The following is a 70,852-nucleotide window of genomic DNA, read 5'->3' as shown; positions in this document are numbered from 1 at the left end:
ATGTTTGTTGCTGGAAGCTGACAGACTGAGAACGGTGGGCAGAGAACACATCTTGTGAAAATCCGCAGGGAAATATTGAGCAACAGCCGAGAGAGCTGGTACTGGGAGAACGTGTACATTTCCTCCAGCTTTGCTCCCCATAGACATTCCTGCTGCCTTATGCTGCCCTCTTTATTCTTATGAATTTAAATCCTCCAGCACTGACCATCAAGTCCCTCTGCTCTGGAATCACCTCCGGAGATCGCTCCATATCTTTACACTGGAACGCAATCCAATGGGAGCAGGAGTCAGCCGTCTGTCTCCTCAACTGTGTCCCGTTCTTTAAAACGACCACGGATGTTCTACCCCAGACCTTCAACTGCCCGAGTCATACTGCTCCATAAAAGGCCTTTCGGCCCAGGCTGTCCATGCCGATCCATACTCATCAAGTATCTATGTGCAGTACTCCCACGTACCAGCATTTGCACAGCTGCATTCCTTGCCTTCGTGATTCAAATGATTATGCCATACTTTAAAACGTGAGAGTCTCCGTATTCACCGCTCTCTCGGGCAGTGCATTCCATTGCCCGGCTACGCTCTGGGTGGTAAAGTTCCGGGAGGTGGTGGGGATGTTGGTGTGGAGGTGGCGTGGTGGTACTGGTGGAGAGCAAGTGATCTTGGTGAGGTGATGTTGGGAGTGGTGGTGATGTTTGGGATGTAGATGGTGGAGTTGTAGCGGTGGCGGTGGTGCTGGGAGTGGACGTAGTGGTGGTGGGGGTGGTGGTGGTGCTGATGCGAGCCGAGATGCCTTGAAATAGGAGTGGGGTTAGTGATGGATGTGAGGGCGGGGTACTATGATCCCTCGTGAATACTTAGTTTTAAGCTTCTGGCAATAAATGACCTCTTACGCTCCTACCTTCCCTCTTTCAACTGGACTCGCCTGTCACCTGAACTCGCCTATCGCCTGCATTTGCTACTCCCCCACCCCGACCTTCATATTCGGTCTTCTGCCCTCCTCATTTCCAGTCCTGATGAGGGATCTCGACCCGAAACGTCGGCTATCTTTTGCTTTCCATGGATGCTGCCAGACCTGTTGAATTTCTCCAGCATCTTTGAACAGGTATCGTAGTTGAGCTTTGAACCTGGATTTGTGCATGGAACTACGGAGTTGTAGCCATTACGGAATCGTATGTGAGAGAAGGGCAGGACTGGCAACCCAACTTACCAGAGTTTAGATGGTGTAGACGTGACAGATGGATGTAATAGACGTGGGTGTTTGTATTACTGATCAGGAAGAATATTACAGCGGCACTAAGAGGACGTCTTGGAGGACTCAGCGTGTCCAGGTGGGTAGGCCTGAGGAACATGAAAGGTATGAACCCTATGATGTGGTTATTCAATAAGCCTCCCCAGAGCCAAGGATAATGGAAGAAATATAATTGCAGGCAGATCCTGGAAAGATGTGAAAACAACACGCATATTGTTGTGGGCGATATTAATTTCCCCAATATTGACTGGGACTCGCTTAGTTCCGTGCCTTTAGAGGGGGTAGAATATGTTCGGCTCATCCAGGAGAGTTTTTGAAAAAAAACACAGCTGGTGTCGTCGCCCTTCTGGCGCCAGCAGAGCATGCCCACAACTTCCTAACCCGTACGTATTTGGATTGTGGGCATGCTATGTTGGCGCAGGAAGCGTGGTGGCACTTGCGGGCTGCCCCCAGAACATTCTACGCAAAGATGCATTTCACTGTGTGTTTCGATGTACGTGTGACTAATAAAGATCTTTTAGAGGCAACGATCTGGGCGTGGAAATGGCAGATCGAGTTTCATCCGGACAAGTGTGAGGTGTTTCACTCTGGGAGGTCAAATATTAAAAGAAAGAGTTCAGCAAATGGCTGTGCGTTTAGGAACATTGCCTTACGGAGGGATTCTGAGTGACAACTCGTGGAAAGGGTGGGGAAGATGGCAGACAGTATACTTGCCTTCATCGGTCGGGGGCGATGTGTATTAACATTGAAAAGTCATGTTGCAGCTGTGTGGAGCTTCACTTATGTCATATTTGGAGCATTGTGTGCAAATCTGGCCGCCGCACTATTGTAGCGATGTGGGAGATTTGAAGAGGGTGCAGAAGATGGTCACTAGGATGCTGCCTGGATTAGAGAGTTATGGCGACAGGGCGAGGTTGGACAAACCTGGATTGATTTCTCTTGAGCGCCGGAGGGACTACCTGTAGAAATGTGTAACGTTCTGAGAGGCATAGGTAGGGTAGAGAGTCAGAGTCCCTTTCGCGGGCTGTATATGCCAAATACTGAGGGATATACCTGTAAGATAAGTGGGGAGAAGTTTAAAGGAGATTTATGTGGCAAGAATGGTAAGTATTGGGTGTTTGGAAAGCGCTGCCGGAGATGTGGTGGAAGCAGATACGTTGGAAACGTTTAAGTATTTAAAGTGGAGACGAAGTTTGTTCAGGCGGGTTAGGACCGCGGATTTCTCAGCTCCTCTCCCCGCTGTGCTCCTCTGCCTACACTGAGAGTGAGGGGAGATTTCACCTCATCTTTCAGTGGCTCCCTAAACCTAGTCTAGGCCACGGAGTAAAGAGCCGTGTTTGTTTGTGCAGCAGCTCAGGTGTTGCACTTCCCTTATGACAAAAGGTAGGTAGATGCACGTTCGCAGACTCCACAGTGTGCAGTCCCATCCACACAGATTACACGGTTAACGGAGAGCACCGGAGGATGAAATTCCCTGAGACGGCCAACATTAAAATCAGGGATTTTCAGCGGTCCTTCGTCCCTGGGTCTCTTGAACTCTCCCTCTCCTTCTAGCACCCTGGAGTCTCCTGCTGGTTCTTCTCGCCACTAACACGTGTCTGACTTGACAGCGGTGTACAAGATGATAAGAGGCATAGATCGAGTGGACACGAGGGGATATAATTTTAAGGCGACTGGAGGAAGGTATAAGGGGGATGTCAGAGGTAAGTTTCTTACACAGAGAGTGATGTGTGCGTAGAACGCACTGCCTGCAGAGGTTGTGGGGGAAGATACATTAGGGACATATATGAGACTCTCAGACACATGGGTGATAGAGAAATGGGGATTTATGTGGGAGGGAAGGGTGAGATAGATCTTAGAGGAGGATAAAATGTCAGCACAACATTGTGGGCCGAAGGGCCTGTACTGTGCTGTAGTGTTCTATGCTCTATGATGGCCAAAGCGTTGAGCAAGAAAATGAGGGTAAATGGGATCACGGGGATGGGGAGGTTATGGAGGAGCTTAACTGCTGTCCAAACCACTGAGTTCAGAACACCGACTCGTTCCCAGCAAAACCAGGGGACATGCACAAACTGGTAGCATCCTGAGAGCATAAAGGAGTAAGACGACAACAGTCCACGCCAGTGACCTCAGGATAATCCCTTTTCCCATGGGACATTACGAAACCTATAATAAGAGCTGAGCACAAAATGCCAGAAAATGTTCTTTAAACAGCTCAGCACAGTCACTGCCCCCGGACCCACAGCCGCCGTTCTCCCGGTGCAATATTTAGTTTTCAGCTTCTGGCAACGAATGGTCTCAAATCTATCAGAAGTGAAACTGACGGTGAACCAGACAGAACAGCCGGCGACCGCGTAAAGCAGGTCGGCGTGGAGATTGCACATCGGTTTGGACCTCAGGGAACGAAAATCGTCCCGATAAACAATCGGAATCTGCCTCAGTATCAGGTCGAGGACCACGACCAGTGGATCCGCCGCTGCCATAGCCACCAGGTGGCGAGTGACACCTTTGGAGAGACCGCACTTTCCCCGGGACAGGACCACAATCGTCAGCTCGTTCACTTTGGGGAGGGAAAATAAACAGAAACCTGACGACGGGCTTGGAGCAAAGTTAGCAGATCCACAGAACGGTAAATCGAATGTAAAAACACGAAGATGTTGGAGGAACTCAGCAGGCCAGACAGCATCCGTGGAGAAAAGCAGGCGGTCAACGTTTCGGGTCAGGACCCTTCATCGTCTTTTCCATCCAGATTCCAACATATGCAGTCCTTTGTTTCTCAAATGTAAAAAAAAACTGTTCTTGGGTTCATAGTTGGAGATTATTGTACCTGGGAACGGGGTTATCTGCTGAAGATGGGGATTACAGTTTAGTGAAATCACCCATAACTGGAACATAACGGCATCACCTCGACCAACAATCAGGTGAGAAGTGGTGGTTACGGGCTAATTTGCCAGCTTACTCGTTGGTTACTGGTAAGATGTCAGATGAGTGAATAATTCATTACGTGTTCTAGTTGATAAATGTCAAAGTCCTCACTAACTCATCTTCGGGTTAAAGTAGTGGTAACACATTAACCTGGTCAATATGCCGAATCCGCTCAGGTTCCTGATCTTGGTCATTTCTCGGTGATCTGTGGGAGTGTAGCTGACCATGGCCTGTTAAACCTGGGTTAGAGTGGATTGAAGACCCAGTCTCTTTTTTCTGGTCTTTATGCAGCGACATTGTGTCAGTATGGGTGAATCAGTCCGGGTTTTATCCCTTTCCCTATTACCCAGTGAGCCAGCGTCAGTCTATCGGGGCCAGCACACGCCTTGGGTTCGTATCATTACGCAGCCGCACTCGATATTGGTGTGAATTTGGCTGGGTCCCCTGCGGAACAGTCTGATTCAGCGGCGGGAGGAGGATGGAGGCGGTGTGAAACTACCACTTCCTCACGTTTAAAATGAGATCATGAGTGATCCAATGAAATCGGTAATGTTTGCCGTGGACAGTCCTGGCGGCTGGGTACAGATGCAGCAATGAAGAGAGATTGATTACAGCAATGGTTAGCAAATGTTTACTGAATTATAAAAGTCGATGTGGTTGTGCGGGGAGTACAGTTAAAGAAAGCCGAGAAGCGAAGGACAAATAATACGAAGATAGACGCCTTTCAAGATGCTAAACCCCTCAGATAGAAATAGAACATAGAGCATAGAAAACCTACGGCACAATTCAGGGCCTTCGGCCCACAAAGCTGTGCCGAACATGTCCCTACCCTACAAATTACTAGGCTTACCCATAGCCCTCTATTTTACTCAGCTCCATGTACCTATCTAACAGTCTCTTGAAAGACCCTATCGTATAAGCCTCCACCACCGTTGCCGGCAGCCCATTCCACGCACTCACCACTCTCTTAGTAAAACATTTACCCCTGACATCTCTTCTATACTTACTGCCCAGCACCTTAAACCCATATCCTCGTGTGGCAACCATTTCAGCCCTGGGGAAAAGCCTCTGACTATCCACACGATCAATGCCTCTCATCATCTTATACACCTCTGTCAGGTCCCCTCATCCTCCGTCTCTCCAAAGAGAAAAGGCCGAGTTCCCTCAACCTGCTTTCATAAGGAATGCACCGCATTCCAGGCAGCATCCTTGTAAATCTTCTCTGCACCCTCTCTATGGCTTCCTCATCTTTCCTGTAGTGAGCTGACCAGAACTGAGCACAATACTCCAAGTGGGGTCTGACCAGGGACCTATATAGCTGCAACAATACCTCACGGCTCCTAAATTCAATTACCCGATTGATGAAGGACAATACACCAGATGCCTTTTTAACCACAGATTCAACCTGCGCAGCCGCTTTTAGCGTCGTATGGACTCGGACCCCAAGATCCCTCTTGATCCTCCACACTGCCAAGAGTTCTACTATTAATACTATATTCCGTCATCATATTTGAACTACCAAAATGAACCACTTCACACTTATCTGGGTTGAACTGCATCTGATATGTACAGAAGTTCAGCTTTTTTAACTTGAACACCTCATGAACTGTCCACCCATCAGACTTATTTACCGGGCGCCGAAACACTGCTTCTCACCTGCTTGCTGGCGATATCTGTTGGACAGAGAATTCCCGGGAACAGCGGCAAGAGCGAGGATGGGATAGTAGACGGCCTGAATAGTCAGGAGTAGATAATAAATCCGATCAGCCAACGCTCATTCGAAAAGTCTGCTACCGTCCACCTGAACAAAAGAAAACTTTTTCTCCCCAGGATCGGGGCGTCCAAAACTAGAGGACACAGATACAGTTCAGAGGGGAGAGATTTCAAAGAGACCTGAGAAATAACTTCTCTACACAGAGGACAGTCAGTACCTGGAATGGGCTGCGAGAGTAAGTGGTCGAGCCGGGTACAATTGCAAGATTTAATGGGGCGTTTGGAGAGGTACATGGAAGGGAAGGGCTTGGAGGGTTATGGGCTGAACGCGGGCAACTGGGACAAGCAAGGAGGATGTTAAGGTCGGCATGGACCAGTTGGGCCGAAGGGCCTGTTTCTGTGCTGTGTTGCCCTGTGACTCTCAAGTACACCCCGCCCACATGAGGACATCTTTCCCCATCGCTGTCACATCCAAGTTTGATGTTCCGCTGCTGTGACACCTCACTCCACTGTTCCCAGATCCCAATCGGTGACCATAACTTCTCACTTCACTATGCTCAGAAGACGAACTGTGGATTTATTGTCCACGGATTCACGGTAGCGTAGCGGTTAGGGGTTCGATTCCCGTCGCTGTAAGGAGTTTATACGTTCTCCCGTGTCTGTGTGGGTTTCCTCCGGGTGCTCAGGTTTCGTCCCACATTCCAAAGACGTACGGGTAGGTTAATTTGGGTTTAAAATGGGCGGCGCAGTCTCGTTGGGCCAGACGGGCCTGTTACCACGTTGTAAATACAATTTTTAAAAATTTAAAGATTTAGATTCCCAATTATCTTCTTCCTCTGTGGACCTGCTGCTCTCTGTTGGTGATGGAGTTGCGTCTCTCTGCCACTACGATATCTCATCAAAAGGAACACTTTCAAATCGAAGTGGGGAAACTCCCTGGTGACACAACCGGCCTCCTCATAGACCGTCGCTAATTTACTCAACAAACTTCTACGGTTAACCCCCCCCCCCCTTTGAATCCGGATGGAAGGAGCAACAGGGAAAGTGAGCCGTCCGCCGCCTTCACCACCCTGTCGACTTCTGTTGCCATTTTTAGGGAACTGTGGATTTGGGCCAAAGCGGTCAACGTTTCAGGTCAGGACGCTTTCCTCAGGACCTGAAGAAGGGTCCTGACCCGAAACGTCGGCCGCCTGCTTCCTCCACGGATGCTGCCTGGCCTGTTGAGTTCCTCCAGCATCACCGTGTTTTACAGCGATGCTCCAGAATCTGCAGTCCTCTGTTTGTCTATGGATTTGGACCTTCAGGTCTCTCTGTACACCAACATTCCTCGCTGCCTTCCCATTCACTGCATTTGTCATACCCGTAATTAACATCCCAAAATACACCCTCTCAACTTGTCGGGTTAAATTCAGACCCCACTTGGAGTACCGTGCTCAGTTCTGGTCGTCTCACTACAGGAAGGATGTGGAAGCCATAGAAAGGGTGCAGCGGAGATTTACAAGGATGCTGCCTGGATTGGGGAGCATGTCTTATGAAAGCATGTTGAGGGAACACGGCCTTTTCTCCATGGAGCGACGGAGGATGAGGGGGGACCAGATAGAGGTGTATAAGATGATGAGAGGCATTGATCGTGTGGATAGTCAGAGGCTTCTCCCCAGGGTTGAAATGGTTGCCACAAGAGGACACAGGTTTAAAGTGCTGGGGAGTAAGTATAGAAGAGATGTCAGGGGTAAGTTTTTTACTCAGAGAGTGGTGAGTGCGTGGAATGGGCTGCCGGCAACGGTGGTGGAGGCGGATACGACAGGGTCTTTTAAGCCTAGTACTTTCTAAGGTAGGGACAAGTTCGGCACAGCTTTGTGGGCCAAAGGGCCTGAATTGTGCTGTAGGTTTTCTATGTTTCTAAATTCCACTTGCCAATGCTCCGCTGGACTTTCCATCTGATCTATACCCTGCTTTAACCTGAGGCAACGTCCCTTGCTATCCACATCTCCATCAATGGCCGGAGGTGAATTGCTCCTCCCACATTCACATCCAAGTCTGCCTATGACAGACAGCAAACGTCCCAGTACCGATCCAGGCTGTGCACCACTTTGGCACGGTAGCGTAGCGGTTAGCGCGACGCTATTACAGCGCCAGCGATTGGGGCTCGATTCCCGTTGCTGTCTGTAAGGAGTTTGTACGTTCTCCCCGTGTCTGCGTGGGTTTCCTCCGGACGCTCCGGTTTCCTCCCACATTCTAAAGCCGTACGGGTAGGTTAATGTGGGGTTTAAAATGGGCGGCGCGGACTCGTTGGGCCGGAAGGACCTGTTACCACGCTGTAAATAAAATTTTAAAGAGTGTAAGAAAATATAAATTAAAAAAAACCCTTCCAGCAGTACTGTCTGCCTCCGATCACCGAGATATTTTTTTTGATCAAAATATCTAGCTCACCTTGGATACCATGTCCCAACACCGAACCCTGCGGCGCACCACTAGTCACCGGCTTCTATTCGGAGAAGCAGCCTTCAACCACTGCCCACTGCTTCCCACTTCCAGGCCAATATTGAATCCACCTAAATCGCTCTCCCTGGATTCCATGTGATGTAACCTTCCAGATCAGCCTAGCATGCGGGACCTTGTTGGAAGTCCAGATGGACAATATCGACTGCCCTACCCTCATCAATCGTTTTGGTTGCCTCTTCAAAAAAAAATGAATGGTTCGAAAGGTTTGTCAAGCGCGACTTTCCAAAGCCATGCTGACTCCTCCTAATCAGACTCTGTCTGTCCAAATGCTGGTAGATCCTGTCCCTCAGAATTCCCTCCAGGAATCAACGGATTTCCGGAGGTGGAGGATGGAGTGGGGGAGGGAGTGGCTAAGCAAGGGGGCGGAGCGGGACAGGCGTTGGGTGAGGGAGGGGGAGAGGGAGGGAGAGTGTACGGGAGAAGGAAAGGGAAGAGGGTGGTGGTAGAGGGAGGAGCAGAGGGAGGATAACGGGGATGGGGAGAGGGAGAGTTGAGGGAAGAGGAAGGGGCTGGGCAGCTGGAGAGGGGTGAAGGAGAGTAGAGAGAGGGGAGAGGGGAAGGGGTAGAGGGAGGTGATAGTGGGGAGTGTGAGGGAGAAAGGGAGGGGGAGAGGAGGGGACGATGTGCGGGAGGGAGAGGGAGGGATGTCCAGAGCGAGCGGAGAGAGTGTGGGAGGAGAAGGAGGTGCGAGAAGGAGTGGGGAGAGGGAGGGAGTGCGAAGGGGAGCGGGTGAAGGGGAGAAGGAGTGGGTAGAGGAAGTGTGGACAAGGGAGTGGGGATAGGATAGGGAGAGAGCGAGTGAGGGAGAATGCGGGAGGGAGGGCGGGGAAGAGTGAGGGGTGAGATGGAGGGTGTTGAGGCGCGGGAGAGGGAGGGGTGTGAGGGTTCCGAGGAGCAGGGAGGGGAGAGGGAGATAGGGAGCTGGAGTGTGGAGAGGCGGAGTGGGAGGGTGGAGGGGGAGGGGGAAGGGAGTGGGGATAAAGGAGGTGGGGAGAGGGAGGAAGGAGTTGTAGGGGCAGGGGGAGCAGGGTGACCGAAGAGCGGAGCGGGCGAGCGGGAGAGGCAATGGTGTGGAGGTGTGTGAAGAGAGAGACATGGACGGCGGTGAGTAAAGGAGTGGGAGAGGAAGGGAGAGGGACTGAGATAGGGGTTGTAGAGGGAGTGGGATGGGGAGAGAGAGGGGGAAAGGGTGGAGGGATAGGGAAGTGGAGAGCGAGTGGGGAGTTAGAAATGGAGAATGATGGAGAGTGAGTGGGAGGGTGTTTGACAGGGAGAGAAGGCGAGGGAGGGGAGAGGGAGGGAGAGGCTGAGAGGGAGACGGTGTGAGGGGGAGAGAGAGGGGGCAGAGAAGGGGAGGGGAGGGAGGGAGAGAAAGGGGAAAAGGAGGGAGTGGGAGAGGGAGCAGTAGAGGGAGGGGCAAAGGGGAAGGGTACAGGGAGTGGGGAGTGGGATGGGGAGAGGTGCGAGGGGGGAGAGTGTGCGGAAGTGGATGGGAGGGAATGGGTGGGGGCGTTGTGGGAAGGGGAGGGGGAGTGCGAAGGGGGAGCAGGTGACGGGGAGCGGAAGTGGGGAGAGGGAGGGTGGAGATAAAGGGGGAGGGGGGGAGAGAATGCTGTGAGGGAGGGGGAAAGTAAGGGGGTGTGAGGGAGGGATATAAAGGAAGGAGAGAAGCTGGAAAGGTAGGCAGACCGAATGTGGAGGGGAGAGGAAGGGTTGAGAGGGAGAGGGACGGGGAGAGGCAGCGGTAGAGATAGAGCGACAAATAGCGTGGGAGTTTGGGGGGAGGGGTGAGTGAAGAAGGGAGAGGGTGTGAGGAGAGGGAGGGGGTAGAGGGACGGTGAGAGGGTCGGGGAACGGGAGCAGATAGCCGTGTGAGGCCTTGGGGGAAAGGGAGGGGTTCTGAGGTAGGGGTGTGGTGGGGAGGGGGTGGGGTTGGGAGTGGGGACGGGAGGGTGGGAGTGAGGGGGAGAGGGAGGGTTGTAAAAGGTAGGGAAAGAGAGCGGGGGAGAGGGAGGGGGAGAGTGAGGGGGAGGGGAAGAGGGAGTGTGGAGTGTGGGGAAATGGGAGGAATAGGGTGAGGGGAGCATTTGGATAGTGGAGACGGAGGGGAAGAGGGAGAGGGGGTGGGAAGGGAGGGGCGAGGCGAGGTAGGTTGGGAGATGGGACAGGGAGAGGAAGGAGATATGGAGTGGGAATGGTTAGGTAAGGGGGAGAGGGAGCAGGAGAGAGGTTGGGAGGGGAAGGGGTAGAGAAAGTGGGAGTATGGGGTAGGGGAAAGGGGAGGGAGGCGGTAGAGGCAGCAGGAGAGGGAGGGGACGCGGATGAGGAGGGTGGGGAGGAGGGAGAGGCTGGGGTAGATGGAGGGGTGAGGAGGAGAGAGGGGGAGAGGGAGGGAGAGGAAGGGATAGAGCCAGGAGGTAAGAGGGAGTGGGGAAGGTAAGGGTCAGAGAGGGAAAGAGGAAGGGAGACGGCGTGAGGGGAGGGAGGACGAGAGGGACCGGGAAGTGTGTGGAAGGAGAAGGAACTGGGAGTGGGGAGAGGGAGGAAGGGAGTGGGAAAGGGGAGCGGGCGGGGGGGGGGGGAAGAGGGATTGGCAGAGAGATCCGGGGAGGGATGGTGGGGGAAAGAGAATGAGAGGGAGAAGACGGAGGCGGGGGAGAGGGAGGGCGAGTGAGAGAAGGGTTTGGACGGAGGGGGATGGAGTAGAAGAACGGGGAAGGGAGAGGGAGGTAGAGAGAGCGAATGTGGAAGGGGGATGGTGGGGGACGGAGTGGGAGAGGGAGGGGGAAGGGAGTGGGTGAGAGTGAGGTGGGAGCGGGAGGGGGAGAGAGATTTAGGTGAGTGAAGAGGGGAGCAGGAGGGCGGGAGAGTGAGTGGTGTAGAGGCTGGCGGAGAAGGGGAGTGAGGGAGTGGGTGGGAGAGGGACTGGGATGGGGAGAGTGAGGGGAAGGGTGGGGAAGACAGGGAGGGAGGGAAGGGTAAGGAGACGGAGGGCGAGAGAGGGAGAGAGGTGGAGAGGGGAAGAGGGAGAGCAGAGGGAGAAGGAAGTGGTGAGCGTGTGGGAGAGGGTGGAGGAGAGGGAGGGCGTCGAGTGAGGGAAAAGGGAGTGGGTAGTGGGATGGGGAGAGGGAGTGGGAGAGAGAGGGAAGGTGTGCAGGATGGGGTAGGAGGGAAGGGAGGGGAGAGTGTGTGGAATAGAGATGGGAGAGGTATTGGGGACAGCGAGGAATGAGTGTGAAGGGGAATGAGGGCGGAGATAAAGGGGAGGGCGGGGGAGGGAGGTGGAGGAAGGGAGAGAGGGAGAAGGTGTGAGGGAGGGGTTTAGAGGGAGGGGAGGAGGGGAGAGGGAGGGGAGAGGAAACATAGAAACATAGAAAAACTACAGCACAATTCAGGCCCTTCTGCCCACAACTGTGTCGGCAATGTCCCTACCCTAGAAATTACTAGGCTCACCCATAGCCCTCTATTTTACTCAGCTCCATGTACCTGTCTAACAGTCACTTGAAAGACCCTATCGTATCCGCCTCCACCACCGTTGCCGGCAGCCCATTGCACACACTCACCACTCTCTGAGTAAAAAAACTTACCCCTGACATCTCCTCTATATCTACTCCCCAGCACCTTAAACCCGTGTCCTCTTGTGGCCACCATTTCAGCCCTGGGGAAAAGCTTCTGACTATCTACCCTATCAATACCTCTTATCATCTCATACACCTCTGTCAGGTCCCCCCTCATCCTCCGTCGCTCCAAGGAGAAAAGGTCAAGTTCCCTCAACCTGCTTTCTTAAGGCATGCTCCGCATTCCAGGCAGCATCGTTGTTAATCTCCTCTGCACCCTCTCTATGACTTCCACATCCTTCCTGTAGTGAGGCGACCAGAACTGAGCACAATGCTCCAAGTAGGGTCTGACCAGGGACCTATATACCTGCAACAATACCTCCCGGCTCTTAAATTCAATTCCCCGATTGATGAAGGAGTTCCCCGTTCGCTGAAGGAATTCCCCGATTGACGAAGTAGTTCCCCATTCGATGAAGGAATTCCCCGATTGATGAAGGAATTCCCCGAATGATGATGGAATTCCCCGATTGATGAAGGAGTTCCCCGTTCGATGAAGGAATTCCCAGATTGATGAAGGAGTTCCCCGAGTGATGACGGAATTCCCAGATTGATGAAGGAGTTCCCCGAATGATGATGGAATTCCCAGATTGATGAAGGAGTTCCCCGTTCGATGAAGGAATTCCCAGATTGATGAATTGCCCGAATGATGATGGAATTCCCCGATTGATGAAGGAGTTCCCCGTTCGATGAAGGAATTCCCCGATTGATGAAGGAATTCCCCAATTGATGATGGAATTCCCAGATTGATGAAGTTCCCCGTTCGATGAAGGAATTCCCAGATTGATGAATTCCCCGAATGATGATGGAATTCCCCGATTGATGAAGGAATTCCCCAATTGATGATGGAATTCCCAGATTGATGAAGGAATTCCCAGATTGATGGAGTTCCCCGTTCGATGAAGGAATTCCCCGAATGATGATGGCATTCCCCGTTCGATGAAGGAATTCCCCGAATGATGATGGAATTCCCCGATTGATGAAGGAGTTCCCAGATTGATGAAGGAATTCCCAGATTGATGGAGTTCCCCGTTCAATGAAGGAATTCCCCGAATGATGATGGAATGCATTTGAGGTGAGAAGGGGACTATGTTATGGAGATGTGTGGGGCAAGAGAGAGGGGTGGGGGCGGAAGCAGATACGAAAGGTGCATTTAAGAGGCTGTTAGATAGAGACATGGATATACAGGGTAACGGGAGGATACGCATCAGGTGCAGGCAGAATAGATTTGGACATCGTGGTTTGAAGGGCCTCTTCCTGCGCTGTTCTCTGAGCTTCATCTTAACAACGAGAGCGCACTCTCATGGACTAGTCACCAATGAATGTTCAAACACATGTGCTGGGACAAAGTAATTCGCACGGATGATATAACAGGTTCTGAGGACAGACACACACGAGGTTTGTCTTGTGGGGGCTGAATCTCCGTGTACCTAAAGATCCCAACTATTGAGAGACAGCAGATATGGCTATATCTATGTCAGATAAGCTGATTGACAAAATCAGTCTGGTCCAAGTTTCAAGTTTATTGTTGTTATAGAAAAAATATACAGATTGTAAGTGCCACAGGACATGAAACATTGCAGCACAGGAACGGGCCTTTCGGGCCACGACGTTGTGCTGGGCTCATTAAGCTAAGGACATCTAATGCCTTCTCTCGCACGTAGTCCACATCTCTCCATTCTCAGCATATTCATGGGCCCATCTAACAGACTCCTAAACATCTCTATCACTTCTGCTTCCCCCACTGCGCCTGGCAACCCCACTGCACGGACCCTCAACCCTCTCTGTAAAACAAGAACGCCTCGCACATTTCCTTTGGACTCTCCCGGCTCTAAACGAATGCAACGCCTTCTCAGATTTGACATTTCTACCGCGGGGAAAAGAGACCGGCTGTCTATATCTATCCCTCACACAACAGATGCAGCGTGACTCCATCATGACTTCCTGAATCTTATACTCGACGCCACCAGCAATGAAGGCAAGCGTGCCATATTCATTCTTTGCCACCCGATAGATTTAAGTTGCCACTTTGGGCTTGCACCCCCTCTCTACGTCAGTGTGCCTGAGGGTCCTACCACTCTTTCCCCTTACATTTGACCTCCCGAACTGCAACACCTCACACTCGCCTGGATTTTGACTGTTACTTGATATTTCTACCCTAGGGGTAAGATTCTGTCTGCCCTACCTACACCTTTCGTAATTTTAGAAACTTCTCTCAGGTCTCCCCTCAGCCTCCGACGCTCCGGGGGAAACAAACCAGTCTGTCTAACATTTCCTTGCAGCTGACACTCTCTCAGCTCAGTGCAACCATTTTCAGCTGAAAATATTAAAGTAATCGATGTCGTTGCAGACATTGGAAATTGTGTTGACTCTCAAGCTGTTGCCTTTGTTCGTAAGGGCATAAATATTTCATGCACCTTGAGATCAGCAAGTCTCTACTGAGATCTCAAGTATCCGTGCTTGTCCAGGTAAATAAAGCTCTTTTATAGCTACCGGTTTCAGTTTCTGTGTGACTGTTTGTCAGTCACCACAGTGTTCGTTGGGATGGTTGGGAGTGAATGGCAAGGGATGGGGTCCATTAGGTGGTGCGGGCGGTGGGGGTGAATGGGAAGGGGCGGGGGTCTCATTGGGACAGCGGCAGTGAATGGGAAGGGGCGGGGGTCCCATTGGAGTGTGGACAACGAGTGAATGGGAAGGGGTGGGGTCCAATGGGAGTGCAGACGGTGAGAAATAATGGAAAGAACTGGGGCCCATTGGAAGTGTGGAGAGTGGGAATGAATGGCAAGGAGTGGTGGTCCCATTGGGAGTGCAGACGGTAGGAATGAATGGGAAGAGCTGGGTTCCACTGGATTGTGGAGAGTGGGGATGAACTGGAAGGGGTGGGGGTCGATCGGGAGAGTAGGATTGAACGGTAAGTGTTCTGCTCTGAAGGTGTTCAAACGGGGATTTGGTCAGCCCCCCTCCTACAAGCACTCCTCCCCCTTCCTCTCCCACACCTCACCGTTCCCCTCCCTCTCCCGCCTCTCCACAAGCTCCCCCTCCGCAGGGGGCGACCCGGGATCTGAAGCCCTGGTGCCGCGCCTCTTCTTCTTCCTGGAGGTCAGCAGGAGCGTCCAGCGCCCCCGGCTCGCGCCGACGGAACCATCTGGTGGGATGACCCTGGCCCGGAATGTGGCGCGGAAGCCCTCGGTGCTGAAGTAGTAGACGAGGGGGTCCAGGCAGCAGTTGGAGCTGGACAGGAGCATGGCGATCTGGAGGGCGAAGCGGAGCTGGACCCTCACCGACTCGTCGGACTGGGAGTTCTCGACCCTCAGGCCGGCGTAGCTCGCCAGGAGCAGGTTGTAGGGCAGGAAGCAGAGGATGAAGATCCCGGCGTTGGCCAGCAGGAGGAGGCGGACTTTCTTCCGCCGTCTGTCCGCCTCTCCTTCTGCCGCTCTGCTCCCGCCGTGCCCCAGCACCCGCAATATGCGCACGGAGCAGTAGAGGACGGTGGATAGAGGCAGCAGGAAACCCAGCACTTCGGCCAACACAACGAGCGGCAGCAGCTCCGTCTTCCAGTCGCGGTTGGAGAAGCTCTCAAAGCAGCGCACCTCCACGCTCGCATTGATGCCTTCGCAGCTGCTGGTGTCGTGGGCGAGTGCCATGGGGATGGATCCCAGCAGGATGAGCGCCCAGACCACCCCGCACACCCGCCAGGCCACCTGGCGCCGGCGAAAGGGGCGGGAGCGCAGCGGGTGGACCAGCGCCAGGTAGCGGTCGACGTTGACGGCCGCCAGAAACAGGCAGCTGCCGTACATGTTAAGCTGGAAGAGGGAGCCTGCCACCTGGCACAGCACGTTGCCCAGCGGCCAGAGGTCCGTGGCGAAGTAGAAGATCCTCAGGGGCAAGGTCAGGGTGAAGAGGAGGTCGCAGACGGCCAGGTTGGCCAGGTACACCGTCACCACCGTCCGCAGCCGCAGCAGGCGGACGAAGACCCAGATGGCCACAGCGTTGAGCGGGAAGCCGACGCTCAGCACCAGCCCATGCCAGGCCAGCTGGAGGCGGTGGATCTCATCATGATCCCTGCAGCTGGGCAGACTCGACTCATTTACAGCGGGGCATTCGGGCGGTCTGGAAAAGGATCCCGGGTCGGCCTGCATCTGGGGGAAGAGGTGGTATTATGATTGGCTTATTATTGTCATTTGCACCGAGGTACAGTGAAATAAGTGTCTTGCATACCCATCGTACAGGTCAATTCATTACACAGTGCAGATACACTGAGGTAGTACAGGGTGCATTGAGGTAGTGCAGGGTGCATTGAGGTAGTACAAACTGCATTGAGGTAGTACAGAGCGCATAGAGGTAGTACAAACTGCATTGAGGTAGTGCAGGGTGCATTGAGGTAGTACAGGGTAAAAACAATAACAGAACACAGTATAAAGTGTAACAGCCACAGAGAAGTGCATTGCAGGTGGACAATAAGATGCAAGGTCACAACAAGGTAGGTTGTGAGGTCAAGAGTCCATCTCATCTCACAGTGGAAGAGAAGCTGTCCTTGAGCCTGGTGGTGTGTGCTCTCGTGTGGCATGGTAGGTAGCAGTTAGCTAACGCTATTACAGCGCCAACAACCCGGGTTCAATTCCCGCCGCTGTCTGTAAGGAGTTTGTACGTTCTCCCCGTGTGTCTGCGTGAGTTTCCTCCGGGTGCTCCAGTTTCCTCCCACATTCCAAAGACGTACAGGTCAGGAGCTGTGGGCATGCTATGTTGGCGCCTGAAGAGTGGAGACACTTGCTGGCTGCCCCCAGTACATTCCCAGTAATGCAAAAATGATGCATTTGAAAGTGTCTTTTGATGTATGTGTGAGAAATAAAAGAATAAATAAATTTTCTTATCTTCTGCCTGATGGGAGAGGAGAGAAGAGTGCGTAACCCTGGTGGGTGGGGTCTTTGATTATGCTGGCTGCTTCACCAAGGCAGCGAGAGGTAGAGACAGAGTTTATGGAGGGGAGGTTTACTTTAGTGACATGCTGGGCTGTGTCCACAACTCTCTGCAGTTTCTTGTGGCCCTTGGCAGAGCAGTTGCCATACCACGCTATCATGCATCCAGATTGGATGCTTTCTATAGTGCATCAATAAAAATTGGTGAGAGTCAAACGGGACATGCTGAATTTCTATAGCCTCCTGAGGAAGCAGAGGCACTGGTGAGCTTTCTTGGCTGTGGCATCTAAGTGGTTGGACCAGGACAGGCCATCGGTGATGTTCACTCCTAGGAACTTGAAGCTCTCAACCTTCTTGACCTCAGCACCATTGACGTCGACAGGTGCATGTAAGTGGAATTGGTATAGGTTGGGTGTTTGGCTGGCGATTGTCCATTCCCAGTGGACCCCCTGCCCCATTCCCAATGACCCCTCCCATTCCCAATCCCAATGACAGCCCCATTCCCAAATCCATCCCATTCCCAATTAAACATGCCCCATTCCAAATGGCCCGACTCCACTGCCAATTTTGAATGACCGCTGCCCTCTTCCCAGTGAGCCCTGCCCCATCCTCAATGACCCAACCCATTCCCATCGACATCCCACTATGAATGACCCCATCCCATTCCCAATGACCCGTCCCATAATCGACTTTTGACCCATATGCGACTCCTCCGCTTTCCCCATTTGTGATGTCAATAAATAACCTGGATGAGTATGTTGATGGGTGGGTTAGTAAGTTAGCAAACAGGAGTTGTGAATAGTGTAGAAGACTGGTGATGTACTGTAGCTCAGTTGCAGATGTGGGCAGAGAAATGGCAGATGGAGTTTAACCTGGATACACGTGAGGTGTTGCACCTTGGTTGGATGGATGTCAAGAGGCAGTACGCTCCAAAGGGCAAGACCCTTCATGGTATTGAAGAGCAGAGAGACCTTGGGGTGGAAGTCCATGGCTCATTGGAAGTGGCTACATAGGTTGACAGGGTGGTTAAGAAGGCTTATGGAATGCTTGCTCTCATTAGTTGAAGTATTGAATATAAGATTCAAGAAGTTTTGATCGAACTCTGGTTAGGCTGCATTTAGAATATTGCATGCAATTCTGGTCACTTCACCATAGGAAGGATGTCGAGGCTTTAGAGATGGTGCAGAGGAGGTTTACTAGGATACTGTCTGGATTAGAACACACGTGCTATCAGGAGAGGCTGGGTAAACTTCAGCTCTTTTCTCTGGAGTGGCAGAGGCTGAGGGGTGATCTGTTGGAAGTGTATAAAATTATAAGGGGCATAGATAAGGTGGACAAACAATTTCTTTTTCCTGTTATTGAGTGAACCAACACCAGAGGGCATGCATTTAATCACAGAATCATAGAACAGTACAGCACAGAACAGGCCCTTCAGCCCACAATGTTGTGCCGACCTTCAAACCTTGCCTAAGACTATCTAACCCCTTCCTACCACATATCCCCCTATTTTAAATTCCTCCATATGCTTATCTAAGGTGGGGGGGGGGGGGGGGCAGGTTCAGAAGAGATGTGATGGGTAGGTTTTTTTAATCAGAGAGTGGTGGATGCCTGGAATGCGTTGCCTGATCGGGTGATAGAGGCAAATTCACTGGGGGCTTTTAAGAGGTACTTGGATGGGCACCTGGATGAGGGGAAAATGGAGGGATATGGGCCTTCTGTAGGTAGGACCGATTAGCTCTGTCGGCACAACATTGTGGGCTGAAGGGCCTGTTCTGTGCTGTACTGTTGTATGTTTTATTCCCATTGACTCTACCATTCCCAGTGACCCCTGGCTTATTCCAACCACTGCCCTGTCCTGAATGATGCCTGCCAATGACCCCTGTCCCATTCCCAAATAACCCTTCCCTCATTCCCAATGATCCCTGCCTTGATCAGAACACCAGGGTGGAGCAACCAGGAGAGGTTTCTGGTGATGTGGATGCCCAGGGACTTGAACCTCTCGCCCATCTCTGAAACAGCTCCATTGGCAAGGACCACATTGTGCTCCCATCGATGAGCCAGAGTACAGGACGGAGACAAGGAGGTGAGTGGCATGGTGTCGTGGCAAGAACCCCTCCCTCAATGTCAGCTGGTAATTGACTTCAGGAAGTGGGCTGGAGCACATGTCCCTGCTACCAATGGTGTTGAGGTGGAGATGGCTGAGAGCTTCAACTGTAAACATCACCAACAATTTGTCCTGGTCCAACCACATGACCAAAGCAGCACACTAGCACTCCACTTCCTCAGCACGGTGAGGAAATACAAAATTTCCCCAATGACCCTAGCCAATTCTTTCACAGATGCTCCATAGAAAGCATTGTCCAGATGCAATCAGGCTTTGTTCTGGCAACGGCTCTGCCCAGGGCCACAAGAAACCACAGAGAATTCTGGACACAGACCAGTACATCATGAAAACCATCATCTCTCCACTAGTCCCATCTACTTTTCTGCTGCCTTGGGGAAGCAATCAACACAATCTGGCATCTCTCGCACCCTGGTCATTCTCTCTTCTCCCCTCCCCCATTGGACAGAAGATACAAAAGCTTGAGAGCACGTTCCACCAGGTTCCAGGATGCCTCACTGCTTCCAGATTCTTCTACGGACTTCATCTGCTAAAAGAGGAACTCATCTCCCAAGCAAACTCACCATAGCCCTCACACACTATTTTTTGACCTGCACTTGAACTGTAACATGACATTCCACATACTGTGTTCCATTTTACTACTTTGGATGAACTTGTGTATGGCATAATCTGTCTGGATGGCATACAAGACAAAAGCTTTCTGCTGTATCTTGGTGCACTTGACAACAGTAAATACCAGGAACTAGGGCAATTCAGCAATAAAATACATAGGGTGCAGGACAGGTCTGTCCCGATGAGAAGGAAGGACATGAATGGCAAAACAAGGGAACCTTGGATGTCCAGAGAAGTAATGAACTTAGTCAAGAAGGAAAGGACAAGTATGTAGAGGTTCAGAAGATAGAGCACGTGAAGGCTATAAAGAAGCCAGAAATGAACTCACGAAAGGAATTAGGAAAGCCAGAAGGGGCCATGAAAAGTCCTTAGCAAGTAGAATCCAAAGGCATTTTATACCTACGTACGGAATAAGAGAATAACGAGGGAAAGGGTAGGACCACTGAATGATAAAGAAGGGAATCTATGTTTGGATGCAGAGGATGTGGGTGAGGTTCTGAATGAGTATTTATCTTCCATATTTACCCAGGAAAGGGACAAGTAGGACTCAGAAATTGGAACTCGAGGGTGGAAACATGGTAGGGCATTTAGAGGTCAAGGAGGAAGTAGTGTTAGGTCTCCTAAACAGCACTAAGGTGGATAAGACCCCGGGGCCCAAAGGGATATACCCCAGTTTTTTCAGGGAGGTGAGAGAGGAAGTTGCTGGGACCTTGAACAGAATCTTTGTGTCCTCTTTGACCACAGGTGAGGTGTTGTTCCTCTATTTAAGAAAGGAACAGGGGAAAATCTGGGGAACTATAGACCGATGAGTCTCACATCAGTTGTAGGGAAATTGCTGTAGAAAATTCTTCGAGGTAGGATATAGGAGCATCTGGAATCCAATGGCTTGATTAGGGAAACCACACATAGCTTTGTGCAGGGCGAGTCATATCTTAGTAACTTGGCTGAGTTTTTTTACAAGGTGACAAGAGAGATTGACGAAGGTAGAGCTATGGAGGTCATCTATATGGACTTCAGTAAGGCATTTGACAAGGTCCCACATAATAGGTTAATCAAGAAAGTTCGGATGCACAGGGTCAGTGGAGAATTGGCTGTGTAGCTCAAGAACTGGCTTGCCCATAGAAGACAGAGGGTGGTGGTTGAAGGGATTTATTCAGGCTGGAGGCCTGTGAGTAGTGGTGTTCCACAGGGATCTGTGCTGGGACTTCTGCTGTATTTGATGTACACAAATGACCTGGATGAATACGTTGGTGGGTGGGTTAGTAAGTTTGCCAATGATACCAAGATTGCTGGAGCTGTGAATAGTGTAGAAGACCAGCGATGGACACAGTGTGATATCGATCAGCTGCAGATGTGGGCAGAGAAATGGCAGATGGGGTTTAATCTGGATAAATGTGAGGTGTTGTGAGGACTAATGTCAAGAGGCAGTACACTCTTAATGACAAGACCCTTAACAGTGTTGAAGAGCAGAGAGACCAGGGGGTGCAAGCCCATGGTTCATTGAAAGATACGATGGTTCAGAAGGCTTATGGAATGCTTGCTTTCACTGATAAGGTATTGAGAAGCAGAGTCAAGTTATGATCCATCTCTATAGAACTCTGGGTAGGCTGCATTTAGAGTATTGTATGCAATTCTGGTCACTTCACTACAGGAAGAGTGTTTAGAGAGGGTGAAGAGGAGGTTTACCAGGATGCTGCCTAGATTAGAGGGCATGTGCTATCAGGAGAGGCCGGACAAACTTGGGCTCTTTTCTCTGGAGTGGCGGAGGCTGAGGGGTGATCTGTTGGAAGTGTATAAAATTATGAGCGGCATAGATCAGGCCGACAAGCAATATCTTTTTCCCATTACTGAGAAATCCAATACCAGAGGGCATGCATTTAAGGTGAGAGGGTGGTAGGTTCAGAAGAGATGTGAGGGGTAAGGTTTTTTACTCAGAGAGTGGTGGATGCCTGGAATGCATTTCCTGATAGGGTGCTGGATGCAAATTCATTGGGGGCTTTTGAGAGGGGCTTGGATGGCAAACAAATGAGAGGGATATGATCATTCTGCAGGTAGGAGGGATTAGCTACGTCAGCACAACATTGTGGGCTGAAGGGCCTGTTCTGTGCTGTACTGTTCTACGTAGACAAGGTGTTAAAGAAGGCAGATAACATGCTTGCCTTCATCAGACAGGGCACTGAGTAAAAATGTCAGGAATCCATATTGCACCTCTATAAAACTTTGGTGAGGACAAACTTGAAGTATTGCATGTAATTCCAATTGCCCAAATTCTGGTAAAGATGGGAAGGCTTCAGAGAGGGTTCACAGAAGATATTCCCCAGGATACTGCAGGGATTGCAGGGTACGAGCTGTAAAGGACGGATTGGAAAAACTTGGGTTGTTTTCTCTGGAGCATTGGAGGCTGAGGGGAGACCTGATGGAACCTTCTTACATTATGAGAGGCATCGATAGGGCAGTCAGGGTAGAAACGTCAAGGACTCACAGTAGTGTAGTGGTTAGCGTAACACTATTACAGAGCCAGCAACCCAGATCCAATCCCCGCTGCTGTCTGTCAGGAGTTTGTACATTCTTCCCATGTGTCTGCGTGGGTTTCCTCCAGCTGCTCCTGTGGCCTGTGGGTTAGGGAGCTGTGGGGAATACTATGTTGGTGCTGGAAAAGTGGCAACACTTGTGGGCTGCCCCCCAGCACATTCTCAGTAAAGCAAAAAGATGCATTTCGCTGTGTGTGTCGATGTACATGTGACTAACAAATAAATATCTTATCTGACTAGAGGTCCTGCATTTAAAGTGAGAGGGGGAAAGTTTAAAGATGTGCAGGGCAAGGTTTTTTTCTTACACAGAGATTGGCGGTTGCCTGTATTGGCTGCCAGGGGTTGGGGTGCAAGAAGATATGATAGTGGGGTTTGAGAGGCTTGCAATCAATACAGGAGCCCGAGGGCGCACACCTCCAGGTTCAAGGACAGCTTCTATCCCAGGGTGATAAGGATATTGAACATTTCCCATATAAGATTAGATGGATTCCTGACCTCACACTCTACCTTGTTTGACCTTGCACCTTATTATCTGCCTGCAATGCACTCTCTCTGTAGCTGTTACACTTTACTCTGTATTCTGTTATTGCTTTTACCCTGTGCTACCTCAATGCACTGTATACTGCCTCAATGCACCCTGTACTGCCTCAGTGCACTCTGCTACTTCAATGCACCCTGTACCACCTCAGTGTTACTGCACTGTGCAATGAATTGATCTGTATGAACGGTATGCAAGACAAGTTTTCCCACTGTACCTCGGTACAAGTGACAATAGTAAACCAATATCACTACAATCAAGGCAACAACCTCTTCTATGCTCTCTCCAAAGCCTCCACATCCTTGCTGTAATGGGGCAACTAGAACTGCAAATAATTGTCCAAATGTGACATGAGCAATGTTTTATACAGCTGCAACATTTCTCTGATACTCAACACCTGGATCAATGAAAGAAAGCATGCTGTACACCTTCCTTCCCACCCTATCTGCTCGTGTGACCACTTTCAGTGAGCTATGGATAAACACACCAAGATCCCTCTGTACATCAATGGCCATTTACTGCAGACTTCCTCCTTACATTTGACTTCCGATTGTGCAACACCTTGTACAAGGCAATACCTTGTACAAGACAGTATTGAGGCCAACTTTGGAGAGTTGTGTGCAGTTCTGATCACCTGCCTGCAGGAAAGATATCAATGAGCTTGGAAGAGTGCAGAGAAATTTTACGAGGATGCCGAGCATCTGAGCTACTATGGAAAGTTTGAATAGGTTAGGACTTTAATCCCTGGAGCGCAGGAGAATGAGGGGAGATCTTATAGAGGTATACAAAATTATGAGGGGTACGGATAGGGTGAATGCATGCAGGCTTTTACACCTCAGGTTGGGTGAGACCAGAACTAGAGGACATAGGTTTAGGGTGAGAGATTTAAGGGGAACCTGAGGGGGAAGTTCTTCACTCGGAGGGTGGTGCAAGTGTAGAACAAGCTGCCAGCAGAAGTGGTGGATGCCGGTTCAATTGTAACATTTTTAGAGAGCTTTGGATAGGTGCATGGATGGGAGGGGTTTGGAGGGAGATGGTCCGGGTGCAGGTGGATGGGACTAGGCAGATCAGCTTGCCATGGACTAGATGGGCTCAATGGCCTGTTTCTGTGCTGTAGTACTCTGTGACTGTGTGACCCCACATTTGTCCAGATTGACGTCCATCTGCCAATTCTTTGCCCATATTTCTGACCAATCTATAACCTGCTGTATCCCTGAACAACCTTCCTCACGATTCACAGCTCTGCAAACTTGCACAAGAACTGTCTGCAAATGACAATCCGCAAAGTGCACATTGTCATTTATTAAACATCACAGGCAACAGAGGTCCCAGCACTGATCCCCGTGAAACACCACTGAGCACTGTCCTCCAGTCAGAATTACACCCCGAAACCACCGCTCTCTGTCTTCCATGGTGGAACCAGTTTTGTATCCAATCCAGTGGAATCCAACCAGGGAAGAGCTAAATTTAAATTCATCCCCCCTCTGCCCCTCTGTACCCCTTTTCTCTCCTGCTCTCTTTCAACCCCATCTCCCCTACTATATCCTGCTCTTCATCCCTCCCTTCACCTTCTCTCCACATCTCTCCCACCCTCCCTCCCTCTCTCTCCCCTTCATCCCTCTCTCTCCCTCTCTGGGGAGCAAGAAAGGGGGAGAGAGATGCAGAGGGGGGACTGGGGAGAGAGAGAGAAGGAATAGGAGAAAGAAGGATTATGAATTGGAATTGGTTTACTGTAATCACGTGTGAAAAAAGATTGTATTGCGTGCCAACAAGACAGATCATTCCATGGATAAGGACATCGAGAGAGGGGGCAGAGGAAGGTGAGGGGGGCAGAAGAGAGAGGGGAGAAGGGAGAGAGAGGGGAGAAGGGAGAGAGAGGGTGAGAGAGCAAGGGGGTAGAGAGAAGTCGAAGAAAGGGGACAAGTGTGGGGGAGAGGGCGAGGGAGGGATGAGGAAGAGAGAGAGGAGTGAGGGCGAGAGAGAAGAGGAAGAGGTGAGGGGAGGGAAGAGAGAAGGGAGAGAGGGCGAGAGAGCAAGAAGGGTAGAGAGAGGTTTGAGTAAGGGGGCAGAGGGGGAAGGGGTGGGGGAGAGAGGGGAGAAGAGTTGGCGGGAAAGATGGAAAGTGAGGGAGATGGGTTAAAGGAGGAAGAGAGGGGGTGAGAGATTGAGAGAGAGGGAGGACAGGGTTGGAGAGGGGCAGAGAGGTGGAAAGAGGAGGAGAGAGAGAGGAGAGGCAGAGAGAGAGGGTTAGATGGAAAGAGTTGTGGGAGGGAGAGAGAGGGTGAGTGAGGGAAGGGACAGAGAGGGGAGAGAAAGGGGAAGGGACAAGAGATGGAGAGAGAGAGAGCAGGAGTGAGTGAGTGAGTAGGGAAAGAGGGAGAGAGGCAGGGAGAGTGGGGAGGAGAGAGGAGTGAAAGGGGGAAATGGGGAGGAGGAGAGGACAGGGCAGAGAGAGAGGTGGAGGGGGAATGTGGAGGCAAAGAGGGAGAAAGGTAGAGAGAGAGGCAGGGGAGAGAGGAGAAAAAGAAGGGAAAGAGGAGAAAAAGGGGAGAGAAATGTGAGAGAGAGGGGAGGAGAAAGGATGGGGAGAGAGTGAGTGGAATGCAGGGACAAAGAGAGAGGACAGAGCATGAGGCATAGAGAGAGGGAGGAGAGTGGTGGGGTAGAGAGAGGGGTAATTCAGAGACAGCAGAGAGTGATAAAGGACATAGAGAGTGGGTAGACAAAGTGGGGGAGAGAGGGGGAGAGTAAGGTAGTGGAGAGAGGGGAGAGGGCGAAAGAAAGGAGAAGAGAAAGAGAAGCAAGAGGGCCCAGCGAGACATGAAAGAAGGAGGAAAGAGAGAGAGATGAGGCAGAGAGGGGGAGACAGGAGGGGAGAGAGGGGAGGAGAGTTAGAGAGATGAGAGAGAGGGATTGGGGTGAGGGGCAGAGGTCAAGAGGAGGAGAGAGACAGCACAGAATGGGGAAGGGGAGGAGAGATAGACTAGAGAGGAGAGACTACAGGAGAGAGAGGGGAATGGAGAGAAAGATGAGGGGGCAGGAAAGAAATGGGGAGAGACAGGGAGGAGAGAAAGATGAGGGGGAAGAGGGGAGAGAGATGGAGGGGAGGAGACAATGGAGAGAGGGGAAGGAGACACAGGAGAGTGAGATAAGGGGAAGAGGGAAAGGAGAGGGCGAGGTGAGGGGAAAGAGAGAGCCAAAGGCAAGAGGGGAAGGAGGGAGCAAGGCGAGGGTAAGGAGGGAGTGAGGCGAGGGTAAGGAGGGAGTGAGGCGAGGGGAAGAGGGGAAGGAGGGAGTGAGGCGAGGGGAAGGAGGGAGCGAGGCGAGGGGAAGGGGAGGAGAGAGAGAGACATGGAGATAAGTGGAGGGGAGAGACGAGGGGCAGAGAGGGAGGAGAGATAGACAGGGAGGGAGAGAGGGGGAGGAGAGAGAGATGAGGGGGAGATGCAGAGGACAGAGTCAAGGGGGAGAAGAGGGGAGAGATGAGGGGGAAGAGGGGAAGGAAATAGATGAGAGAGGGGAGGAGAGAAAGAGATGAGGAGGCGGTGGACAGAGGGGGCAGAGAGTAGGATTTGTGGAGGGAGGGGGAGGGAGAGGGGAAAGGGGAGGGAGGGGGTTGAGTGTGTGGGTGGGTGAAAAGAGGGGGAGAGAGAGGTTGGGGGTGGAAGGGAGTTAATGGCAGAGGAGGGTGGGGGAAAGAGGGGTGTGGGGAAGGAGGGGTGGGGGAAGGAGGAGAGAGTGCAGGGAAGAGGGAGGTAGAGGGCAGCGAGTGTGGGTGTGTGAAGGGGGATGCAGAGGGGGTGACGTAGAGGGGGGACGCAGGGGGGGTTCAGAGAGATGTGTAGAGGAGCGATGCAGAGAAGTGTGTGGAGGGGGGACGCAGGGGGTGGATGCAGGGGGGGTTCAGAGAGATGTGTAGGGGAGGCAGAGTGGTGTGTGGAGGCAGAGGCAGAGGGTGGGAGGCAGAGAGGTGTGTAGAGGGGAGGCAGAGTGGTGTGTAGAGGGGAGGCAGAGAGATGTGTAGAGGGGAGGCAGAGGGTTGGAGGCAGAGTGGTGTGTGGAGGCGGAGGCAGAGGGGGAGGCAGAGTGGTGTGTAGAGGGGAGGCAGAGGGTGGGAAGCAGAGAGGTGTGTGGAGGTGGAGGCAAGGAGTTTGTTGATGGGGAATGTGGAGGGTGGATGCAGAGAATTCTGTAGAGGGGATGCAGAGAGGTGCGTAGAGGGGGATGGGAATAGGAGTGAAGTGGAGGAGGAGTGAAAGGGGGCGGGGCGAGGGGGTGAGGGGGTCGAGGGAGTTGGTCGAGGGGGTTGGTCGAGGGGGGACAGGGGGATGAGGGGGATGTGACAGAGTGTGTTTCGAGTGGAGGATGTGGGGGCATGTGTGCAGTGGAGTGTAGAGTGCGGCAGGAGAGTGCGGCAGGAGAGTGCGTGTAGTGGCTGCTGTGTGCAGCGGGGTAGGTGGCCGTGTATAGGGTGTAGGGAGGGGGGTTTAGTGAGGGGGTGAGAGAGCGTCGAGGGGTGTGGGCTGTGTGGAGAGGGAGAGGAGCATGGGGGATAGTTTGGGGTGTGGCAGAGGAGAATGGATTGTTGGGATGCGGGTAGAAGGGTTGGAGGAGAGTAAGTGGGAGAGTGGGGGCTGAAGAGGGGTTGAGAGGGAGACAGATGGGAAGAGACAGGGGAGGGGATAGAGCAGGTTGGAGGGGAGAGCGAGCGGTTGAGGGAAAGTTGGTGATGGGCGGAGGGTATGTGGGGGTATTGAGGAAAGATGTTGAGGGGGAGTGGGGAGAGGCGTGAAGAGAGGGGAGGGGTTGAGAAGGGGAGGGGGAAAGAGGGTGGGTATAGAGGTGGTAGAGAGTGGAGCTGGTAGGAGGGAGAGAGGCAGGTGAGGGGGACAGGGGCTGAGGCAGAAGTGGGGAGAGAGCGGAGGGTGCAGACAGAGGGTGGAGAGTAGGGTGGACACAGGGGGAGAGACTAGAGGTAGAGATGGGGATGGGAGAGAGGAGTGGGGAATTGTTGACAGTGGAGGGAGACAGGGGGTGTGAGAGAGGGTGAGAGGGAGAGGGGGTGTGAGACAGAGGGTGGGGAGAGAAGAGGTTGAGGGGAGGAGGGAGAGGGGTTGAGTGTTGTCCGAGCGGACAGGAAGGGGATAGGAGGGGAGTGATAGAGGGGGACCAGTGGGTGAGAGACATGGGGTAAGGTGAGAGGGTGAGGGGGTGAGAGGGGGGAAGGAGTGAGCATGGTGTTGGGGAGTAGAGTGTGGGGGAAGTGGGGACTGCTTGAAAGGGTGGGCAGTGGGATGGAGAGGAGGAAGGGCTGGAAAAGGGGGAAGATTTTGTAGGGGAGGGGCATGTGGTTGAGGGGCAGTGTGGGGGTGATTGAGGGGCAGGGGAGAGTGATTGGGCAAGGCTAAGATGGGAGAGAAGGGGAGACATAAGGGGGATGAGAAGGGGAGAAAGTGGAGAGGGGTTGTGGAGGGGGAGGGGATGTGGAGGGGGAGGAGGGGATATGGAGGGGGAGGAGGGGGAGGAGGGGAGGAGGGGAGGAGATGTGGAGGGGAGGAGGGGAGGAGATGTGGAGGGGAGGAGATGGGGAGGGGTGGGGGATGAGGGAGGAGGGAATGTGGAGGGGAGGAGGGGGAGGAGATGTGGAGGGGGAGGAGGGGAGGGGAGGAGGGGATCTGGAGACAGAGGGGGAGAGGGAGGAGGGAATGTGGAGGAGAGGGGAGGAGGGGGATGTGGAAGGGCAGGGGAGACAAAGGGGAGGAGGGGATGTGGAGGGGAGGGTGAGATGAGGGGAAGGGGAGATGAGGGAGGGAGGGGATGTGGCAGTGGGATGGAGAGGGGAGAGGGAGGAGGGGGAGGGGAGGAGTGGATGTGGAGGATGAGTGGGAGGGGAGGGGGGATGTGGAAGGAGGATGTGGAGGAGAGGGAGGAGGGGATGTGGAGGAGATGATGTGGAGCAGGAGTGGGAGGAGGGGAGAGGGAGGGGATATGGAGGTGGAGGAGGGCACAGGGAGGGGGAGGAGGGCACGTGGAGGGGAGGGGGAGGAGGGGATGTAGAGGGGATGTGGAGGGAGAGGGATGTAGGGATGTGGAGGGGAGGAGGGGATGTAGAGAGGATGTAGAGGGGGAGGAGGGGATGAGGGGATGTGGAGTGGAGGAGGGGATGTGGAGGGGATGTGGAGGGCGAGGAGGGGATGTAGAGGGGAGGAGGGGATGTGGAGGGGAGGAGGGGATATGGAGAGGTTATGGAGGGGATGTGGAGGGGAGGAGGGGATGTAGAGGGGAGGAGGGGATGTGGAGGGGAGGAGGGGAAATGTGGTGGAGGGGATGTGGAGGGGTAGGAGGGGATGTGGAGGGGAGGAGGGGAAATGTGGTGGAGGGGATGTGGAGGGGTAGGAGGGGATGTGGAGGGGAGGAGGGGATGTAGAGGGGGAGTGTGAGATGAAGGGGAGGGGGAGATGAGGGGGATGGGGAGATTGGGGGGGATGGGGAGATGAGGGTGAGATGATGGGGAAGATGAGGAGGGAGGGGTTGGGGAGGGAGAGATGAGGGGAGAGGGATGTGGCAGTGGGATGGGGAGGGGAGGAGGGGATGCAGAGGGGGAGAAGGGGATGTGGAGGGGGAAGGGGAGTGGGGAGAGGGGGAAGGGTGAGAAGGGTGAGGGTGAGGGGGGAGTGGGGGAGAGTGGGAGTGGAGGAGTGGAGGTTGGGGAGGGGGAGGGGAGTGGTGGTGGGGAGAGGGGGAGGGGAGGTGGAGGAGAGGGGGAGGGGGGAATGGACGAGGGGAGATCGGGCAGCTGGAGGTGGGGGAGTGTGTGAGGGGGAGGGGGAGTGGGATGGAGGGTGAGGGTGAGGGGGGAGTGGGGGAGAGTGGGAGTGGAGGAGTGGAGGTTGGGGAGGGGGAGGGGAGTGGTGGTGGGGAGAGGGGGAGGGGAGGTGGAGGAGAGGGGGAGGGGGGAATGGACGAGGGGAGATCGGGCAGCTGGAGGTGGGGGAGTGTGTGAGGGGGAGGGGGAGTGGGATGGAGGGTGAGGGTGAGGGGGGAGTGGGGGAGAGTGGGAGTGGAGGAGTGGAGGTTGGGGAGGGGGAGGGGAGTGGTGGGGAGAGGGGGAGGGGAGGTGGAGGAGAGGGGGAGAGGGGGAGGGGGAAAGGACGAGGGGAGATCGGGCAGTGGGAGGTGGGGGAGTGTGTGGGGGGAGGGGGAGTGGGATGGAGGGGGAGGGGAGGGGTGAACTAGTGGGAGGGGGAGGGTGAGTGGGTGAAGGGGAGTGGGTGAGGGGAAGGGCGATTGGCATGGAGGTGAGGGGTGGGGAGGGGAGGGTGCATGGGGAGGGGAGGGGGTGGAGGAGTGGGAGGGGGAGCGGGTATTGGGAGGTGGGTGGGGGGTGAGGGGGATGGGGAGGAGAGGGGGGAGGGTGAATGGGAGGGGTGGGGAGGGGGGATGGGAGGGGAGTGGGGAGGGGGGATGGGAGGGGAGTGGGGAGAGGATGGGAGGGGAGTGGGCAGGGGGGATGGGAAGGGAACGGGAAGTGGAGGGATTGCGTTCGGAAAGGTAGAAAGAAGGGAAAAGAGGGAGAGGGAAAATTAAGAGGGTGGGAGTGAGAGGGGGGAGAGGGAGTGGGGGGAGAGGGAGGGGGTGTGGGGACTGTGGAGGGGAGTGAGAGTGGGGTGGGAGTGAGTGTCTGGGGAGTGAGGGGTCGGAGTGGGAGGGAGTGTGGGGAGTAAGTGTTGGGAGGGAGGGGGGAAGTGTGGGGGGAGTGAGTGAGTGTGGGGGGAGGGAGTGTGTGGGAGGGAGGCAGTGTGTGGGGGAAGGGAGTGGGAGGGAGTGTGGGGAGGGGTGGGGGGGAGTAGGTGGGTGGGGAGTCGCGGGGTGCTGTGGAGTCAGTATGGGTGAAAGTTAGGAACAAGAAAGGAGCAGGTACTTGGAGTATTCTATCAGCCCCCCAGTAGCAGCAGGGATACAAAATCTGCCACCCAATCGACTCCAGCAGATCGGGAGGCAGATTTTGGAAAGGTGCAGGAATAACAGGGTTGTTATCATGGGACACTTCAACTTCCCAAATACTGATTGGCACCTGCTTAGTCCCAAAGGTGTCGTTGGGGCGCAGTTTGTTAAGTGTGTACAGGACGGATTCCTGTCACAGTATGTTGACAGGCCGACTAGAGGGAATGCCATATTAGATCTAGTATCAGGTAATGAACCGGGTCAGGTTACAGATCTCTCGGTGGGAGAGCATTTGGGGGACAGTGACCACTGGTCCCTCACCTTTAACATTGTCACGGACAAGGATAGGAGCAAAGAGGACAGGAAGATATTTAATTGGGGAAGGGCAATTTCTAAGTCCAGAACATGGGAGTGTAAATTGGGATGACACTTTTGAAGGGAAATGTACTATGGAGATGTGGTCATTGCTCGGGGGTCAATTTGTCCCAGTGAGGCAGAGAAGGAATGGCAGGGTGACGAGAGAGGTGGAACAACTAGTTTGGAGGAAGAAGGCAGCATACATAAGGTGTAGGCAGCAAGGATCAGACAAGTCTCAGGAGGAATATAGGGTAGCAAGGAAGGAACTAAAGAAGGGGCTGAGGAGAGCAAGAAGGGGACATGAAAAGGCCTTGGAGAGTAGGGTTAAGGAAAATCCCAAGGCATTTTTCACATATGTGAAGAGCAGAAGGATGATGAGAGTAAAGGTAGGACCAATTAGAGACAAAGGTGGGAAGATGTGCCTGGAAGCTGTGGAAGTGGGTGAGGTTCTCGATGAATACTTCTCTTCAGTATTCAGCAAGGAGAGGGGCTTGATGACACTGAGGACAGTGCTGGTAAGGCTAATGTTCTAGAACGTGTAGATATCAAGAGAGAAGATGTGTTGGAGCTGTTAGAAAATATTAGGACAGATAAGTCCCCGGGGCCTGATATTCCCCAGGCTGCTCCGTGAGGTGATGGAGGAGATTGCTGTGCCGTTGGCTAGGATCTTTGAGTCCTCATTGTCCACAGGGATGGGACTGGAGGATTGGAGGGTGACAAATGTTGTCCCCTTATTCAAAAAAGGTAGAAACCATAGAAACCATAGAAAAACTACAGCACAGAAAACAGGCCATTCGGCCCTCCTAGTCTGTGCTGAAACATTATTCGGCTAGGCCCATTTACCTGCCCCCAGCCCATACCCCTTCAGACCTCTCTCGTCCATGTATCTATCCAATTTACTCTTAAAAGTTAAGAGCGAGCCTGCATTTACCACATCAGATGGCAGCCCGTTCCACACTCCCACCACTCTCTGAGTGAAGAAGTTCCCTCTAATGTTCCCCCGAAACCTTTCCCCTTTCACCCTAAAGCCATGTTCTCTCATACTTATCTCTCCTAATACAGGTGGAAAGAGCCTACTTGCATTAGCCCTGTCTATACCCCTCATCATTTTGAAAACCTCTATCATATCTCCCCTCATTCTTCTCTGTTCCAAGGAATGAAGTCCTAACATGCTCAATCTTTCCTTATAACTCAACTCCTGAAGACTCGGCAACATTCTTGTAAATCTCCTCTGCACTCTTTCAATCTTACTGACATCCTTCCTGTAGTTCAGCGACCAGAACTGCACACAATATTCTAAATTTGGCCTCACCAATGACTTATACAACCTCACCAAAACATTCCAACTCCTATACTCAATACTTTGGTTTATAAATGCCAGGATTCCAAAAGCCTTTTTTACAACCCTGTCTACCTGTGACTCTACTTTCAGGGAATTATGTATCTGAACTCCCAGATCCCTTTGTTCCTCCACACTCCTCAGTGCCCTACCATTTACTGTGTATGTCCTCCCTTGATTTGTCCTCCTAAAATGCAACTCCTCACACTTGGTAGTGATAGTAGGGATAGTCCAGGGAATTACAGACTGGTGAGCCTTACGTCTGTGGTGGGTAAGCTGTCGGAAAGGATTCTAAGAGAGAGGGTCTATGAGCACTTAGAGAATCATGGACTGATTAGGGACAGCCACATGGCTTTGTGAAGGGAAGATCATGTCTCACAAGCCTGATAGGGCTCTTTGAGGAGGTGATCAGAAAGATTGATGAGGGTAGTGCAGTGGATGTGGTCTAAATGGTAAGACGTTTGACAAGGTTCGGCATGGTAGGCTTCTCCGGAAGGTCAGAGGGCATGGGATTGAGGGACACTTGGGCGAATGGATTCAGAATTGGCTTGCCTGTAGAAAGCAGAGGGTTGTGGTGGAGGGAGTGCATTCAGATTGGAAGGCTGTGACCAGTGGTGTCCCACAAGGGTCGGTTCTGGGACCTCTACATTTTGTGATATTTATTAATGACTTGGATGAGGGGGTGGAAGGGTGGGTTAGCAAGTTTGCAGATGACACAAAGATCGGTGGTGTAGTGGATAGTGTGGAGGACTGTCGAAGATTGCAGGGGGATATTGATAGGATGCAGAGCTGGGCTGATGAGAAGTGGCTGATGCACAGGTGGATAGGGTAGTTAAGAAAGCTTATGGGATGTTAGCTTTCATAAGTTGTGGGATCGACTTTAAGAGCTGCAAGGAAATGATGCAGCTCTACAAAACTCTAGTTAGACCACACGGAGTATGGAGTATGGTTGGGGAGTGGGTTGGAAAGGGTTGGGGGATGGAGTGAGATGGTGGGGGTGGTGGTGGGGGAGGGGGAGTGGTGAGTGAGGGGTTGGGGAGTGGGTGGTGGGGTGGAGGGGGGAGTGGGTGGGGGAGGGAGATTGAGGGGGTTGTGGGATTGTGGGGGAGGGGGAATGGTGGGTGAGGGGTTGGGGAGAGGGTGGGGATGGGTGAGGGATGGAAGGGGGAGGAGAGGGAGGGGAAGGAGAAGGGAAGGAGGGGGAGGGGAAGGGAAGGGGAGGGAGGAGGCGGGAGGTGGGGAGGAAGGAGGGAGCAATGGAGGGGGAGGTGTTGAGGGGGAGGGAGAGTAGGGGGAGGCTGTGAGTGGGAGGGAAGGAGGGGGAGTGAGTGTGTGGGGAGGGAGGGATGGAGGGGGATTGAAGTGAGGGAGGATGAGGGAGGGCGGGAGACTAGGGAGAGTGTGAGTGGAATGGAAGGAGGGGGAGAGTGGAAGGATGGAGGGAGGGAGGGGGATTGAAGGTGGGGAGGGAGGGGGATTGAGGGTGGGGAGGGTGGGAGGGGTATTGAGGGTGGGGAGGGAGTGGGGGGTGGGAGTTGGGGGGAGGGAGGAAGGGAGGGAGGGGAGGGAGAGGATGGAAGGGGAGGGAGTGTGGGGAGGGAGGGAAGGGGGATTGAGGGTGGGGGATTGAGGGGGGGGTGGGAGGGAGGGAAGAGGGATTGAGGGTGGGGTGGGAGGGAGGAAAGGGCGATTGAGGGTGGGGAGGGAGGGAGGGGGAGTGAGTGTGGGGAGGGAGCAAAGGGGATGTGGGGAAGGAGTGGGGAAAGGAAGGGGAGGGAGTGGCGGGTGGGAGTGTAGGGAGGGGGGAGGGAGTGGGGGGAGGGAAGGGGAGGGAGTGTGGAGGGGAGGGGGGAGTGTGGGGAGGGAGGGAGGGGGAAGGTGTGTGAGGAGGGAGGGAGGGGGGAAGGTGTGTCGGGAGGGAGGGAGAGTGGAGGGAGGGGGTGAGGGAGGGAGGGAGGGAGGAAGGGAGAGAGGGGGAGGGAGGGAGGAAGGGAGGGAGGGGGAGGGAGGGAGGAAGGGAGGGAGGGAGAGGGAGGGGGGAGGGGGAGGGGGTGGGAGGAAGGAGGGGAGGGAGGAAGGGGGTGGGAGGAAGAGGAGGGTGGGACGAAGGGAGGGGGAGGGAGGTAGGGAGGGGGATTGGAGGCAGGGGAGGGGAGGCAGGAGGGGGAGGGAGGGGGAGGAGGGAGGGGGAGGGAGGAGGTGGGGAGGGAGGTGAGGGGGATGAGGGGGAGGGAAGGGTGAGGAGGGGTGAGGGGGAGGGTGGGGGTGAGGGGGAGGGAGAGTAGGGGAGTGAGTGGGAAGGAGGGGGAGTGAGTGGGAGGGAAGGAGGGGAGAGAGTGTGGGGAGGGAGGGGGGTGAGTGTGGGGAGGGAGGGAGGGGGGTGAGTGTGGGAGGGAGGGAGGGGGGTGAGTGTGGGAGTGAGTGTGGGGAGTGAGGGAGGGGGAGTGAATGTGGGGAGGGAGGGAGGGGGAGTGAGTGTGGGGAGGGAGTGAGGGGGAGTGAATGTGGGGGGCGAGGGAGGGAGGGGAAGTCAGGGTGGGGAGCGAGAGGGATGGAGGAGGAGTGAGTGTGGGGAGGAAGTGTGGGGAAGGAGGGAGGGAAGTGGGATTGAGGGTGGGGAGGGATGGAGGGAAGGGGAATTGAGGGTAGGGAGGGAGAGGGATGGAGTGTGGAGAGGGAGTGAGGGTAGGAGTAAGGGTAGGGGGTATGGGGATGGAGTGTGGGGAGGGAGGGAGGGGGAGTGTGGAGGGAGGGAGGGGAAGTGTTGGGGGAGGGAGTGAGTGTGGGGGGAGGGTGTGAGTGGGGGAGGGAGGCAGTGAGTGTGGGGGAAGGAGTGGGAGGGAGTGTGGGGAGGGAGTGTGGGGGGAGGGAGTGAGTGTGGGGGGAGGGAGTGTTGGGGAGGGAGTGTTGGGGAGGGAGTGTTGGGGAGGGAGTGTGGGGGGAGGGAGTGAGTGTGGGGGGAGGGAGTGTTGGGGAGGGAGTGTTGGGGAGGGAGTGTGGGGGGAGGGAGTGAGTGTGGGGGGAGGGAGTGTTGGGGAGGGAGTGTTGGGGAGGGAGTGTGGGGGGAGGGAGTGTTGGGGAGGGAGTGTTGGGGAGGGAGTGTGGGGGGAGGGAGTGAGTGTGGGGGGAGGGAGTGTTGGGGGAGGGAGTGAGTGTGGGGGGAGGGAGTGTTGGGGGAGGCAGAAGGAGGATTTGGTGGACAGGGAAGTGGTGGGTTGATGGAAATGGGACATTTGAGTCAGCGCGGTATCCGCGGTCCAAGTCGTATACTTCCCCTGCCTTCTGCCCCCCACCTCCCTCTCTCTCTCACGCACACAAAGTGCCTGCCATCCCACCGCTGGCAACACGAATGCCGACCCACCTTACCTTTCGTTGCCAGGATCGCCGTCCCCTTTCACCTGGAGTGGAACATCAGTCAGACTGAGGAGGCGGAGGATTTCTGATGGAGCTCTCTCTCGATCCTTTCCTCTCTCTGTCTGTGGGGAAGAACGTTAGTTACTGAAATCCCTGCGGTCAATTATCAGAAAACACCAGCTGTGAAAATGTGGTCAAAGAACATCAACAGCCAGGCAGGTGGCTCTGGGGGGATGGCTCGATGAGGTCTGAGCCTGGGATGCAGCCCTTTCTGCTTCGAGGGGAGTCGGTTTCTGTTTTTAGCTTTGCTAACCAGCGAAATGTCTGTTTCTCTGAAGTACAACATGCAGTTCTGTTCACCGCACGACAGGAAGTGTGTGACAGTGGGGTTGGGAGTTTCCCCATGCTGTGAATATATGACAGACAACCAGTCACCTTCCCACTGTATCAAACTTTGAGGGTTGGGTTACATTGGAGGAACCATGTCAAGGCTTTGTGTTTTGAGAGAAATGTGACAGAACTGATGGGAGAAGTGATTCGAGGTGTTTGTGTTTTGGGAAGTCAAAGGAGGAGCCGGGACTTTCAGCTGTCAAGGCGAAGAACCCTGAGGGGAGAGTCAGAGGACGGAAGGTCTGCAGATGGTGCCATCGAGATGGGGGGAGTCAAAACACGGTGATGCCGGAGGAATTCAGCAGGCCAGGCAACATCCGTGGAGAAGAGCAGGCGGTCAATGTCTCGGGTCAGGAGGCTTCTTCAGGACTGAAGATCGGGAAAGGGGGAACCCAAGAGAGAGGGGGGAAAAGCAGTGGAGGACACAAGCAGGCTGAAAGTAATCCCTACCAGCTTTCCCCACACCCTCTCTTCCACACACTCTCCCTTCCACATACCCCGCCACCCTCCCTCCCACACACCGCCACCCCACACCCTCACCCCTCACCCACACTCCCTTCCACACACACCCCTACCCCTACAACCCTTCCCCACAACCCCACCCCTCACCCCCACCCCCACTCACCCCCACCCCCACCCCCACGCACACCCACCCCCACACTCCTTCCCCACAACCCCTCCCCACACCCCACCCCCACAACCCCTCCCCACCCCCACACCCCCTTCCCCACAACCCCTTCCACACACACACACACACACCCACCCCCTCCCCCACCCATACACCCCACACCCTCTTCCCCACACACACCCACCTCCACCCCCACAACCCTTCCCCACTGCTTTTCCCTCCTATGTACTGGGGCTTCCCCCCCTTTCCCTATTTTCAGTCCTGAAGAAGGGTCCTGACCCAAAATGTTGACTGCCTGCTTTTCTCCGTGAATGCTGCCTGGCCTGCTGAGTTCCTCCAGCATCATCCTGGTTTTTCTTTTACACCCCAAGGAGATGGAAACCTGTACAATGGAAGGACCCAGGGGCGCATGTACATCATTCCCTGACACTGGCGTCGCAGGTTGACAGGTCAGTGAACAAGGCGTTTGGCTTTCATCATTCAGGGCAGGCTCAAGAGACTGCCAATGGTCATTCTCTCTTCTCTCCTCTTCCATCGGGTAGAGCATACAGGAGCCTTAGGGCACGTACCACCAGGCTCAAGAACAGCTTCTACTCCACTGTGATAAAACCTGTGATAAGATGGTACCCTTATATGATGAGATGGACTCTGACCTCACAATCTACCTTGTTTTGAACTTGCACCTTATTGCACCGCACTTTCTCCGTAGCTATGACAATTTACTCTGTACTGTTATTGTTTTTACCTGTACTACATCAGTGCACCCTGTGCTACCTCAACGTGCCCTGTGCTACCTCAACGTGCCCTGCACTACCTCAATGCACCCTGTACGACGTCAATGCACCCTGTACGACGTCAATGCACCCTGCCCTAACTCAGTGTAACTGAACTGTGTAATGAATTGACCTGTACGATCAGTATGCAAGACAAGTTTTTCACTGGACCTCGGTACAAGTGACAATAATATACCAATACCAACACACAAAGGCGCTGGGTCAGGCAGAACCTGTGTCAGGAAATGGACCATTGATGTGATGTTGTGGTTGTGCAAGGCATTGGTGAGGCCACACCTGGGGTATCATATCTGGTTTTACTCAATCTGCAATGGGAGAGGTGCCTTTGAGCTGGAGGAAGTGCAAGGAAGATTTAATGGGGATGTTGCCGGGTCTCAGGGGGTGGGGTGGGACTGAGTTGTGAAGAGAGGTTGAGCAGGTTGGGACTTTATTAAACGGAGTGGAGGAGAATGAGGGATGCACGAAGTTCTGGAGGAACTCAGCAGGACAGGATGAGCAGTAGAGTCAACGTTTTGGGCTGAGACATAGTGTAGCGGTTAGCGTAACACTATGACTGCGCCAGCGACCTGGGTTCAATTCCAGCCAATGTCTGTAAGGACTTTGTACTTTCTCCCCGTGTCTGCGTGGGTTTCCTCTGGGTGGTCTGGTTTCCTCCCACATTCCAAAGACGTATGGGGTTAGGTAGTTGTGGGCGTGCTATGTCAGTTCCGGAAGCGTGGTGACACTTGCGGGCTGCCCCCAGAACACTCCACACAAAAGATGCATTTCACCATGTGTTTCGATGTACATGTGACTAGTAAAGATCTCTCCTTATCTTAGCAGGATGAGAGGAAGAGTAGCAGAAGGTAGAGGGGGGAGGGCAAGGACCCCACACACACACAGGCAGGGGAGAGGTGAGTTCAGGTGACAGGCGAGTCCGGGTGAGATGGGGGAAGGTAGGTGGGTGGGGGAAGAAGGTGTAATAAGCCGAGAGGAGACAGAAGAGGCCGAGGCCTGAAGAAGAAGGAATCTGGGCTATTTCCCTCCACGGATGCTGCCTGACCTGCTGAGTTCCTCCAGCACTTCTTGTGTGTTGCTCCGGATTCGCAGAATCTCTTGTGTCTCTGGGGATCTTAGAGAGGTGTATAAAATAATGAAGGATATAGATAGGGTAAATGCACTCGGTCTTTTTTTTACGAGGGTTGGGGAATCGAGAACAAGAGGGCATATGTTTAGAGAAGGAAAGATTTAACTGAACTTCTTCACACAGAGGGTGGTACATATTTGGAACGAGCTGCCAGAGGAAGTGGTTGTGGCAGGTATAATAACAACATTTAGAAGACGCTTGGACAGGGACATCAACGGGAAAGGTTGAGAGTGCTCTGGGCCAAACAGGGGGTAAATGGGACTGGCTTGTATGGGAATCCTGGTCAGCATGGACCAGTTGGGCCAAAGGGCCTGTTTCCGTGCTGTGTGACTCTGTGACTCTCGGAGGATATTGCCTGAGTTGGAGAGTATTCGCTCGAGGGAGGGAGAGAGGGGAGATGGCAAGGCAGGGTATGGGGAGAGGGGGAAGAGGGAGGGGAGTGGATAATGAGGAGAGTGTGAGGGAGGAGGGAGAGGCAGGGTTGTGGGGAGGGCGGGTTGAGGGATGGGGATGGGGAGATAAGGAGGGAGAGGGAGGGGGCGTGGAGAGAGAGGGTGTGGGCAGAGGGGGTGTGGAGAGAGTGATGGGATGGGAGAGGGAAGTGGCAGGGGGTGGGGAGAGGGAGGGGGAGAGGGAGAGGCAGGGGTGTGGGGGGAGGGAGAGGGAGGGGAATGGAGAGGGGGTGAGGAGAGAGAGGGAGGAAGGGTGGTGGGGAAGGGATGTGGGGGGGAGAGGGAGAGGCAGGGGTGTGGGGATGGGGGAGGGGAGAGGGAGGGGAATGTGGAGGGGGTGAGGAGAGGGCAAGAGGGAGGGTGGTGGGGAGAGGGGTAGGGGAGAGGGGCGTGGGGGGAGGGAGAGGCAGGGGTGTGGGGACAGGGGGCAGAGTGAGGTGGATGGGGAGAGGCAGGGGTGTGGGGAGATGGGGAGAAGGAGGGGATTTGGATTACTTGGATTCTTTCCTTGGAATTTGGATTCTGTTCTCTGGTGCATCGGAAGCTGAGGGGAGACCTGACAGCAGTTTGTAAAATCACATACAATTAAGAGCTCGCTAAACTTCAGTGAGGTGATACATTTTTACCCAGAACGTCGAACAGCGCAGCATGGAAATAGGCCTTTCAGCCCATGATGTCTGTGCCAAACACGATGCCAAATTCAACTCTTCTTCTGCCTGTACATGGTCTATATCCCTTCATTCCCTGCACATTAATCTAACAGCCTCTAAAAAACACCATATTTGCTTCCATCACTCCCCTTAACAGCCCAGTCAAGGCACCTACAGTACTCTGTTTAAAAGAAACCTTGCCCCACACATCTCCTTTAAACCTTCCCCACTTCTCACCTTAAATGCACGTCCTCCAGTATTTGATGTTTCTACCTCAGGGAGAAAAGTTTCCTGCTGTTTACTCTTATCCATGCCTCTCATAATTTGATAAACTTCTGTCAGGTCTCCCCTCAGCCTCCGATGTTTCAGAGAAAACAGCCCAAATGTATCCAACTTATTAGCTCATACACTCTAATCCAGGCAGCAACCCCTCCTGCAACAAAGCCTCCGGATCTGTCCTGTAATGGGGAGACCAGAACTGCACACAATACCCTGAGTGCAACCTCACCAAATTTTGATACGGCTGCAACGTGACTTCCCAACTCTTACACTCAGTGCCCTGACTCAGTGCCGTACGCCTTTGTTACCACCTTGACGACTTGTGTTGCCACTTTCAGGGAGCTCTGGACTTCCACAAAGATGTACGGGTCAGGAAGTTGTGGACATGCTATGTTGGCATTGGAAGCACGGCGACACTTGCGGGCTGCCCCAGAAGGCTACGCAAAAGTATGTATTTCACTGTGTGTTTAGATGTACATGTGACTCATAAAGATATCTTATCTGACATTAGAGCTCCAACTGTATACTCCCTTTTATGATGAGATGGACTCTTGACCTCGCAATCTACCTTGTTTGACTTCGCACCCTTTTATCTACCTGCAATGCACTTTCTCTGTAGCTGTGACACTTTACTCTGTATTCTGTTATTGTTTTTACCCTGTACAACCTCAATGCACTGCTTAATGAATTGATCTGTACGAACAGCATGCAGGACAAGTTTTTCACTGTACCTCAGTACAAGTGACAATGTTTTCCTGGATTAAACTCCATCTGCCATTTCTTCACCCATATCTGTAACTGATCTACGTGGTGATGGATGGGTTAGCAAGTTTGCAGATAAGACCAAGTTTGGTGGAGTTGTGAATAGCGTAGAAGACCTGCGATGGATACAGTGTGATATAGATCAGCTGCAGATGTGGGCAGAGAAATGGCGGATGGAGTTTAATTGGGATAAATGTGAGGTGTTGCACCTTGGTAGGACAAATGTCAGCAAGCAGTGCACTCTTAAGGGCAAGACCCTTAATAGTGTTGAAGAGCAGAGAGACCTCTGGGTACAAGTCCAACACTCATTGAAAGTGGCTACACAGGTAGACGGGTGGTTAGGAAGGCTTATGGAATGCTTGCATTTATTAATCGGGGTATTGAAGAAAGGAGTCAGGAAGTTACGATGCATCTCTATAGAACTCTGGTTAGGCTGCATTTAGAGTATCGCGTGCAATTCTGGTCACTTCACTTTTTCGGAAGGGTGTCGAGGCTTTAGAGAGGGTGCAGAGGAAGTTTACTGGGATGCTGGCTGGATTACAGGGCACATGCTATCAGGAGAGGCCAGACAAACTTGGGCTCTTTTCTCTGGAGGCTGAGGGGTGATCTGTTGGTGGTGTATAAAATTATGAGGGGCATAGATGGGGCAGACAAGCAATATCTTTTTCTCATTATTGAGTGATCCAATACCAGAGGGCATGCATTTAAGGTGAGAGGGGGTAGGTTCAGAACAAACATGAGGGGTACATTTTTTACTGAGAGAGTGGTGGATGCCTGGAATGCATTGCCTGATAGGGTGGTGGAGGCACATTCATTGGGGCTTTTAAGAGGGTCTTGGATGGGCACATGAATGAGAGGGATATGGGCATTCTGTAGGGACGAGGGACTAGATGTGTCAGCACATTGTGGGCCAAAGGGTCTGTTCTGTGCTGTATTGTTCTATGTTCTATGTACATCTTGCTGTATCCTTTGCCAACCTACTCCACTTATCCACAACTACACCAATCTTTGCGTCGTCTGAAAGGTTACTAAATCATATTTTCGTCCAAATCATTTGTATGTTTATCACAGACAGCGGAGAGCCCAGGACTGATTGCTGCACCTCACAGACCTAATAAAAATTACGAGAGATGTCAATAGGGTAGACAGTCAGAACATATGCAATGGTACAGCAGAAAGGAATTGTGATGAACAGCGAGATGAGGGGAACAGGTACATAGAATCAGAATCAGATTTATTATCACTGACATACAGAATAGAAAACATAGAGCACAGAACATGACCGGCACAGGACAGGCCCTTCGGCCCGCAATGTTGTGACAATATTTTATCCTGCTCTAAGATCTATCTAACCCCTCCCTCCCACATAGGCCTCTATTTTTCTATCATTCATGTGTCTACCTCTTAAATGTCCCTGAAATGTCATGAAATTTGTTGTTTTGTGGCAGCAGGACTGTGCGAGACATAAAAATTACTAGAAGTTTCAAAAAAAACAAATAAATAGTGCAGTAGAGGAATAACGAGGCAGTGTCCATGGACCATTCAGATCTAATGGTGGAGGGGAAGAAGCTGTTCCTGAATCGTTGAGGGTGGGTCTTCAGGCCTTCACACCCCCAGAATCAGTGGTGTTGGTCTTGGTATTGGTTTATTATTGTCACTTGTACCGAGGTACAGTGAAAAACTTGTCTTACAAATTGATCATACAGGTCAATTCATTACACAGTGCAGTTACATTGAGTCAGTACAGAGTGCATTGATGTAGTACAGGTAAAAAAACAGTAACAGTACAGAGTAAAATGTCCCAGCTACAGAGAAAGTGCAGTGCAATAAGGTGCAAGGTCACAACAAGGTAGATCGTGAGGTCAGAGTCCATCTCAATCGTATAAGGGAACCGTTCAATAGTCTTATCACAGTGGGGTAGAAGTTGTCCTTAAGTCTGGTGGTATGTGCCCTCAGGCTCCTGTGTCTTCTACCTGATGGAAGAGGAGAGAAGAGAGAATGACCCGGGTGGGTGGGGTCTTTGATTATGCTGGCTACTACACCAAGACAACGAGAGGTAAAGACAGAGTCCAAGGAGGGGAGGCTGGTGTCCGTGATGCACTGGGCTGTGTCCACAAATCTCTGTTGTAACTGGAAGAGGGCATTACCTGGGGTTTCCTGAAAGCAGGTGACATGGGGAGACAGGGTGGCCAAGCAAGGGTATGGAACACTTGCCTTCATCGGTCGGGGTACTGGGTGCAGGAATTGGGACGTCCTGGTCACAGATTTACGGGGCACTGGGTAAGTCGCACTGATCCACGATTGGGAAGGGAACAGGGTGTGTAAGTTTGCAGATGGCAGATGGTTGTGTGTTGGAAAGTGACAAGGGTGGTCTGGGGAAACAATGGGATCTGGATCAACCGGGGAAAGGGGGCCAAGAAACAACGGCTGGAATTTAACTCATGCAAGGGCAAAGCAATGCTTTTTTTGGCAGGGCTGAGACACACCAGGTCAGGACAACACAGCGAATGTCCTGACCCCGCAGACAATTGTAGAACAGAGATACCTCAGGGTACGGGTACACTGGTCCCTCAAATTGGCACTGCAGGTGCACAGGGTGGTGAGGGAGTCTTGTGGCACTCTTGCCTTCATTGGATGGGGTGCAGAGTACAAAAGTTAGGACGTCCTGATGCAGCTGTAAGGGGACACCAAGCTTGGGAATATTGTGCGCAGTTCTGGTGACCACTCTCCAGGGATGACGTGATTAAGCTCGGGACGGGGCAGTGAAGATTCACAAGGACATTGCCGGGATGGGCTTTGCACCTTATTATCTACCTGCAATTCAGTTCCCTGTAGCTGTGACATTTTACTCTGTATTCTGTAATTAGTTTTTATGCTGTACTACCTCAACGCATGCTGTACTACCACAATGCACTCTGTACTAACTCAGTGCACCCTGTACTACCTCAATGCACTGTGTAGCACCTCAATGTAATCTGTATAACCTCAAAGCAAGCTGTACTAACACAATGCACCCTGTACTACCTCAATACACTCTGAACTAACTCAATGCACTGTGTACCACCTAAATGCACCCTGTCCCAACTCAATGCACCCTGTACTACCTGAATGCAATCTGCACTATGTCAATGAACTCTGTTCTACCTCAATGCACTCTGCTCTACATAAGTACACCCTGTACTACCTCAGTGCTCCCTGTACTACCTCAGTGCTCCCGGTACTACCTCAATGCACCCTGCAGTATCTCAATGTACTCTGTACTACGTCAATGCACTCTGTACAACCTAAACTCTCTCTGTGCTACACCAATGCACCCTGTACTTCGTCAGATACTCTGTACCACCTCAATGCACTCTGTTCAACCTTAAAGCACTCAGTTCAACCTTATTGCACCCTGTTCTACCTCAGTGCACCCTGTAGTACCTCAATACTCCCTGTACTACTTCAATGCAACCTGTACTACCTCAATGCACTCCGTTCTACCTCAATGCACCCTGTACTACCTCAAAGCACTCTGAACTAATGCACACTGTACTACCTCAACGCACCCTGTAAAACCTCAATGCACCCTGTAAAACCTCAATGCAATCTGTACTAACTCAATGCAAACTGTTCTATATCAATGCACCCTGAATTACCTCAATCCACTGTGTACCACCTCAGTGTAATCAGTTCGACCTCAGTGCAAACTGTACTATCTCAATGCACCCTGTACTACCTCAATGCACCCTCTACGAACTCAAGGCACTCTGTACTATCTCAGGGCCCTCTGTACTAACTCAATGCACCCTGCACAGTCAGAATGCACTCTGTACTACCTCAAAACACACAGTACTACCTCAATGCACTTTAAACGACCTCAATGCAACATGTAATACCTCAATGCACCCTGTAATAACTCAACACACTCTGTACTACCTCAATGCTCCCTGTAGTAACTCAATGCACCCTGCACTATCTCAATGTACTCTGTTCCTCCTCATTGCATTCAAAACTAGCTAAACTCCCTTTGCGCAACATGAATGCACTCTGTACTACAACAGAGTACTTTTTACTACCTCAGTGCGCCCTGTACTACCTAAGTGCACTCCGTTCGACCTTTAATCAAGCTGTTCTACCTTAATGCACCCTGCACTCCCTCAGTGCACCCTGTCCTAACTCAATGCAGTCCGAAGTAACTCAATGCACCCTGTACAACCTCAATGCAATCTGTACTAACTCAACACAAACTGCTCCATATCAATGTATCCTGAATTACCTCAATCCACTGTGTACCACCTCAGTGTAATCAGTTCAACCTCAGTGCAAACTGTACTATCTCAATGCACCCTGTACTACCTCAATGCACCCTCTATGAAATCAAGGCACTCTGTACTATCTCAGGGCCCTCTGTACTAACTCAATGCACCCTGCACAGTCAGAATGCACTCTGTACTACCTCAAAACACACAGTACTACCTCAATGCACTTTAAACGACCTCAATGCAACCTGTAATACCTCAATGCACCCTGTAATAACTCAATACACTCTGTACTACCTCAATGCTCCCTGTAGTAACTCAATGCACCCTGCATTATCTCAATGTACTCTGTTCCTCCTCATTGCATTCAAAACTAGCTAAACTCCCTTTGTGCAACATCAATGCACTCTTTACTACCTCAGTGCGCCCTGTACTACCTAAGTGCACTCCGTTCGACCTTTAATCAAGCTGTTCTACCTTAATGCACCCTGCACTCCCTCAGTGCACCCTGTCCTAACTCAATGCAGTCTGAAGTAACTCAATGTACCCTGTACAACCTCAATGCAATCTGTACTAACTAAATACAAACTGCTCCATATCAATGTATCCTGAATTACCTCAATGCACTGTACCAACTCAATGCAATCTGTTAGACCTCAATGCAACCTGTACTCTCAATGTACCCTGTACTACCTCAGTGCACACTGAACTACCTCAGTGCACTGTGTAGCACCTCAATTCATCCTGTACAACCTCAACGCACCCTGTACTACCTCAATGCTCCCTGTACTACCTCAGTGCACCCTGTACTAACTCAGTGCCCCCTGTATTAACTCAGTGCACCTTGTAAAATCTCAATCCACTCTGTACTACATCAGCACTCTCTGTACTACTTCAATGCATGCTGTACTACCCTAATGCAGTCTGTAATACCTCAGTGCACTCTGAACTACTTCAGTGCAGCCTGATCTCCCCCAATGCACAATGTACTACCTCAGTGCAGTCTTTACTATGTCAATGCACTCTAATCTACCTGTGCACCCTGTCCTACCTCAATGCAGCCTGTACTACCTCAATGCAGCCTTTCCACCTCAATGCACTCTGTTCAACCTCCATGCAACCTGTACTATCTCAATGCACAATGTCCTACCTTAGTGCACCCTGTTCTACTTCAATGCACTCTGTTCTACATAAATGTACCCTTTACCACCTCAGTACACCCTGTACCATATCAATGCACTCTGTACTACCTTAGTGCACTCTGTACTACTTCAATGCACCCTGTACTACCTTAATGGACTCTTTTCTACCTCAATAAACTCTGTTAAACCTCAATGCACCCTGGACTACTATCAATGCACCCTGTACAATGTCAGTATACTCTGTACTACCTCAGTACACTCTATGCTACCTCAACACACCCAGTACTACCTCAATGCACTATGTACTACACCAATGCACCCTGTACTACCTCAGTGCACTCTGAACTTCCTCAGTGCACTCTATGCTACTTCAGTGCAACCTGTACGAGGTCCCCACAATCTGAGCTACCTCAATGCACACTGTTCAACCTCAAAGCACCTTGTACTACCTCAACGCACCCTGTACTACCTCAATGCATGCTTTACTACCTCAATGTACCCTGCACTATCTCAATACACCGTGCACTACATCAATGCACACTGTATGACCTCAATGCACTCTGAACTACCTCAGTGCACTCTGTAATAGTTCAATGCACTCTGTAATAGCTCAATGCACTCTTTATTACCCCAGTGCACCCTGTATGACCAAAATGCACTCTGAACTCTCAATGCAGACTGTACTACATCAATTCACCCTGTGCTACCTCAATGCACCCTGTGCGATATCAATGCACCCTGGACTACCTCACTGCTTCCTGTAATACATCAATGCACCGTGTACTAACTCAATGCTCCGTGTACTAACTCAGTGCTCTCTGTACTACCTCAATGCACCCTGTTGTATCTCAATGCACTCTGTATTACCTCTAATGCATTCTTTATTACCTCAACACTCTCTGTATGACCTCAATGCTTTCTGTACTACCGCAACACATTCTGTGCTACCTCAACACATTCTGTGCTACGTCAGGGCACTCTGTCCTATTTCAATGCACTCAATACTACCTCAAAGCAGCCTGGACTACCTCAATGCAACTTGTACTACCTCAATGCAACTTGTACTACATCAATGCTCCCTGTACTGCCTCAGTGCTCCCTGTACTGCCTCAGTGCTCCCTGTACTGCCTCAGTGCACCCTGTACTAACTCAATGCACCCTGTACTACCACAATGCACACTGTACGACCTCAATGCACCCTGTCCTAACCCAGTGCACTCTGTTAAACCTTAATGCCCTCCGTTCATCCTTATTGCACACTGTACTCTACTCAATACACTCTGAAATACCTCAGTTTACTGTGTATGAACTCAATGCAATCTGTTCTACCTCAATGCAACCTGTACTACCACAATTCACCCTTTACTATCTCAATGCACAATGTACAACCGCAGTGCACCCAGTACTACCTCAATACAAACTGCTATACATCAATCCACCCTGTATTACCTCAATGCTCGCTATACTACCTGAATGCACACCCAACTACTTCAATGCACCCTGCTTCTACCTCAATGTACTCTGAACTACCTCAGTGCACTGTGTACCACCTCAATGCATCCTGTACAACCTCAGTGCACACTGTACTGTCTCAATGCAGCCTGTTCCACTACAATGCACCCTATACTAACTCAGTGCACCCTGCACTACCTCTAATGAATTCTTTACTACATCAACACTCTCTATACTACCACAATGCACCCTGTGCTACCTCCATGCACTCTGTACTACCTTAATGCACCCCGTAATAACTCAGTACACCCTGGTCTACCTGAATGCACTCTGTTCTACCTCAATGTGCCCTGTACTAACTCAGTGCACCCTGCAGTACCTCTAATGCATTCTTTACCACAACACTCTCTGTACCACCACAATGCAGTCTGTGCTACCTTAATGCAGTCTGTACTACCTCAAAGCACCCTGTACTACTTCAATGCATCCTGATCTACCTCAATGCTGCCTGAACTACCTGAATCCACCCTGTACTAACTCATGCACTCTGAACTACCTCAACGCACCCTATACTAGCTCTGTGCACTCTGTAAGACCTCCATGCACCCTGTACTACCTCAACACACTCTGTACTACCTCAATGCAACCTGGTCTACCACAATGCAACCTGTTCTACCTCAATACATCCTATACTACCTAACTGCATCCTGTACTATCTCAGTACACCCTGAATGATCACAATGCACTCTGTACTACCTCAATGCATGCTGTTCTATGTCAATGCACTCTATACTGCTTCAGCACACCGTCTTAACTCATTGCACTCTGCACTAACTGAATGCACCCAGTTCCACCTCAATGCACTCTGAACAACCTCAGTGCACTCTATACTAACTCAATGTACCCTGTACCTCAATGCCTTCTTTTCTACCTCAATGTACTCTTTTCTATTTCAATGTATACTGTTCAACCTCAATGCACCCTGTACTACCTCAATGCACCCTGTACTATCTCAATGCACTCTGAGCTACCACAATGCACACTGTACGACCACAATGCACCCTGTCCTACCCCAGTCCACTCTGTACTACCTCAGTGCACTCTGTTACCTCAACACACCCAGTACTACCTCAATGCATTCTGTTATACATCAATGCACCCTGTACTACCTCAATGCACTCTGACCTACCTCAGTGCACTCTGTGCTACTTCAATGCACCCTGTATGAGCTCACTGTACTCTGACCTACCTCAGTGCACTCGATGCTACCTCAACGCACCCAGTACTACTTCAATGCATTCTGTTATACATCAATGCACCCTGTACTACCTCAGTGCACTCTGACCTACCTCAGTGCACACTGTTCAACCTCAATTCACGCTAGATTAACTCAATGCACCCTGGACCACATCAATGTACTCTGTTCTACATCAATGTACCCTGTTCTACCTCAGTACACCTTGCACAATAACAATGGACTCTGTATTTCCTCATTGAACTTTGAGCTACCTTAATGAACACTGTGCTTTCTCAATTCACCCTGTGCTAGCTCAATGCACCCTTTTACTCCCTTAATGCACCCGGTACTATGTCAATGCTCCCTGTACGGCCTCAGTGCACACTGTACTAACTCAGTGCACCCTGTACTACCACAATGCACACTGTATGACCTCAGTGCACCCTGTCCTACCCCAGTCCACTCTGTACTACCTCAGTGCACTCTATGCTACCTCAACGCACCCAGTACTACCTCAATGCATTCTGTTATACATCAATGCACCCTGTACTACCTCAATGCGCTCTGACCTACCTCAGTGTGCTACTTCATTGCACCCTGTACTACCTCAGTGCACTCTGACCTACCTCAGTGCACTCTATGCTACTTCAATGCACCCTGTATGATCTCACCACACTCTGACCTACCTCAGTGCACTCTATGCTACTTCAATGCACCCTGTATGATCTCACCGCACTCTGACCTATCTCAGTGCACACTGTTCAATCTCAATTCACCCTGGATTAACTCAATGCACCCTGGACTACATCAATGTACTCTGCTCTACATCAATGTACCCTGTTCTACCTCAGTACACCTTGCACAATAACAATGGACTCTGTATTTCCTCAATGCACTTTGAGCTACCTTAATGCACACTGTGCTTCCTCAATTCGCCCTGTGCTAGCTCAATGCACCCTTTTACTCCCTTAATGCACCCTGTACTGCCTCAGTGCACTCTGTCCTACCTCTGTGCACTCTGTAATACCTTATGCACGCTGCATGACCAAAATGGACTCTGAACTCTCAATGTAGACTTTTCTACCTCAATTCACCCTGTGCTATCTCAATGCACTCTGCTCTACCTCAGTACCCTGTGTGCGACATCAATGCACCTTGGTCTAACTCACTGCTACCTGTAATACATCAGTGCACCCTGTACTAACTCAACGCTCCATGTACTAACTCAGTGCTCCCTGTACTACATCAATGCACTGTTTTATCTCAATGCACTCTGTATTACCACTAATGCATTCTTTGCTATCTCAACGCTCTCTGTACGACCTCAATGCACCCTGTACTAACTCAACACATTCTGTGCTACCTCAATGGACCCTGTGCTACCTCAATGCACCCTTTACTACATCAATACACCCTGTACTACCTCAATGTACTCTGAAATACCTCAGTGCACTGTGTAACACATCAATGCGTCCTATACAACCTCAATGCACACTGTACTACCTCAATCCACCCTGTACTAACTCATGCATTCTGAACTACCTCAATGCATCCTGTACTAGCTCTGTGTACTCTGTACTACCTCAATGCACCCTGTACTCCTCAATGCACCCTGTGCTACCTCAATGCACTCTCTTCTACCTCAATGCACTCTTTTCTTCCTCAATACACCCTGTTCAACCTCAATGCACCCTGTACTACCTCAATGCACTCTCTTCTACCTCAATTCACTCTATAGTACCTCAATGCACCCTGTCCTACCTCAATCCACCCTTTATTACCTCAATCCCCCCTTTACTACCTCAATCCACCCTTTACTACCTCAATGCACAATGTACTACCTCAATGTACTCTGTTCTAACTCAATGTACACTGTAATAACTCAGTACACCCTGTACTATAACAATGCTGTCTGTACCTCCTCAATACACTCTGTACTACCTCAATGCACTCTGTACTACCTCAACACACCCTGTACTACCTTAATGCAACCTGTGCTACGTCAATGCACTTTGTTCTACCTCAATGTACCCTGTACTACCTCATTACACACTGTACCACCTCAGTACACACTGTACCATATCAATGCACTCTGTACTTCCTCAATTCCCTCTGTGCTACCTCAGTGAACTCTGTACTACCTCAATGCACCCAGTGTTACCTCAATGCAATCTGAATGACCTCAGTGCACTCTATACTACCTCAATGCACCCTGTACTGCCTCAATGCACCCTTACTACCTCAATGCACCCTGTACTACCTCAATGCACTCTGTACTATCTCAATGCACCCTTTTCTACCTCAGTATAACTGCTCTGTGCAATGAATTGACCTGTACAATCAGAATGCCAGATAAGTTTTTCACTGTACCTCAGTTTAAGTGACAGTAATAAGCCAATACCTTTTCCAATATCAAAGGAGAAAGGGAAGGGGTGAAGGGCCGCAGGACTGAGGGAAGATAAAGAAGGGGGGAGGCAAAAAGTTGGGGAGAAGAGGGGAGGAGTTAGAAACTAACCTCCAGATTTTCCCCCGTCCTCTACCCTCCCTCTCCCTCCCTTCCATTCTCTCTCCCCCCTCCCCATCTCCATCGGGAAGTGAAAGAAATTAATGTTGAGTCCATCAGGTTGGAGACTCCCAAGGTGGAATTTGAGGTGTTGTTCCTCCAACCTGTGACTGACCTCAACGTGGCAGTCCAGGAGGCCACAGACACGATGTGTTGGTGTTGGAATGGGAGGTGGGACATCCTGGCTGTTGCAGGTGACAGAGCGAAAGTGCTCGATGAAGCGGTTCAGTCCTCCAATCTGCGTCAAGTCCCCCTGCTGTGGAGGGGACCACACCGGACGCAATGAATGACACCCTGGGATTCTCAGGCAAGGTGTTGCCTCACCTGGAAGGACTGTCTGGGGTCCTGAATGGTGCTGAGGGAGGATGTGTAGGGACAGGTGCAGCATTTGACACGGTTGCAGGGATAACTGCCGGGAGGGGGAGTTAGTGGGGAGGGACGGGTGGACAAGGGAGTCACGAAGGGAGTGACCCCTGTGGATAGGTGAGAGAGTTGGGGGGGAGGGGAAGGTGTGCATGGTGGTGGGATCCCGCTGGAAATGGCAGAAGCTGCGGAGAATGACGTGTTGGATACAGAGGTTCGTGGGGTGGTGTGTGAGGACAAGGGGAACACTGTGTCTCTTTTATGAGAGGATCCCAAAAACAAGAGGGTGTTGTTTTAGATTGGGTTTTAAGACTGATCATGTGTTTTTGCACAGAAAGTGATTGCTATCTGCAATGTGCTGGCAGAGGAGGTGGAGAATCTGATATAATTGTGATGATTCAGAGACATTTAGACAACCACTAACACAGCCGGGGCATGGAAAGAGGCAGAGGAGAGCAATGTCGATCAATGTGGATTTGGTGGGCTGCAGAGCCTGTTGCCCTGATGTACTGTGGAGAGTGGGGGAGTGAGAGAGGGCGAGGGCGAGGGGGAGGGAGAGAGAATGAGAGGAGGAGGATGAGAGGGAGAGAGAGGAGGGTGAGAGAGGGGGTGATGGAGAGAGGGGGAGACAGGGAGGGGGAGGGGAGGAGGAATGGGAGGGGGACGGGAGAGGGGGAGGGGAGGGGGAGAGATGGAAGGGAGGGGGAGAGAGGGATGGGAGGGGGAGTGTGAGAAAGGGGAGGGGAGAGGGAGGGGGAATAGGATCGGGAGGGGAGGGGGAGAGAGGGGGAGGGGAGGGGCAGAGAGGGGAGGGAGGGGTAGGGAGAGGGGGAGAGGGGACTGAGAGAGAGGAGGGAGGGAGGGGGAATGGGAGGGGGAGGGGAGGGAGAGAGAGGGGAGAGGAGGGGTTGAGATGGAAGGGAGGGGGAGAGGGGAGGAGAGAGGGAGGGACAATGGGATGGGGAGGGGAGAGGGAGAGAGGGGGAGCAGGGGAGTGAGGGGGAGGGGGAGAGAGGGGAGAGGGGAGAGAGAGAGTTAGAAAGAGGGGAGGAGAAGGGCAGAGAGAGGGGATGGAGGGGACGGAGAGAGAGAGAAAGGAGGAGAGAGCATGGGGATGGAGGGAGAGAGGGGATGGAGGTAGGTAGGGAGGGAGAGAAGGGAAGAGAGGGGGAGGGGGAGAGAGGGGGAGGGGGGAGGGTGTTTCTGGGATTCCGCTCTCTGGACAATTCTCAGGACTCCCTGTTCCCTTCGGTGTTTGTAACTGACCCCATCGCAGACCCTCATTCCTATTATACGCCACCCCTACCTCCTCACTGCCTCTCCCCCTCCACCATCACCCCCTCCCTCCCTCCCTCCATCTCCCCTCTTTCTCCCTCACCCCTCTTTCTCCAACTCCCTCTCATCCCCCTCTCCCCTAACCCCATCTCCCTCTCACTCCCCCTCACCCCCTCTCCCCCTCTCCCTCTCCCCCTCTCCCTCTCTCTCCACAGTACATCACAGAGACGGGCTCTGCAGCCCCCCAAATCTATGTCCATTGCTCCCCTTTGCCAGCATTAGGACGGTCTCCATCCATGCCCTGCCTGTGTTAGTGCTTGTCTCAATGTCTCTGAAACATCGCAATTAACTCAGACTCCACTACCTCCTCTGCCAGCACATTGCAGATCTCAATCACTCTGTGCAAAACCACCTCAGATGTCCCTTTAAACTTACTGCAAAACACACTCCATCCAGCCCCCCTCTCTCTGCCCCCGTCCCTTTCCCACCTCCCTGCGCCCTTCCCTCTTCTCCCCTTTCCATCTCCCCCTCCCTCTCCCCCTCTATGCCTAACCTGTCCCTTTACCACCTCTCTGTGCCCCTCTCTTTCCCACCTCTCTGCCCCGCTCTCTCTTCCCCTCCCTTTTCGATCTCCCCTCTCCCTTTCTCTTCCCCCTTCCCCCCTCTCTTCCCCTCTCTCTTCCCCCTCTCTTCCCCTTCCCCCTCACCCCTCTCCCCCTCTCTCTTCCTCCCTCTTCCCCCCTCTTCCCCCCTCTCTTCCCCCTCCCCCTCTCTTTCCCCTCTCCCCCATCTCTCCCCTCCTCTTCCCCCCCTCTTTCCCCTTCCCCCTCCTTTTTCCACCCCCTCTCTCTTCCCCCCTCTCTTCCCCCTCTCTCTTCGTCTCTCTTGCCCCCTCTCTCTTCCCCTCCTTTTTCCACCCCCTCTCCCTCTCTGCCCCCTCTGTCCCTTTCCCACCCCTGGTCTCTTTCCATCCTTCATCTCCCCCTCCCTCTCTGTCCCTCCCTCTGTCCTCTCTTTCCCCCCTCTTCCCCCCTCTCTTCCCCTCCATTTACCATCTCCCTCTTCCCCTCTCCCTCCCCATTCTCTCTCTCCTCCCCCATTCTCTCTCTCCTCTCCCCTACTCTCCCTCCGTCCCCTCCCTACCCACCTCTGTCTACCCCCACTCACCCCTCTCTCCCCCACTCCCCCTGTCTCTCCCCGCCTCTCTCCTCATCTCCATCTTCCTCTCCTCCCACACTCTCCTTCCACCTCTCTCTCTCTCACTCTCTCTCTCTCCTCTCTCTCTCTCTCTCTCTCTCTCTCTCTCTCTCTCGCTCTCTCGCTCTCTGTAGAGAGCCACAAACTTCCTCATATCCTTTAATTTCATTGTGGAATGGACCTGGCACTACCCATTATTGAATGAAACATATCGTGCATCCAGACACAGAGTCTCACAGCATGGACGCAGGCCCATCTGATCCATGATACCTCATCCAAGCTACTGCCATTTGCCAGACTTTGGACAATAACATTCCAAACCTTTCCAATCCGATACCAACTGTTCTTTAACTGTTGTTATTGGACCTGCCTTGACCACTTCCTTGGGCAGCTCGTTCCACATTGATACCACCTTTTGTGCAAGAAAGTTTTCCCTCTCATTCCTATTAAATCTCTCCCCTCTCACCTTAAACCTCTGCCCTCTGGTTCTTGATTCCACAAAACCTGGGAAAAAGACTGAGTGTTTTCACCCTGTCTCTGCTCCTTGTGATTTTACACACCTCTGCGAGATCACCTCTCAGTCTCCTAGGTTCCAAGGGATTAAGTCCCAGCCTGTCCAACCTCTCTGTATAAGCCAGTCTTTCAAACGCTGGAATCATCATTGCACGTCTTTTCTGTGCTCTTTCCAATAGCAGGGCGAACAAAACTGACCACAAGTGCGGCCTCACCAGCGTCCTGTGTGACCGCACCATGATCTCCCAACTTCGATGCTCAATGCCGTAACTTGCGGTCAGAAGCCCTCTTCACCACCTGTGAACCTACATTCAGGGAACCCCGTACCTGTCATATGAGGTCGCTCCATTCGACGACACTCCCCAGGGACCCTGCTGCTTACTGTGAAAGTCCAACCCAGATTGGGCTTCCCAAAATGCGACCCATCACACTTTGAGAAGTTGGTCATGGCAGGCATCAACTCCAGCCTCCCAGACAACCTTGACCCACTGCAATTCGCCTACTGCCGAAACAGGTCTGCAGCAGATGCCATCTCCCTGGCCCTACACTCAGCTCTGGAGCATCTGGACAGTAAAGACACCTACGTTAGACTACTGTTTATTGACTACAGCTCTGCCTTCAATACTGTAATCCCAAGCAAACTTGTCACCAAACTCCGAGACCTGGGACTCAACACCCATGGATCCTTGACCTTCTAACCAACAGACCACAATCAGTGAGGATAGGCAGCAATACCTCTGGCACAATTATTCTCAACACTGGTGCCCCACAAGGCTGCGTCCTCAGCCCTCTACTCTACTCCCTATACACTCATGACTGTGTGGCCAGATTCTGCTCTAACTCCATCTACAAGTTTGCAGATGATACCACCGTTGTAGGCCGTATCTCAAACAATGATGAGTCGGAGTACAGGAAGGAGCTTAGTGACATGGTGTCATGACAACAACCTTTCCCTCAATGTCAACAAAACAAAAGAGCTGGTCATTGACTCAGGAAAGGGGGCGGTGTACAAGCACCTATCTACATCAATGGTGCTGAAGTCGAGAGGGTTGAGAGTTTCAAGTTGCTGGGAGTGAATATCACCAACAGCCTGTCCTGGTCAAATCACATAGATGCCACGGCCAAGAAAGCTCACCAGCACCTCTACTACCTTTGGACTCCTAAGAAATTTGTTATGTCCTCTTTGACACTCACCAACTTTTATTGATGCACCATAGAAAGCATCCTATCTGGCTGCATCACGGCTCGGTATGGCAACTGCTCAGCCCAGGACTGCAAGAAACTGCAGAGAGTTGTGGACACAGCCCAGCGTGTCACAGAAACCTGATTCCCCTCCTTGGACTCTGTCTTTACCTCTCGCTGCCTTGGTGAAGCAGCCGGCATCATCAAAGACCCCACCCACCTGGGACATTCTCTCTTCTCTCCTCTTCCATCAGGTAGAAGATACAGGAGCCTGAAGGCACGTACCACCAGACTCAAGGGCAGCTTCTATCCCACTGTGATAAGACTATTGAACAGTTCCCTTATGTGATGAGATGGACTCGGACCTCATGATCTAACTTGCTGTGACCTTGCACCTCATTGCACTGCACTTTCTCTGTAGCTGTGACACTTTACTCTGTACTGTTGTTATTTTTACCAGTACTACCTCAATGCACTCTGTACTAACTCAATGTCTTCGCTGTGTAATGAATTGATGTGTCCGATCGGTATGCAAGACAAGTTTTTCACTGTACCTCGGTACAAGTGACAATAATAAGCTAATACCCAGACCAATAAACTCCATTTGCCATTCCTTGGCCTGTTGTGTAGCTGAACAAGATTCCTCCCTTTAATTTTTGACAACCTTCTTCATGGCGCACTGCACCTCCGAATTTAGTGTCACCTGCAAACTTAACAACCATGCCTTGTACATTCTTATCCAGATTGTTGCTGTGGATTACAAGCAACTATGGGTGTAGCACTGAGCCCTGGGGAACACCACTAGTTATGGACTTTCAGTCCTAGTAACAACCTTCCACCATCATCCTCTGCTTTCTACTGTCAAGCCAATAGTGTATCCAATTATCCAATCCTCCCTGGATTCCATGTGATTGAACCTTCCAGAGCAGCCTGCCACATGCAACTTTACCAAAAGGCCTCACTGAAGTCCACATAAACCACGGCTACCACCCTGCCCCCTTCGACTTCCTTGCTCACATCATCAAAACCCTCAGACAAGTTCATGATGTGATCTCCCATGGGCAAAGTTGTGCTACCCATCCCAAATCAACCCCTGTCTTTCCAGATGTGTGTGCACCTTTTCCCTCAGAATGCTCTCCAGTTACTTGCCAACCACAGATGTGAGACATCCTGGTCTATAGTTCGACAGATTTTCCTTGCTGCCCTTCTTAAATAAAGGCACAACATTAACCACCGTCCCGTCTTCCAGCACCTCACCTGTGGCTAATGAAGACACAAATATCTCAGCCAGGTCTCCCACAAATTCTTCCCTTCACTCCCACAAATTCTTCCCTTGGCTTCTACTGCCTACAGTGTAGCAGTTAGCATAACACTATTACAGCACCGGTGACCCGGGTTCAATTCCGGCCACTGCCTGTAAGGAGTTTGTACATTCTCCCTGTGTCTCTGTGTGGGCTTACTCCGGGTGCTCCGGCTTCCTCCCACATTCCAAAGGCAGATGGATTAGGAAGTTGCATGCATGTTATGTTGGCGCCAGAAGCGTGGCGACACCTGTGGGCTGCCCCCAGAACACTCTATGCAAAAGATGCATTCCTCTGTGTGTTTCGATGTACATGTGACCAATAAAGAAACCTTCATCTTAAATCCTTAATCAGGCTCTGTGGAGATTTGTCGACTTTCATATCTCCAGACATCCAGCACCTCCTCGACTGCGATGCGGACTATCCCAAAGACCTCCCTGTTTACTGTCCCCAGTCCTTATTTCTTTCCCCATTGGTGAAAAATGGGAGAAGTATTCATTAAGGACTTTGCCTATCAACTGTGCAACTGTGGCTCCACACCAAATTGTCCCCTTTGGTCTTTGAGGAACCCTATCCCCTCTTCTGGTTGCCCTTTTCCCCTTAACATACATAAAATCTCTTTGAATTTTCCTTGATCTTCTCAACCAAAGCCATCTCATGCCCCCTTCTCACCTTCCTGATTTCCTTCCTGAGTTCACTCCTGCATGCCCAAGACTCCTCCAGGGATATCATTGATCCCAGCTTCCTGTACTCAACCCATGCCTTCTCCTTGTTCCCGGCCCAGATGAACACCACCCAACGTTTCACTATTTTGTTCTTGTTCTCTCTTGGACAAACTTTCTAAATAATTTTCCTTGAGTCACAAGGACGTTGCTGGGACTGGAGAGCTTGAGTGACAAAGAGGCAGAGGCTTATAAAATCATGAGAGACATCTATAAGGCAGACTGTCACATCCGTTTTCCTCAAGGGGAGCTTAAAATCAGAGGGCACAGGTTTGACATTAGAGGGGTAGGTTTTAAGGGGAGATGAGGGGCATGCTTTTCACAGAGGGTGGTGGGTAGATGGAACGAGGAAGTGATAGAGGTGGCTACAATTACATTTCAGAGGGATTTGGACAGGTGCATGCTCAGGAAGGGCACAGAGGGATCTGGGCCGGATGCAGGGAAGGCATGTTGCTTGCATGGATGAGATGGGACACAGGGCCTGTCTCCATGATGTGTAACACCTGGACTTACATAGGTAATTTCAACCGTCAAAACTGCAGCTCATCACTCATCATCGACTCTGTGTGTTTTAAAATACTAAACCTCACTGTACAGCGTAGAGTCTGGAGAAATACGTTCCCCAAAAGACCAGCATGTGTTGACAAAATACTCTTGAGCCAACAAAGAGACACAAGAGATTCTGCAGAAAATGGAATCTGGAGCAAGACACACACACACACACACGCACGCACGCACGCACGCACGCACGCACGCACGCACACGCACACGCACACACACACACACACACAAAGTGCTGGAGGAACTCAGCAGGTCAAGCAGCAGCCATGGAGGGAGATAAACCATTGACATTTCGGGTCGAGACCCTTTGTCACTCTCGACTTGAAACATCGACCGTTTATTTCCCTCCACAGATGCTGCCTGACCTTGCTGAGACACATTTGTGTTGAATCTTGAATCTCTTGAGATTTGCTCAGGTCACAACACACTCCATTAGTGTCACCGGGAGAGAGAAAGGGGTATTGGTATTGGTTTATTATTGTCAGCTGTACCGAGGTAAAGTGAAAAACCTGTCTTGCATACTGTTTGTACAGATCAATTCATTACACAGTGCAGTTACATTGAGTTAGTACAGAGTGCATTGAGGTAGTACAGGGTGCATTGAGGTGGTACAGAGTGCACTGAGGTAGTACAGAGTGTCTTGAGGTGGTACAGGGTGTATTGAGGTAGTACAGGGTGCATTGAGGTAGTACAGAGTGCACTGAGGTAGTACAGAGTGCATAGAGGTGGTACAGTGTGCATTGAGGTGGTACAGGGTGCATTGAGGTAGCACAGGGTGCATTGAGGTAGTACAGAGTGCACTGAGGTAGTACAGAGTGCATTGAGGTGGTACAGTGTGCATTGAGGTGGTGCAGAGTGCATTGAGGTGGTACGGGGTGCACTGAGGTAGTACAGGGTGCACTGAGGTAGTACAGGGTGCATTAAGGTATTACAACATGCATTGAGGTATTACAGCATGCATTGAGGTAGTACAGAGTGCACTGAGGTAGTACAGAGTGCATTGAGGTAGTATAGAGTGCACTGAGGTAGTACAGAGTGCATTGAGGTAGTACAGGGTGCATTGAGGTAGTACAGAGTGCACTGAGGCAGTACAGAGTGCATTGAGGTGGTACAGGGTGCATTGAGGTAGTACAGGGGGCATTGAGGTAGTACAGAGTGCACTGAGGTAGTACAGAGTGCATTGAGGTGGCACAGTGTGCATTGAGGTAGTGCAGAGTGCATTGAGGTGGCACAGGGTGCACAGGTAGTACAGGATGCATTGAGGTATTACAACATGCATTGAGGTATTACAGCATGCATTGAGGTAGTACAGAGTGCACTGAGGTAGTGCAGAGTGCATTGAGGTAGTACAGGGTGCATTGAGGTAGTACAGGGTGCACTGAGGTAGTACAGAGTACATTGAGGTGGTACAGGGTGCATTGAGGTGGTACAGGGTGCATTGAGGTAGTACAGGGTGCATTGAGGTAGTACAGGGTGCATTGAGGTAGTACAAAGTGCACTGAGGTAGTACAGAGTACATTGAGGTAGTACAGGGTGCATTGAGGCAGTACAAAGTGCACTGAGGTAGTACAGAGTACATTGAGGTAGTACAGGGTGCATTGAGGTAGTATAGGGTGCATTGAGGTAGTACAGATAAAAACAATAGCAGTACAGAATAAAGTGTCAAAGCTACAGAGGAAGTGCAGTGCAATAAGGTGCAAGGTCCATCTCATCATTTAAGGAGTCCATCTCAATTTATAACATGAGAGAGAGTGGGGGGAGAGAGATAGGAGGAAGAGAAATGTGGCATGTGGGGAGAAGAGAGGGGACACGAGCGACTGCAGTTGCTGGAAACCTGGAGCAGGACGCAAAATACGGGAGGAGTTCAGCAGCATCAAATGGACAGTCGCTGTTTCGGGTCGAGACCCTTCACCTGGACTGGGAGGAAAGAAGGGAGATAGTCAGTATAAAAAGGTGGGGAGGTGGGAGCGATGGAGCAAGAGGTGGCAGGTTATGGGTGGATCCAGGCGAGGGGGGTGATGGGCGGCAGAGTGGGAATAATATTAGAAACTGGGAGACGTAGGTGGAAGTGACAAAGGGCAGAAGAAGCTGGAACCTGATTGGAGAGGACAGTGGTCCGTGGAATAATGAAGGAGGTGAGGGGGACAAATGGAAGGAGGAGTTTGTGGGAGATGGGCAGGAGAGGGGAAAGATGGGGCGCTGGTGGGATAAGGGGAAATGGGGACACAGGGGAGAGGTTACCTGAAATTAGAGAGATCAATGTACATCCGGTCAGGTTGAGAGGGGGAGGGAGAGGGGGAAGAGAAAGAGGGGGGAGTGAGGGGGAGAGAAAGCAGGAGAGTGGGAAAGAGGGAATGAGAGGGAGAGGGGGAAAGGGGGAGGGTGTGTGGGGGAGAGGGGGGAAGAGAAAAGGGGGCAAGAAAGGGAGATGGTAAAGAGAGAAGGGCAGAGAAAGAAAGGGTAGAGAAGAGGAGAGAGGGGGGAGAGGAAGGAAGGAAAAAGTGAGAGAGAGGGGGAGAGAGAGAGGGGAAGAGAGGGGAGAGAGAGGAGGGGGAGTAGGGGAGGGAGGGGAGGGGAGGGGTGTGAAAGGAATGAGAAAGGGAAAGCGGAGGGGAGAAGAGGAGAGAAAATGGGGAACATGGGGTAGAAAGGACGGGAGAAGAAAGGGGTGAGATGTGAGAGAGGGTAAAATGTGAGAGGGAGAAGGGGAGAGGGTAAAATGTGAGGGGGAAGGGAAGAGGGGAAAGTGTGAGGGAAGGGGAGTGGGAAAAGTGAGAGGGAGAAGGGGAACGGGGAAGGGGAGACGGGGAAAGGGAGCAGGGACGGGAAGACGGGGAAGGGGAGGGTGGAGCAGGGGTGAGGGGAGGGTGAGAGGGTAGGGAGGGAGATGGGGAGGGAGAGGGAAGAGATGATGGAGAGAGAAAGGGTGGAGGGCGGCTGGAAGGGGGAGGGGGAGGAGGGAATGAGAAAGTGGGGGAAGGGGAGAGAAAGAAGGGGTAGAAAGGAATGGGGAGGAGGGAAAAGCCAGTGAGGGGGGAGAGGGGGAAGGGGAGAGAGAAAGGGGAGAGAGGGGGGAAGGGAAGAGAGGGGGAAGGGGAGAGAGAGGGGAGAGGGGGAAGGGGAGAGAGAGAGGGGAGAGAGGGGGGAAGGGAAGAGAGGGGGAAGGGGAGAGAGAGGGGAGAGGGGGAAGGGAAGAAAGGGGGAAGGGGAGAGAGAAAGGGGAGAGAGGGGGAAGAGAAGGGAGGGAGGAGAGAGAGGGGAGAGAGGGGGGAAGGGAAGAGGGGGGGAAGGGGAGAGAGGGAGAGAGGGGGAAGGGAAGAGAGGGGGAAGGGGAGAGAGAAAGGGGAGAGAGGGGGAAGGGAAGAGAGGGGGAAGGGGAGAGAGAGGGGAGAGGGGGAAGGGAAGAAAGGGGGAAGGGGAGAGAGAAAGGGGAGAGAGGGGGAAGAGAAGGGAGGGAGGAGAGAGAGGGGAGAGAGGGGGGAAGAGAAGAGGGGGGGAAGGGGAGAGAGGGAGAGAGGGGGAAGGGAAGAGAGGGGGAAGGGGAGAGAGAAAGGGGAGAGAGGGGGAAGAGAAGAGAGGGAGGGGAGAGGGGGGAAGGGAAGAGAGGGGGAAGGGGAGAGAGAGGGGAGAGAGGGGGAAGGGGAGAGAGAAAGGGGAGAGAGGGGAAAGGGGAGAGGGGGAAGGGGAGAGAGAAGGGGTAAGGGGAGAGAGAGGGGAGAGGGGGGGAAGGGGAGGGGGAAGGGGAGAGGGGGAATGGGAGAGAAAGGGGAAGCGGAGAGAGGCAGAGGGGTGCAGGAGGCGAGGGGGAAAGATTGGCAGACAGAGAGGGAGAAGCAAAAGGACAGAGAGAGAAGGGGAGAAGGGGAGAGGGAGAAAGGGAGAGAGGAGGTGGAAGGAAGGCGGGAAGGGAGAGACAAGGAAGGGGACAGCGGAGAGTAAGAGGGGAGAGAATGGAGGAGAGGGGAGGGAAGAGCAGGGAAGGGAAATGGGGAGCTGGAGGGGAGGGGAGAGGGGGAGAGAAAGAGAGGAGAGAGAGGGGGGAGCGAGGAGGGGGAAGAGGGTGGACGGGGTGTGGGAAGAGCAGGGAGGGGGAGGGGTGGGTGGGTGTGTTAGAGGTGGCAAGAGTTGGGGAGAGGGGAAAGAGGTGAGAGGGAGAAAGGGAGTGGGAGGGGGAGAGGGGAATGAGACGGTGAGGGGAGAAGGGGGAGAGAAAGAGGGGAGCGAGGGAAAAGAATGAGAGAAGGGTAGGGGCAGGAGAGCAGGAGGGAGAACGAAATGATGACAGAGGGAGAGAGAGAAGGGGAGATGGAGGAAGGGAGAGGAGGGGGAAGGAAGGGAGGGAGAGACAAAAGGGGGAGAGGAAAGTGAGGGAGAGAAAGGGGAGAGAATGAGGGAGGGAGGAGAGGTCGGTGGAGGGAGAAGGGAAGGAATTGGGGAGAGAAAGGGGGAGCAGGGAGGCAGGGGGATGGGGATGGGATGCAGGGAGGGCTTGGGGAAGCGGTGGGTGGGGAGGTTAGGTGGCAAGAGTGGAGGGGTGAAGGGCTGAGGGTGGGGGAGAGGGAGGAGAAGGGGGAATGGGAAAGGAGGAGGGGAATGGGGTGAAAGGGAGGAGGAGGGCGATAGGGTGGGGGAGAGGAGGGAGGGGAGGGGGAGAGGGGAATGAGAAATAAGGGAATATGGCAGAAAGGAGGGGAGGGAAAGAGGGGAGAGGGGTAGAGGAGAGGGAGGAGAAGATGATTCTGAGAGAGGGGGAGAAAAAGAGGGGAGGGAATGAGGGAGCAGGGGAGGGAGGGGGGAGGGAAAAGGGGAAAGTGGGAGAGAAAGAGGGGATGGGGAGGGTGTGGGAGGGTGGGTCCGAGGGGCTGAGGGGGAAAGGGTTAGACGGTGAGAGTGGAGAGGGGAGGGTGAGGAGGAGGAGGAGAGGAGGAGAAGAGGGTGCAGAGGGGAGGCTGGGGGATGGGGAGTGGGGAGGTGGAGGGGTCGGAGGGAGGGTGGGGATGTGGGGAGCTGGGGGGAGAGGGTGGGGGGATGGCAAGAGGGGAAAGGGGAGAGAGGAATGAGGACGAGGAGGTGGAGGGGAGAATGGAGAGACAGGGGGAAGAGGGGGTAGAAAGGAAGGGAGAGAAAGAGGGGAGTGAAAGGGCTGAGAGGAAAGAGAGGGGAGAAAGGGAGAGGGAAGGAAGAGGGGGAAGATGGGGGGAGAGTGGGGAGAGAAAGAGGGGAGAGAATGGAGGAGGGAAACGGGGAGCAGGGAGGAAGGGGGCATGGGTGATGGGGAAGTGGTGGGGAGGGGTGGGGGTGTGGGGGCAAAGGGTTAGAGGGTGGCGAGGGGGAAGAGAGGGGTAGCAAAGGGGAGGAAAGGAGGGGGAGAGGAAGAGAGTAGGGGAGGGGGAGTGGGAGGGAATGAGAAAGAGGGGGAAGGGGAGGGGAGAGGGAAGGGGTAGAAGGAGAGGGGGAGAGGAGGAAGAAGAGAGAGCGGGAAGGGGATTGAGCGGGGGAAGAGAAAGAGGGGTAGGTGAGGGGAAAGAGGGAAAAGATGACAGAGAGGTGAGAGAAGGTGGGGAGGGGGAGGGGAGAGAGAGGGGGAAGAGAAGGAGGGGGAGTGGTGTGAGGGGAGAGGAAGAAGGGAAAGGCAGAGAGGCAACGCAAGAGAGAGAGGAGAGGGAGAAAGGGAGATGGGGAAAGAAGAGGGGGAGAGAAAGGGAGAGACAAAAGTGGGAGGGGTCGAGTACGAGGGAGGAGGGGGAGGAAGGAGGAGGGAGAGGGGAGGGTAACAAGAGGGGAGAGAAAGAGGGGAGAGAATGAGGGAGGAGTGGGGGTCGGAAGGAGAGGCAGGACAAGCAGGCAGGAGGGGAGGAGGGAAATGGGAGGAGGAGCGTGAACGGATGGAGGGGAGAAAGGGGGAGCAGGGAGTGGGAGGAGGGGGACGGGGAAAGTGTGGGGAGGCTCGGCAGAGGGATCAGGGTGAGGGGGTGAGGGGCAAGAGGGGGGAGAAAGGAGGAGGGGAAGGGCAGAGGGGGAGAAAAGGGGACGGACAATGATAGGGAGTGGGTGAGGGAGCGACGTGGGAGAGTCAATGGAGAGGGGAGAAGGGGGAGGGAGAAGGGGAGAGGGGCTGGGAAAGGGGGAAGAGGTCTGGGGGAGAGAGAGGAGAGAGTGTGGGGGTGGGGAGAAAGGGGGACAGGGAAGAAGAGGGGGTGGGTGGAGTCATGGAAGAGAAAAGCAGGGAGGGGAGAGAGAAGAGGGTAGACAGAGGGGAGAGAGGGAAGACAGGACAGTGGGAGAGAGCAGGGAGAAGGAGGCGGGTGAGGGGATGGGGTAGAGAGAGGATGAAATGGATGCCTGGGGAGGGCAGAAAAGGGGGTGGGAGAAAGAAGTTGGGAAGGGGTGAGGGAGGGAAAGGGGAGAGGGGGAGGAAGGGAGAGGAAGGGGAAAGAGGGACAGAGAAAGGGAAAGAGAGGAGAGGGAGAGAGTGGGGTGGAGAGAGAGAGTGGGGTGGAGGGGGAGAGTTGGGTTGAGGGGGAGAGTGGGGTGGAGGGCGAGAGTGGGGTGGAGGGGGGAGAGTGGAGTGGAGGGGAGAGTGGGGTGGAGGGGGGAGAGTGGGGTGGGGGACAGGGGTGGAGGGGGAAGAGACGAAGTAAAATGTGAGTGGGAGTGTCAGAGATGGGAGGTAGGCAGGAAGAGAGAGGGTGGGGAGAGAAGTGGTAGAGGAGGAAGGAGAGCGAGAGGAAGGGGAGAATGACAGGGAGAGGTTGTCAGTGAAGGTAGAGGAAGGGGGATAGAGTGTGAGGGAGGGAGGGGAGATAGGGAGGGAGGGGAGAGAGATGGCAGAGGGGCAGAGGTCAGATTGGGAGGGAGGCAAGGACTGGAGGGAAGAGGAGAGAGGGGAAGGAAGGGAGGGGAGATGAGAGAGGGCAGGGGAGTTGAGGGAGAAAGGAGGATGGATATGAGGGGAGGGGAGACCAGGGACAGGAGGGAGGGGAGGGAGGATGAAAGGGGGAGAGGCAAAGGGGAGACGGGGAGGCTCAGGGAGAGGGGTGAAGGAGGGGAAGGTAGAGGAGGAAGGGGGAGAGGGCTGGGGAGCAGGGAGCAAGAAGGGAGAGAGAGTGATAGGGAGGGGAGGGGAGTGGGGGTGGAGAGGGGGAGGGGAGAGGGCAAAGGAGAGGGAGGAGACGGTCTGGGATTGGGAGGGGGTGGGAGAGAGAGATCAGAGGGGGAGGGAGAGGATTGCCAGCAGGGGAGGGAATGGAGGGGGTGCTGAAGGGAGGGAGAGGAGGGTCAGAGGGAGGGGGGAGCAAGAGGAGAGGGAGAGGGTGATTGAGAGGGGTTGAGGGGGAGAGAGGGAAAGGGATGGAGTGTGAGGGAGAGGGACAGGGAGAGGGAGAAGCAGGGAGGGAAAGGGTGAGGGGACAGTGAGGGGAGGGAGAGGCAGAGGGGGAGAGGGAGGGAGGAGGGTGGGGGAGAAAGGGGCAAAGAGGAAGAGGGAGTGTGGGGAGAAGGCTGAGGAGGGAGAGGGAGGGGAGAGAGAGGGGAAGTGGAGGGAGAGAGGGAGTGAGGGAGTGAGGTGGGGAGAGGGAATCAGGGGAAGGGAGCTGAGAGGGGAGGAGGGAGGGGAGAGGAAGAGGTTGAGGGGAGAGGCAAACTGAGGGGGAGATAAGGGCATCAGAGAGGGAGGGAGGAGAGCGCGGGAGTGGAGGGGAGAGAGTGGGGAGGGAGACTGTGGGGTGGACATAGAGGGCTAGGGGAGAGGGGGAAGGAAGTGGTAGGAGTGGAGAGGGGCAAGCAAAGGCAGAGGGAGGGAGAGAGAGAGGGTAGGGAGTGGAGTGAGAGGACAAGAGAGGGAGGGAGGGGAGAGAGTGGGGGAGACAAAGAGGGGGAGGAAGAGGAGAGAGGGGAGGGGAGAGAAGTGGGAGTGGAGAGAGGGAGGGAGTGGAGGGGAGAAGTGGAGAGAGAGCAGGTGCAGAGAAAGGGGAGAATTGGAGAGAGGGGGAGGAGAGGAGAAACTGGCAGAGGGAGGGAAGAGAGTGTGGCAGAGGGAGGGGAGGGGGCAGGGAGGGGAGAGAGAGGGTTGAAGGTTGAAGGGAAAGAGAGGGGAGGGAGAGGTGATGTGGGGAGGGGGAGGGAGGGGAGAATGAGAGGGAGGGAGGTAAGAGGGAGGGGAGAAAGGGGGAGGGGACGGAGGGGAGGGAGGTGAGACAGGCTGATGGGGAGGGAGAGTGAGACAGGGAGGAGAGAGAGGGAAGGGGAGATAGTTGAGAGGGCAGAGAGAGGGGGAAGGGAGGGTAGGAGAGAGGGGAGGGGAGAGGGGAGGAGAAGAGAGTGGAGGGGGAGAGGGGAGAGGGGAGGGGTAGAGGAGAGAGGGGAGAGAGGGGAGGGGTTGGGGAGGGGGGAGAGAGGGGAGGGGAGAAGGGAGGGGGAGGGTGGGAATGAGGGGAGGGGGAATGGGAGGGGGAGAGAGGGGAGGGGAAAGAGGGGAGAGGGAAGGGAGAGGGGGCTGAGGCAGTGTTGACAGAGGTGGTGAGTGAGGGCAGAGGGGAGAGAGAGAGGGGGAGGAGAGGGTAGAGAGGAGACAGAGAGGGAGAGAGAGAGGAGAGAGGGAGAGAGAAGGGGGAGAGGGGAGAGAGGGGAGAAAGAGGGGAGAACGAGGGGGAGAGGACTGAGAGACACTGGTCAGTAGACAGCCTCTCAGTTCCCCTCTCTCAGGGGGAGATCTGTACACTGACCAGTGTCTCTCATTCCCAGTGTCTCAGGAGGATATCTCCACAATGAACAGTGTTCCTCAGTCATCTCCCTCTCAGTGAGATATTTTTACACTGTATGGTGTCTCCTGGTCCAACTCTCTCAGGGATGGTCTGTAAACTGATCAGTGTCTCTCAGTCCCTCTCTCAGGACAATACCTGTACACTGACCAGTATCTCTCAGTCCCTCTCCCTTAGAGGGACATCTGTACACTGATCAGTGTTTCTCAGTCCATATCTCTCAGGAGGAGATCTGTCTACTGACCAGTGTCTCTCAGTCCTCTCCCCCTGGAGGAGTAGAGAGAGGGAGGGGGAGGGAGAGAGAGGGAATAAGGGGATGGAGGGGGAAAGAGGGGATGGGATGGAGAGAATGAGCGAGAGAGGGGGAGTCGGGGGAGAGAGGTGGAGAGGGGGAGAAGGGAGAGAGGGTGAGCGGAGAGAGGGGGAGGGGAGAGACGTGGAGTGCAAGAGAACGTGTGAGGGTGGGGAGAGAGCAGGCAAGGTGAAGTGAGGGGCAGGGAAGAGGTGAGAGAAGCGAGAGAGGAGGGAGAGGAGGACAAGAGCGGGATGGGGGTGAGAGCGAGAGAGAGGTGTGGCAGAGAATGATTCAGAGAAAAGGCTCAAACTCAGATTTCAACCATTCCGGCGCTCCCTCCTTGCTCTCTCTCTCTCTCTCTCTCTCTCTCTCTCTCTCTCTCTCTCTCTCTCCCCCCCTCTCTCTTTCTCTCACTCTCTCTCTCTTTCTCTCTCCCCTGTCTTAAACCTTAGCTTAGGCCTCAGTGTTCTCCCGTACAGAAATCCGGGCCTGTCTGAGAGACGCTTTCCTCCCATTTCCCAAAAATCTGTCTGGGCTTGAACCCGGAGATACCCGGGGATGGTGGGCAAACTGACCTCTCTCTGACGAGGGCTGCTCAGCGAAACGCCAACGTGGCCAAGTTTACATCTTCGGCGAGGTACAACGAACGGCAGCTGAAACCTTCCCTGGCAGGATTATCCCGGAAAAACAGGCCTCCGTCACACCTCCACAAAAACAGGGAGTAATTTGAGAAGATCATTAACATGTTATTCAAGGGCAGGTCCCCACATGTTTATTGTGCATAAGGGTGTGTTAATTGACAAGGTGCCTCTCAGTCCCACTCTCACAGTGTAATCTGTTAAATGAATCTCTGTTAACTGTTAATCTGTTAACTAATGTCTCTCAGTCTGGTGCTCTCAGGGGGAGATCGGTACACTGACCGGTGTCTCTCGGTTCGTCTCTCTCGGGGGAGATTTGTACACTGTCCAGCGTCTCTCAGTCCATCTGTCTTGGGCGGATAGCTAAACACTGGCAGTTGTCGCTCAGTCCCTCTGTCTCTCAGGGGGAGATCAATATACTGACCGGTGCCTCTCAGTCCCCCTCTCTCAGGGGGAGATCTGTACACTGACCAGTGTCTCTCATTCCCAGTGTCTCAGGAGGATATCTCCACAATGAACAGTGTTCCTCAGTCATCTCCCTCTCAGTGAGATATCTTTACACTGTATGGTGTCTCCTGGTCCAACTCTCTCAGGGATGGTCTGTACACTGATCAGTGTCTCTCAGTCCCTCTCTCAGGACAATACCTGTACACTGACCAGTATCTCTCAGTCCCTCTCCCTTAGAGGGACACCTGTACACTGATCAGTGTTTCTCAGTCCATATCTCTCAGGAGGAGATCTGTCTACTGACCAGTGTCTCTCAGTCCCTCACTCTCAGGGGGATACCTGCACACTTATCAGTGTCTCTCAGTCCCTCTCTCTTAAAGGGATATCTGTACACCGACTAGTGTCTCTCAGTCCCTCTCTCTCAGGGGGATATCTGTATACTGACTGGTGTGTCTCAGTCCCTCGCTCTCAGGGGGATATCTGTATACTGAAAGGTGTCTCTCAGTGCCTCTCTCTCATGGGCATATCTGTACACTGACCGGCATCTCTCAGTCCTTCTCTCTCAGGGTTTTCATTACACTGACTGGTGTCTCTCAGTCCCCCTCTCTCAGGGGTTGCTTGTACACTGAACGGTGTCTCTCAGACCCTCCCATTCAGGGGGATATCTGTACTTTCAACAGTGTCTCTCAGTCTCTCTCTCTCTCTCTCTCTCTCTCTCTCTATCTCTCAGGGGGAGATCTGTACACTGACCTAGTGTCAGTCCCTCTCTGTCAGGGGATTTCTGTACACTGGCAGTTGTCTCTCAGTCCCTGTCTCTCTCAGGGGATTATCTGTACACTCGCCAGTGTCCCTCAGACCATCTCTCTCAAGGGCATGTTTGCACACTGACCGGTGTGTCTCAGTCTCTATCTCTCAGGGGGATATCAGTTTACTGAATGGTGTCTCTCTGACCCTCTCTCTCAGGAGGAGATCTACACTGAACAGGGTTCTTCAGTCCCTCTCTCTCAGTGATATATCATTACTGTGAATGGTGTCTCTTGGTACATATCTCTCAGGGATCATCTGTACATTGACCAGGGTCTCTCAGTTCCTCTCTCTCAGGGGAATTGCTGTGCACTGACCAGCATCCCTCTCTCTCAGTGGTGTATCTGTACATTTACCAGTGTCCCTCAGTCATTCTCTCACAGGGAAATGCCTGTACACTGTTCGGTACTTACTGGTCCCTCTCTCTCAATATCTGTAACTGACCGGTGTTGCTCAGACCCTCCCAATCAGGGGGATATGTACTTTGAACAGTGTCTTTCAGTTTCTCTCTCTCTCTCAGGGGGATATCTGTACACTAAATGGTGTCTGTCAGTCCCTTTCTCTCAGCAGGAGATCAGTATACTGACTGGTGTCTCATTCCCTCTCTCTCAGGGGGAGATCTGTAAATTGACCAGTGTCCCTCAGTCCCTCTCTCAGGGGGGATCTGTACACTGAACAGTGTCGCTCAGTCCCTCTCTCTCAGGGGGAGCTCTGTGCACTGACCGTTGTCTCTCAGTCCCTCTGTCTCAGGGGGAGATCTGTACATTGACCGGTGTTTCTCCGTCCCTCTCCCTCAGGGGAATCACTGTACACAGTGCATACAACTCTGGTAGCCAAAGGAGTGATTGTTGATTTGGCCCTCCTTTGGCATGGACTCTGCTCGAGTTTGCAACATGGCTCACGTGTTTGGACTATGACCGATCTATATTTCAGGCCTGCCTTTAATGTATGCAGCATGAAACAGGTGGGGTCAGGCTTTTGTACATCCACCAGGTCCAAGAACTTCAGCATCAGGCAAAAAGCAGAGATTGTCTCACAGTGACGTGACAGGCAATTTCGCTTTGGTATTGGGGCGTACATCTGAACTTTAGAACAGCACAGGCCCTTTGGCCCATGATGTGCCAACATATTATCCTGTTCTCAGATCTCTCTTCCCCTTCCCTCCCACATAGCCCTCTATTTCTCTATCATTCATGTGCCTATCTGAGAGTCTCTTAAGGGTCCCTAACATATCTGCCCACACAACCTCTGCCAGCACTGTGTTCCATGCACCCACCACTCTCTGTGTAAAATAAACACTTACATCTGACATCCCTCCTGCACCTTCCTCCAATCACCTTAAAATTATGTCCCCTCGTGTTAGCTA

At 52.8% G+C, this 70,852-nt stretch overlaps 1 protein-coding gene across 3 annotated transcripts; it reads right to left on the bottom strand.

The window, feature by feature from the left end:
• Positions 1-13,503: 13,503 nt before the first annotated feature.
• On the bottom strand, positions 13,504-68,294 carry LOC127566827 (lysophosphatidic acid receptor 5-like). 3 transcript variants are annotated; one of them, XM_052009328.1, is made up of 3 exons: positions 68,173-68,294; positions 35,726-35,835; positions 13,504-16,139 (listed from the first exon to the last, which is right to left on the bottom strand). In XM_052009328.1, the coding sequence occupies exon 3, from the start codon at positions 16,137-16,139 to the stop codon at positions 14,964-14,966; it is 1,176 nt and encodes a 391-aa protein (XP_051865288.1). In that variant the 5' UTR covers positions 35,726-35,835; positions 68,173-68,294; the 3' UTR covers positions 13,504-14,963. The 3 variants fall into 3 exon arrangements, with proteins under 3 accessions (XP_051865288.1, XP_051865290.1, XP_051865289.1); XM_052009330.1 differs by having other exon boundaries at positions 35,721-35,831; positions 68,173-68,251; XM_052009329.1 differs by having other exon boundaries at positions 35,726-35,831; positions 68,173-68,251.
• Positions 68,295-70,852: the final 2,558 nt, after the last annotated feature.

This window comes from Pristis pectinata, chromosome 46, assembly GCF_009764475.1.
Source record: "Pristis pectinata isolate sPriPec2 chromosome 46, sPriPec2.1.pri, whole genome shotgun sequence".
Lineage (NCBI taxonomy): Eukaryota > Metazoa > Chordata > Chondrichthyes > Rhinopristiformes > Pristidae > Pristis > Pristis pectinata.
The sequence above is the reverse complement of the archived record's forward strand: the minus strand, read 5'-3'. Positions and strand labels throughout refer to the sequence as shown.

Excerpts from the sequence above, each read along its gene's own strand:
- LOC127566827 (XM_052009328.1), bottom strand. The coding sequence starts at position 16,139 with ATGCAGGCCGACCCGGGATCCTTTTCCAGACCGCCCGAATGCCCCGCT.